The following is a 72,089-nucleotide window of genomic DNA, read 5'->3' as shown; positions in this document are numbered from 1 at the left end:
GGGAAGTCTTTGGAACTCCTATCCAAAGACTGATTCCCCCAACCCCACTCTGACACTGACAATCAGTGGGCAAGAGCTTTTATAGGCTGAGGGATGGGGCTACAGGCAGAAACCGCACAGTCAGCTCTGGCAGTCATCTTCAAATTGGTCATCGTGCTCTGATCAGTGTTATCTTGGTTGTTTTAGGTACAGTTAATCTTCAGTTCCAGAGTAATGCTGTTTCCATTTCTTTGAGGCCAGTTCTTGGAACTGTGGCAGCTTATGTCATGGCTACGGTCTGGTCATCATGTAGTTAACTTCTCCACCTGGTGGAGGCTTCAGTATCTAGAAGACAGCTCACAGGACGTGGCTCAGACTTTCCAGGTGGCACCAGTAGGAAAGAAATGACCTGACAGTGCAGGAGACTAAGAGACGTGGTTTGATCCCTGGGTCGGGAAGATCCTCTGGAGGAGAGCATGGCAACCCATTCCAGTATTCTTGACTAGAGAATTCCATGGACAGAGGAGCCTGGCAGGCTATGGTCCACACAAAGAGTTGGACATGACTGAAGCGATTTAGCACACACAGGTACACATTATCCATAGCCCTTGTAGAGGACTATGGACTACTCAAAGGTCCTTGACTTTGCTTATGACTAAACTTATTATTATTCGGTCTCCTTTGACTGTTTTCTTTTGTTTCCACATTTTCTCATTTCTCTGATTAAACTTATTCTTTGGCTGAAAATTTTCCACAGGCAAAAGGCAGGCTGAGGACATGGGAGGGTAGGACCATAGGGTTCCTACTCCACTTCATCTCAGAAAGTGCAATAGATGGTGTGGGAAAATTGAGAGAGAAAAAGGAGAAAAGCCAATGAAGAAAGCCTGAATGAGTGGGTTATCAGCATTGACAAATAGAGCTCAGTTCTGGGGGGTCTTCAGAGAAACCATGTAGAATATACTTCAGTAGTATCAGTGGAAGAGAAAACTGGCTTATTTATTCAACAACTCTTATCCCTCATTGGTTGAGGGGTTACCTGGCATCTTGGGCTATCTTGTACATGTGTTGAACAAGCTTTTGTGGTGCTGGGAAAAGCCCCAGATGGGGAAACAGAAGGATTTAACACTTGACAGCTCTACCCTCACATCCTAATCACCTCCCAAAGGCTCCACTTCCAAGCATCAGCATACTGGGGATTAGGTTTCAACATATGAGTTTTGGGGGAGGGATACAAACCCAAAGTTTATAGAACTTTCCCCCTGGACCCTCTGAATTTATGTCCTTCTCACATACAAAATGCCTTTTTATACTGTTCATGGGGTTCTGTTCATAATGAGGGACAGGGGAGCCTGGCTCCTTGTCCAGGGAGCTGTAGTCCATGGGGTCATAAAGAGTCAGACTCAACAACAACACACACACAATGAATTCATTTCACCCTCAGTGACCCTAAAAGTCTTGACTTGTTCCAGCATCAACACAAAAGTCCTAAGTCTCATTTAAATATCATTAAATCAGAGATGAGTGAGTGAGGCTTGAGGTAAAATTTATCCTGGGGAAATATTCCTCTCTAGCTGTGAACCTGTGAAAATCAAGCAAATTATATGCTTCCAAATTACACTGGTGGGACAGAGATGGGATAGGCATTTCTATTTCAAAAGAGAGAAATAGGTAAGAAGTATTAAATTAATTAAGTAAGCCATGAGACTGAGGTGGCTTTAACATCGTGGTAGCCTATCCCAGGGACAGGGGAGCCTGATGGGCTGCCGTCTATGGGGTTGCACAGAGACGGACACAACTGAAGCGACTTAGCACCAGCAGCAGCAGCCTATATAAGTGAACCAAAACTTAAATGTGTAATGACTTAAGGTTAAAAAATTGAAACCTAAGGACAACCAATAACAATCAACTAGCCTTTCCCAAACCAGATGACTGCTTAAACTACCGCCAATTACATAATTGCTTTGCTTTGCTTCTGCGTCTTCTCTATAAAAGTTTTTCCTCTATTTCCTGTAGGTGAAGTGATTCTAACTACTTCTGGTTTGATGCCATCTGATTCAAATTTATTGTTCAAATAAACTCTGAAAAATTTGCTTTAGTTTATCTTTTAACAGAAGAAAGGAGTGATATAGGTCCCAAGAAAGGAGTGATATAGGTCCCAAGCAAGTTCAAAACCTAATGGGGCAAATTTCATAAGACCCTAAGTCTCAAGAACAATCCTCTGGGATTCAATGTTCTGCCTTCCAGACCCATAGCGGGTGGCAATGTCACCTCTGTCATCACTTGGTGGGGCCCCACACATGCCACGACTCTGCTGGGGCTCTGAGGTTCTGGCGGTTTGAGGTTCTATGCTCATGGCTCTGCCAGGTGGTCCTTTGAACCCAGGTGAAGGCATCCACGCCCCCAAGCCTGTGCACTCTGGGCCTGTGATGGGAGTGGCAGCCCTGATGATCTCTGAATCGCTCTCAGGGACATTCTTCCACTGTTTTCAAGAATGGCTTCAGGTTTCTAGAGACAGCTGATCCCTACTAATCTCCTTATGAAAGGGTCACTTGGCCATCCTCAGTGTTCTTTTTTGCAATATGGATAGGCTGAGAATTTCCCAAATGTCTAAGTTCTCCTTTCCTTTTGATTAACAATTCCATCTTTAAGTAATTTTCCCTCTTCTCACATTTTACTATAAGCAATCAGGAAGATCTAAGTGGCACCTCCAAACCTTGTTTAGAAACCTATTCAGCTAAAGATACAATTTCATAGGTTGAAAATTCTACCTTCTATAAAATACCAGAAAATGAAATAATTCAATGAAATACTTTGCTACTTTATAACAAGGATAGTCTTTCCTCCAGTTTCCAGTAACATGTTCCTCATTTCCACCAGAGATCTCATCTGAATGGCCTTTATGGTTCATCTATTTCTATCTGCATTCTGTTTGTCATTCCTTAGGTATACTGTAAGAAGTTGAAGCTTTCTCTATAGCTGTTCTTTTTCCCCTTTGAGCTCTCAACAGAATTGACCTTAATGGGGTCCATTCATGGCAATGGAGACTTTTTCTATCATGAAACTCAAAATTCTTTCAGCCTCTACCCATTACGTAGTTACAAAGCTGTTTCCACATTTTTAGATATTTGTTGTAATAGTACCCCACTTCTTGGTACCAATTTCTCTATTAGTATGTTTGGACTGCTGCAACAGAATATCATTTACTGGGTGGTTTATAAACAACAGGCATTTCTTACACTTCTGGAGGGTGAAAAGTCCAAAGTGCCAGCATGGTTGTGTTCTGGGGAGGGCACTTTTCATGGCTCATTTTCCAGGGTCATGTATGGATGTGAGAGTTGGACTGTAAAGAAAGGCTGAGTGCCGAAGAATTGATGCTTTTGAACTGTGGTGTTGGAGAAGACTCTTGAGAGTCCCTTGGACTGCAAGGAGATCCAACCAGTCCATTCTGAAGGAGATCAGCCCTGGGATTTCTTTGGAAGGAATGATGTTAAAGCTGAAACTCCAGTACTTTTGCCACCTCATGCGAAGAGTTGACTCATTGGAAAATATTCTGATGCTGGGAGGGATTGGGGGCAGGAGGAGAAGGGGACGACAGAGGATGAGATGGCTGGATGGCATCACTGACTCGATGGACGTGAGTCTGAGTGAACTCTGGGAGTTGGTGATGGACAGGGAGGCCGGGCGTGCTGTGATTCATGGGGTCGCAAAGAGTCAGACACGACTGAGCGACTGAACTGAACTGTGACAGCATTTCTTGCTGTATTCTTACATAGTTCAGTTCAGTTCAGTTCAGTCACTCAGTCGTGTCTGACTCTGCAACCCCATGAATCGCAGCACGCCAGGCCTCCCTGTCCATCACCAACTCCCGGAGTTCACTCAGACTCACGTCCATCGAGTCAGTGATGCCATCCAGCCATCTCATCCTCCGTCGTCCCCTTCTCCTCCTGCCACCAATCCCTCCCAGCATCAGAGTCTTTTCCAGTGAGTCAACTCTTCGCATGAGGTGGCCAAAGTACTGGAGTTTCAGCTTTAGCATCATTCCTTCCAAAGAAATCCCAGGGCTGATCTCCTTCAGAATGGATGGGTTGGATCTCCTTGCAGTCCAAGGGACTCTCAAGAGTCTTCTCCAACACCACAGTTCAAAAGCATCAATTCTTCGGCGCTCAGCCTTCTTCACAGTCCAACTCTCACATCCATACATGACCACAGGAAAAACCATAGCCTTGAGTAGACGGATCTTTGTTGGCAAAGTAATGTCTCTGCTTTTGAATATGCTCTCTAGGTTGGTCATAACTTTCCTTCCAAGGAGTAAGGGTCGTTTAATTTCATGGCTTCAGTCACCATCTGCAGTCATTTTGGAGCCCCCCAAAATAAAGTCTGACACTGTTTCCACTGTTTCCCTATCTATTTCCCATGAAGTGATGGGACCAGATGTCATGATCTTCATTTTCTGAATGTTGAGCTTTAAGCCAACTTTTTCACTCTCCACTTTCACTTTCATCAAGAGGCTTTTTAGTTCCTCTTCACTTTCTGCCATAAGGGTGGTGTCATCTACATATATAAGGTTATTGATATTTCTTCTGGCAATCTTGATTCCAGATTGTGTTTCTTCCAGTCCACGTTTCTCATGATGTACCCTGCATAGAAGTTAAATAAGCAGGGTGACAATATACAGCCTTGACGGACTCCTTTTCCTATTTGGAACCAGTCTGTTGTTCCATGTCCAGTTCTAACTTTTGCTTCCTGACCTGCATATAGATTTCTCAAGAGGCAGGTCAGGTGGTCTGGTATTCCCATCTCTTTCAGAATTTTCCACAGTTTATTGTGATCCACACAGTCAAAGGCTTTGGCATAGTCAATAAAGCAGAAATAGATGTTTTTCTGGAACTCTCTTGCTTTTTCCATGATCCAGCAGATGTTGGCAATTTGATCTCTGGTTCCTCTGCCTTTTCTAAACCAGCTTGAACATCTGGAAGTTCATGGTTCACATACTGCTGAAGCCTGGCTTGGAGAATTTTGAGCATTACTTTACCAGCATGTGAGATGAGTGCAATTGTGCAGTAGTTTGAGTATTCTTTGGCATTGCCTTTCTTTGGGATTGGAATGAAAACTGACCTTTTCCAGTCCTGTGGCCACTGCTGAGTTTTCCAAATTTGCTGGCATATTGAGTGCAGCACTTTCACAGCATCATCTTTCAGGATTTGAAATAGCTCAACTGGAATTCCATCACCTCCACTAGCTTTATTCGTAGTGATGCTTTCTAAGGCCCACTTGACTTCACATTCCAGGATGTCTGGCTCTAGATGAGTGATCACACCATCGTGATTATCTGGGTCATGAAGATCTTTTTTGTATAGTTCTTCTGTGTATTCTTGCCACCTCTTCTTAATATCTTCTGCTTCTGTTAGGTCCATACCATTTCTGTCCTTTTTTGTGCCCATCTTTTCATGAAATGTTCCCTTGGTATCTCTAATTTTCTGGAAGAGATCTCTAGTCTTTCCCATTCTGTTATTTTCCTCTATTTCTTTGCACTGATCGCTGAGGAAGGCTTTCTGATCTCTCCTTGCTATTCTTCGAAACTCTGCATTTAGATGTTTATATCTTTCCTTTTCTCCTTTGCTTTTTGCTTCTGTTCTTTTTACAGCTATTTGTAAGGCCTCCCCAGACAGCCATTTTGCTTTTTTGCATTTCTTTTCCATGGGGATGGTCTTGATCCCTGTCTCCTGGACAATGTCAGGAACCTCAGTCCATAGTTCATCAGGCATTCTATCTATCAGATCTAGGCCCTTAAATCTATTTCCCACTTCCACTCTATAATCATAAGGGATTTGATTTAGGTCATACCTGAATGGTCTAGTGGTTTTCCCTACTTTCTTCAATTTAAGTCTGAATTTGGTAATAAGGAGTTCATGATCTGAGCCACAGTCAGCTTCTGGTCTTATTTTTGTTGACTGTATAGAGCTTCTCCATCTTTGACAGCAAAGAATATAATCTGATTTCAGTGTCAACCATCTGGTGATGTCCATGTGTAGCATCTTCTCTTGTGTTGTTGGAAGAGGGTGTTTGCTATGACAGTGCATTTTCTTGGCAAAACTCTATTAGTCTTTGCCCTGCTTCATTCCGTATTGCAAGGCCAAATTTGCCTGTTACTCCAGGTGTTTCTTGACTTCCTACTTTGCTTTCCAGTCCCCTATAATGAAAAGGACATCTTTTTTGGGTGTTAGTTCTAAAAGGTCTTGTAGGTCTTCATAGAACCGTTCAACTTCAGCTTCTTCAGCATTACTGGTTGGGGCATAGACTTGGATTACTGTGATATTGAATGGTTTGCCTTGGAAACGAACAGAGATCATTCTGTTGCTTTTGAGATTGCATCCAAGTACTGCATTTTGGACTCTTTTGTTGACCATGATGGCTACTCCATTTCTTCTGAGGGATTCCTGCCTGCAGTAGTAGATATAAGGGTCATCTGAGTTAAATTCACCCATTCCAGTCCATTTTAGTTCGCTGATTCCTAGAATGTCGGCATTCACTCTTGCCATCTCTTGTTTGACCACTTCCAATTTGCCTTGATTCATGGACCTGACATTCCAGGTTCCTATGCAATATTGCTCTTTACAGCATTGGACCTTGCTTCTATCACCGGTCACATCCACAGCTGGGTATTCTTTTTGCTTTGGCTCCATTCCTTCATTCTTTCTGGAGTTATTTCTCCATTGATCTCCCCTAGCATATTGGGCACCTACTGACCTGGGGAGTTCCTCTTTTAGTATCCTGTCATTTTGCCTTTTCATACTATTCATGGGATTCTCAAGGCAAGAATACTGAAGTGGTTTGCCATTCCCTTCTCCAGTGGACCACATTTTGTCAGATCTCTCCACCGTGACCTGCCCGTCTTGGGTTGCCCCACGGGCATGGCTTAGTTTCATTGAGTTAAACAAGGCTGTGGTCCTATTGTGATTAGATTGACTAGTTTTATGTGATTATGGTTTCAGTGTGTAGAAGAGGCTAAGGATCCATTACATAGTAGAAGAGGCTAAGGATCCATTCATGAAAGTTCCACCCTCATGACTTAATTATCTCCCCAAGACCCCATTAGTAATACCATCACCTTTAGGGGGTTAGGATTTTGAATCCAAACATTCATAGCATAGCCCTGTGTGTCTTTCCTCTGTCCTCTCTTTACTGCTTGAGTGCTGTGTGCATGCTAAGTCACTTCAGTTGTGTCTGACTCTTTTAAACCCTATGGAGTGCAGGGCACCAGGCTCCTCTGTCCATGGGATTTTCCAGGCAAGAATACTGAAGTGGACTGCTATGCCCTCCTTCAGGGAATCTTCCCAACTCAGGGATAGAAGCCTTGTCTCCAGCATCTCCTGCATTGGCAGGCAGGTTCTTTACCACTAGTGCTACCTGGGAAGCCACTTTACTCCTTAGTGTTCTTGAATTTCCTACCTTCATCCTTCTCTTTTCATGAGACATAAATCCCCTGATAATGTCACCAAAGCCATGGTTTTCATCATCTCCTGATGACTATAAAAATTACACCACTAGTCCAGACCCTCTTCAGAGATCCAAGGGTAATTTCCTTTGAAAATATCATTGGTTTCCCCAAACCATCAATTCCAAGATAAGTTAGTTATTTTTTTTCTTAAACAAAGGTCCTTTATTTGACAAAGATCTGTATAGTAAAAGTTATGGTTTTTCAAGTAGTCATGTATGCAAATTGGAGCATGAAGAAGACTGAGGGTCAAAGAATTGATGCTTTTGAACTGTGGTGCTGGAGAAGACTCTTAAAAGTCCCTTGGACAGCAAGGAGATCAAACCAGTCAATCCTAAAGGAAATCAATCCTGAATATTCATTGGAAGGACTGATACTGAAGCTGAAGCTCCAATACTTTGGCCACCTAATGTGAAGAGCCAACTCATTGGAAAATACCCTGATGCTGGAAAAGATTGAGGGCAGGAAGAGAAGGGGGCAACAGTGGATGAGACAGTTGGATGGCATCGACTCAATGGACATGAGTTTGAGACAGAGAAGCCTAGTGTGCAGCAGTCTCTGGGGTGGCAAAGAGTCGGACACAGCTGAGCGACTGAACAGCAACATTCTCAAATAAGCCTTCTTTTATGTTTTTTATCTGAGGGACTGATTCTATTCAGTTGCCAAAATGGAGTCTTAATAGAGTCTTTCAATATAAATGTTATATTTATATTCTCAGTTATATTCCCACAGATGGTGTTTAAAGTTTTGACACAGCAGGAATTGCCTAAAAATGAAAGCAAATAAGAAAGAGGTAAGATGAAGGGTGAACCTGTAGTACAATAGCTTTTAATGTAATTGAGAACTAAAGCTATTATTAATAAAGTGAATTATGAAGAATTGTTTAGCAAAATTTTACAAGTGACTGAAAAAATACCCCAATCAAATGTCTTCTAGTGAGATAATTGGGGCAAAAACCAAAAAAGTCATTATCCTTGGTTTTTGGAATTCACAGGCTAGCAGGGTAGGTTTATTGAAAAATTGAATTTCATGTATGTATATCCTTGGGCTATAATAACTACCGCCAAAAGCCAATTATAGGAATTAGAAATAGTCTAACGCTGTTATTATTTTATTTGAAGAGAAGTATTGAAATTTGTTTTATGCTGCACAAAGAACTTGTTTGATGTATATTTCATGAGCCCTGGTTGAGAGGGAACATTTCATATTGGAATATATGAAAGCTTCTAATCAAACATTTATGTCAGCAAGAGTTCTCTTTTGTGGAAGAAAGTTAATGTGATGAAAAAATAAAAAGGGTATAAGAATACCCTGAAGATGCTAATCCATTTTGGACAAGATAGAGGGGAGGGAGAATTCCCAGTAATGGACAGATCTTGATGTCTGGATCGAAGTCAGGAGCCTGGGCTACAGAAGTGGCTTTGACCTTGACTTCTGCAAGGTGCCTCTTAACCTTCCCTTCTCTTAGCTATGTCTGCACCATTGTTACACCTGCTTAGTGACACAGCAGCTCTGAGTGGTTGCCTTTAAATCTTTTCAAACAATTTTATGTTTGACTGGGAGAAAACAGCAGTTAGTTTAAATGAATATAGGACCTAATGTGAGCAGTTTCTGAAGGGGAGACAGGTGCTTTCAAATGTGTTCATTTCATTTGGCATAATATACTTGCTGGCCTCTGTCTTTTCCAGCTATTCCAGGCTGAGTGTGGCTATGGGCTCATATTACCCTGGGATGGGAATTAATTTTCACAAGGCCTGTGCATGACTTAAAAGCCTTCGATAAAGTTTCTCTTTCTCTACCCTCAACCTCATGTAAGAAGGAGTCCTTACATTTATTGATCTCTTGTAAGTCAACTGTTTCCTGCTTGAAAATCCAATGTGCAGAAATCTTCTGATTATTCCATCTCACCTTCTTGATTGAAAACCATGCTTATAACTAATTCCAGAACCTCTGTTGTGAGAGTTGGGTCCTAAAACAGTGTCTTGACCACAGGGGCCTCCTCTCTGGAACAATCTGAGAATCCGTTCTTTGACTCCTTCTTTCTTGTTTGAGTTTCAACTTGTCCTTATTCTGTCCTTCCCCTTGTCACCTCCTTTCTTGCGCATTGTGGCTTTTCAACCATCTGTTGATAATAATTTGAGCTAATAAAGTATATAAAAACACTAACATTCATTTATTATAATAACCTGATCTTCACTACCACCAAATTTTAACTTCCAGACTTGAATGGAACACAATTTTAAATCTTTGTCTGAGGCTCAGATTTACTTTCACTGAAATTATGTCAATTTTATGAGCTTTTTCTGAAGTCAGAACCTTCTTTTCAGAACTGAATTAAAAACAGTGATAGATTGTACATATATCCCCCACACTTACCAACGTACCTTCCCTGTACTTTCTTCTAATCAGAAGTGAGTAATTTTTATCTTTTTTTTCCTTTAGTTTGGGTTAAAAAACTGATTTTTTAGTGGCAAATTCAATGTTACATAACCTTGGTTTTATTACTGGCTCTGATTTGATTACTTTTAAAAGAGAATTGAAGCTACTTTAATGGCAGCCTGTCTAAATACCTGATTCTTAATAAAACCACATTTGAACATTACATAATAATATTTTAAGAGAGAAATGTATTTTATTTTTTTAACATTTTACTCCCAAAGTTATTTGCTTCAAAAATACAATACCCTTTTTATGCCTAGAAAGGAGAAAAAGCTCAGAGAATGCTATGTCTATGTTCTTTGATCCCCATAGTCTTTAACATAATGATGCTTTCATTTGTTATCATTTTATGTGTTAGAAATAAATGCAAGATGCATTTATTTCATAAGATGCAACTTATCTGGAAACCTTGGGAGGATTAAATCATGTAATATATGTAGTGCTCCTGGCACATCACAGGCTTTCAGCACATCCTGATTTGATTGCAACTTTGGAAGATTGAGAGGAGTTGGACTAATAAACAAGAAAGATAATTTCCAAGGACTTTTTTTTATGTGGGAAAGATAAGTATTTCCTTCTCATACATCAGTACAGGAAAAGTTATTTTGATTTAATTTTCTAACTCAAATAAAACATGTCTCTGTGCCCCTACTCTCTAAGGAGGTGAGAAATAAAATCTCAGTCACGTGTTTTTATTGTCTTCTCACGCCTTGGATTCCAAACTTGGAGGGGGAAAGGATACTTCTGTGCATATAGAAAGATGTGGGAGGTGGAAGGCCCTCCCTGTTCCTGTAACTCCTTTTTCTGGAAAAGCTGCTTTCCATTTTTCTCTCCACCACCTACCAAGAGCTGATACTTCCTACAAGCTCAGAAATGTGTTCTCCAAAAATCCTAGAGAGGATTCATGGACTATAGGCTTGGTCCCTAATGACCTTTTCTGACCAGTTATTGGCTTCCCTGGGTATCCCACAAGCCATCACCACCAGGGATATTATCTGTATTCATGGCATCTCCCCAAACCCTGTGTACACGCTTAGTCACTCAGTCGTGTTTGAGTCTTTGCAACCCCATGGACTGTAGCCCCCACCAAGCTCTTCTGTTCATGAGATTTCCAGGCAAGAATTCTGGAGTGAGTTGCCATTTCCTCCTCCAGGGGATCTGCCCAACACAGGGATCAAACCTGAAGCTCCTGCATGGCAGGCAGATTCTTTACCACTGAGCCACTGTGGAAGCCTACCCAAACCCCTAGAGCCTACCTTGTCTGAGGAAACTACCCCCCCCCCCATTTAAAAAAAAATTATTTTTATTTATTTATTTATCTGGCTGCAGTGGGTATAAATTGTAGCACACAGGATCTTTAATTATGGCAAACTCTTAGTTGTGGGATCCAGTTCCCTGATCAGGGGTTGAACCCAGGCACCCTGCATTGGGAGCATGGAATCTTAGCCGCTGGACCCCCAGGGAAGTCCCAGGAAACTTCTTTCAGCGGTCTTCTTTCCTAGCACCAACCTTTATCTTGTTCACTCCAAGTGTGTTCACCTCAAATTTAACCCATGGGGGAATTACTGCTTATGCATAGCAGATTTTATTTTCAAATTTCAGACTCTCTGAAGCAGTGAGCCTTGGGTAGAGTTCAAAGTTTTAGCCATCTCTGGGGGAAAAGAAAGAGAACAATAACCCTTATCCTTTTAGCAACCTGTGTTAGGGAAAATAATATATACATTAAGACAAAGATAAATCATCCTACAGTGGTTAGTTTTTCCATCACTTTTATGATGTAAGTTCTTTAGCTATTACACCATGCTCACTAAGGAAAGCAATTGGTCCTGGCCTCCTCTGTCCCTTCTAGACTGCACGACTGCTTTGCTGTTAGAGAAGAGAGCTCCTAGTAATTGGTGGATCTGAGCAGAATCCTTTGAGAAGGTGTTCACTCATTCCTTGGGCTTAAAACATTCACCGTGAACATAAGTGAGGTCTCTTCATGCCTCTTCAGGACTGATCCTGTCATGGTTCACATCCTTCTTCTGATTAGTCACTATTAGAAACTCAACTACCCATGTCATCCATCACCAGGACTCATTACTGCACCCTCATTCATCTGCTTCCATCGTTTGACCCAGTCTTCTTCTCAAAGGCTTCCTAAACCCTTTTGCTGTGCTTCCTGCCATTAGGAAAATTTCCTTCATCCTTATCCCATTTTTGCCCATTCCCTTCATCTTTCTTTTTCTAGTAGAAGCCTATCTTTCCCGTGACGCTATTTGCTCTCCTTCAATCCTTTTAACTGGAGGATGTGATTTCTTCCTTATATTCTTACTTCCTTCTAGAAGTAGGATAAATATCTCCCCTTTTGCTTCTCTTATTTCCTTATTGATTGCAACAAAGTAAATCCAGAACATGTTGGCCGGTTTTAAGTTGTCATTTGCACTTCATCATTCCAGTCCAGGGGACTTGGAAATAATGATGTTGCTATACAAGGGTTCCTCTGCACCTATTTCAATGGCAAGAAAAAGAAAAGCTTTTGTGCTTAGGTTGTCATAGGAGCAGAATCTGCATTTAGACTGAGAAGTGGTATCATATGTCAAAACAGTATCTGGCAACCAAAATGATTTTGAGTAAAAAGTGGACCAGATATGCTTCAATGAGTGTTCCTATCACCTTTGACGTCTTCCTCATAGATTATAAAATACTGCATTTTTCATAAATTTGCTTTTTGTTAATTACCTGTGTTCGTAGATGAACAAAACAAAGAAAATGAACAAAGGAAGAAGATATAAGAAGATGAGTAAAGGAAACAAGTGATATTCTCTTATGTCCCATATTAAATATAGGGCCATGGAAAGGTCTTGCCCGAAAGATTTGTTATCATGGGTAATTGCCATATTTTGCTAGATGTGGTTTAAGCACAAAGCAACATATCCTTTAAAAAGTTGAGCTTACAGTCTGAAGAACAAAATAATAACTCCAAACTGCATCTGTAATAGCTGTTCTGTTTTCTCAGCTGAACATTAAAAAATAAGAAAAAAAATCTTTTGGTTATTATTTGATGTTTTGAGTGATAGATACAAAGAAATTATTTGCCTTTCTTGTTCTGAGAAGTTATGGTTTTGTTGCATTGATTGTTTTCAAGACTGTTTCCCAACAGACATTGGCTTAAGACATAAGCCTGGATCAGGTGAGTAAGGAGCACACTTTGCCACCAGATGGAAACCTGCGATAATCAGTGAAGTTGGGTTCCTGTCTGGCCTGGAGAATTCCATGGACACAGTCCATGGGGTCGCAAAGAGTCGGACACGACTGACTGAGAGACTTTCACTTTTCAGGTTCCTGTCACCGGGCGTGTGTCACCCAGGTAATGGGAGCCCTTTGGTACACTGTGCACCATTTCCAGAAAGCATTAGTTAAAATTGGCCAATCTTTGCTCTGTGTGTATTCTCTCAACCTGATTATGTTATTTTCTTGGAAGAAGATGAGGTGCTAGGATCAAACCGTTTGGCTCAAAATGAGATGCTTTCCATATTCACGATCCTTAGGTCATTGCCATATTCAGAACTATATTAGATAATAAAATTTTAAAAGCCCATTTTCTTCCCGAGCTGCTCAATTTTAGTAACTGTTGAATTTCACACCACCATTCCTATCCCTGCATTAACTGCCTACAGGAAACATAGAAACTTAATTATTGACAGACCAAATATTTGCATCTTTGGGAAACCAGAATATTCCATAATTTAAGAACTTAGCAAATATTTCCCCTAAAGCCAGACTTTGCACTTAGTTGTGGGTTGTTTTTAAAAATAGAAGTATAACATTTTCAAACTGCAATTGGAACCTTTTATCTTTTTTGAGGTCTGAGTATAGGTTATGAATTCTTTTTAAAATATTTACTCTTTGCTGAATTTTGTCCTTTTTTCTTTCATGTGCTATAAAATATCAGCTTACAAATTGGTAAGCTGCTATGTGCACTATTTTCTTTCAATATATGAGTAATTTCTATGCCATGTGATGTATTTGTAAAGGCCCACCAATTAGTTTGTGCTGTGTAAAAGGATCTCATTTCAGAGGGTGCATATCCAATTTTATTTTCTCTTGCTTAATCTGCAGCTCTTTGAAAAAGATGTAGTTGAATAACCTCTCATTTGGTATGAGGAAATTGATTTGCTTTACAGGAGCAGCCTTCTTTAGGGAACTACAAACTATCATATGCAAATGCTTTGAGAAATCTGAAGTGCTATGAAAATAAAAAACATTCTTATTTTCTTATGGCTTTTAGATGACTTGCTTTTTATGAATTACCTTCGGGAAGTCCCCCAAGACATTAGTATCGTGGTAACAGCTCTGCCTGGTTGAGACTTTTCAATCTGGTTTTATCTATCAAAACAAGGTTGTTCAAGATGGTTTCTGTCCTTGAGAGTGGGAGAAGCTAGAGTCTTCTCTATGCTTTTCTAATAGTCAGTCCATTTCAGAACATTATTGTGAAAAGGGAGTGGAATTTGTGAAAAGGGCATGAGATTAAGAAACAGATGGAGTATCTGTTTTGATCTCCTATAGGACTCTGGGCAAGTCATAGAGCCTATTTGAGACTCAGTTTCCATATCTGTAAAATGAGGGTGAATATACTTGCTTTGGCTTCCCAGGGGGCTCGGTGGTAAAGAATCTGTCTGACAATGCTGGAGATGCAGGAGATGGGTGTTCGATCCCTGGGTTGGAAAGATTTCCTGGAGTAGGAAATGGCAACCCTTTCTAGTATTCTTGCCTGGAAAATCCCGTGGACAAAGGAGCCTGGAGGGCTACAGTCTATGGGGTCACAGAGTTGGACACGACTGAGCATGCACACACAATGATGACCAAACTTGCTTTTCTCACCTACTTTTTGGAATAAAAAAATTATCATGAATTTCAAAGTGCTACAGAAAGATAGTTATTACTAAGACTTATTTATTCATGTACTATATTTCACTGGAGAGTCATGCACATAAACTGTGCTGTTTTAAAATTATGGTCACTAAATGGCATTTAGGATTATTCCATTAATCAATATAAAAAACCAAAAACTCTTTTCTATTTGCTTACTCTAAAAAAGTAATTGAGGAAAAGGTTTACACCTCACATAGAGGACTTATCATTGAGGACCTAAAGACATGATACAGTTTCCCAGAATATCTGGGTTTCTTTTATTTATTTAAAAAAGTTTTTCTTTGGCCATGCCACATGGCTTACAGGATTTTAGTTCCCTGACCAGGGGTTAAACCCAGGCTCACGGTGATGAAAGCCTAGATTCCTGATTTCTAACCAGTGGACCACCAGGGAATTCCTCTAACTGGGTTTCTTTTAAACATGACTTTCTATTTTTATTTTTTAAGTCAGATACCTGATTACATTTTTCTCTTCACACTAGCTTCTGTGAACCTCTGAGTTAAATTTATAGCTTAGGGCAATGGTAACCCACTCCAGTATTCTTGCCTGGAAAATTCCATGGACAGAGGAGCCTGGAGGAATACAGTCCTCAGGATTGCAAAGAGTTGGCCATGACTGAGTGAGCACTGGTGGTCCAGTGGTTAAGAATCTGCCTTGCAATGCAGAGGACATGGGTTTGATATCCGGTCAGGAAAATAAGATTCCACATGTGACAGAGCAAAGAAGCCCAAAACTAAAGAACTATGCACCTCAACAAAAGATCTTGCATGATGCAACAAATATCCCTCACGCCACAACTAAGACCCAATGCAGCCAAATAAATAAATATGTATTTTAAAGAATTCATGGTTTATACCTAGCAGAGTATGTATGACTTTATATGTGTGTTTTAATCTCACCACTGTCTTCAATTATTTTGGACTGGATTTTCCCTTTCTTCACAGTTTCCTCCCTTTATATAAATATAAAAAAAATAATTTCTTCAATAAGACTTTTGAAGTAAATAATAAAACTTACTAGCATATAATGAACACTTACTATGTACTAAGACCCTATATAAAGAGTATCTAATTTTTTATTTGCCATGAAGAAAACATTATTTCTTATATTTTACAAATGCAACTGAGGCTTAGAAAGTTTAAGTCACTCACCCAGTGGCCTTCCATTGCCAAATGGAGGTTTCTGAATTCCAATGCAGATTTATCTGATGCCAAAATTAATGGTGATTAGTCATTATACTATACAAGAAAATGCACTGGTCATAGCAAACACCCTCTTTCAACAACACAAGAGAAGACTCTACACATGGACATCACCAGATGGTCAACACCGAAATCAAATTGATTATATTCTTTGCAGCCAAAGATGGAGAAGCTCTATACAGTCAACAAAAACAAGACCAGGAGCTGACTGTGGCTCAGATCATGAACTCCTTATTGCCAAATTCAGACTGAAATTGAAAAAAGTAGGGAAAACCACTAGACCATTCAAATATGACCTAAATCAAATCCCTTATGATTATAGAGTGGAAGTGAGAAATAGATTTAAGGACCTAGATCTGATAGATAGAGTGCCTAATGAACTATGGAATGAGGTTCGTGACATTGTACAGGAGAAAGGGATCAAGACCATCCCCATGGAAACGAAATGCAAAAAAGCAAAATGGCTGTCTGGGGAGGCCTTACAAATAGCTGTGAAAAGAACAGAAGCAAAAAGCAAAGGCGAAAAGGAAAGATATAAGCATCTGAATGCAGAGTTCCAAAGAAGAGCAAGGAGAGATAAGAAAGCCTTCCTCAGCAAACAGTGCAAAGAAATAGAGGAAAACAACAGAATAGGAAAGACTAGAGATCTCTTCAAGAAAAGTAGAGATACCAAGGGAACATTTCATGCAAAGATGGGCTTGTTAAAGGACAGATATGGTATGGACCTAACAGAAGCTGAAGATATTAAGAAGAGGTGGCAAGAATACACAGAAGAACTATACAAAAAAGATCTTCATGACCCAGATGATCACAATGGTGTGATCACTCATCTAGAGCCAGACATCCTGGAATGTGAAGTCAAGTGGGCCTTAAAAAAGCATCACTACGAACAAAGCTAGTGGAGGTGATGGAATTCCAGTTGAGCTATTTCAAATCCTCAAAGATGATGCTGTGAAAGTGCTGTACTCAATATGCCAGCAAATTTGGAAAACTCAGCAGTGACCACAGGACTGGAAAAGGTCAGTTTTCATTCCAATCCCAAAGAAAGGCAATGCCAAAGAATGCTCAAACTACTGCACAATTGCACTCATCTCACATGCTGGTAAAGTAATGCTCAAAATTCTCCAAGCCAGGCTTCAGCAATACGTGAACTGCAAAATTCCAGATGTTCAAGCTGGTTCTAGAAAAGGCAGAGGAACCAGAGACCAAATTGCCAACATCTGCTGGATCATTGAAAAACCAAGAGAGTTCCAGAAAAACATCTATTTCTGCTTTATTGACTATGCCAAAGTCTTTGACTGTGTGGATCACAATAAACTGTGGAAAATTCTGAAAGAGATGGGAATACCAGACCACCTGACCTGCCTTTTGAGAAGTTTGTATGCAGGTCAGGAAGCAACAGTTAGAACTGGGCATGGAACAACAGACTGGTTCCAAATAGGAAAAGGAGTCTGTCAAGGCTGTATATTGTCACTCTGCTTATTTAACTTCTAAGCAGGGTACATCATGAGAAATGCTGGGCTGGAAGAAGCACAAGCTGGAATCAAGATTGCCAAGAGAAATATCAATAACCTCAGATATGCAGATGACACCACCCTTATGGCAGAAAGTGAAGAGGAACTAAAAAGCCTCTTGATGAAGGTGAAAGAGGAGAGTGAAAAAGTTGGCTTAAGATCATGGTGTCTGGTCCCATCACTTCATGGGAAATAGATGGGGAAACAGTGGAAACAGTGTCAGACTTTATTTTTTTGGGCTCCAAAATCACTGCAGATGGTGACTGCAGCCATGAAATTAAAAGACGCTTACTCCTTGAAAGGAAAGTTATGACCAACCTAGAGAGCATATTCAAAAGCAGAGACATTACTTTGCCAACAAAGGTCCGTCTAGTCAAGGCTATGGTTTTTCCTGTGGTCATGTATGGATGTGAGAGTTGGACTGTGAAGAAGGCTGAGTGCCGAAGAATTGATGCTTTTGAACTGTGGTGTTGGAGAAGACTCTTGAGAGTCCCTTGGACTGCAAGGAGATCCAACCAGTCCATTCTGAAGGAGATCAGCCCTGGGATTTCTTTGGAGGGAATGATGCTAAAGCTGAAACTCCAGTACTTTGGCCACCTGATGTGAAGAGTTGACTCATTGGAAAAGACTCTGATGCTGGAAGGGATTGGTGGCAGGAGGAGAAGGGGACGACAGAGGATGAGATGGCTGGATGGTATCAGTGACTCAATGGACGTGAGTCTGAGTGAACTCCGGGAGTTGGTGATGGACAGAGAGGTCTGGTGTGCTGCGATTCATGGGGTGGCAAAGAGTCGGACACAACTGAGCGACTGAACTGATACTGCCTTTGATATTAATTATAATAATGTAACAAATGACTATTACTATTGTTGTATAATCAAAGGCTTTTGATGTAGAACACTTAATCTTTATCAAGAGCATATACAGTGTAGAATACACTATGTGTTTTAAGACTATAGGATTCATATCTTTGCTTGAAAATTGGATAGAGCAAATCTTTTGTCACATCTTTCCTTTACTTCCATAAAATGATATCAAGGTCTGTTTCTCTATATGACTTGGCATTATACCCCTGCCAAGTGCATGCCTCTTTATGACATATGGAAAACACATCCAAGAGTCCCTATTAGCAGGCAGTAGATACATCCTGGCCCTTTCTAGCCATCCTCTGTCATGCATTGTTCTTTAAGTTGTACTTCAAATACCTTTGTTACTCCATTTCCTTTCATGACTTTCAAATGTCATTATCTATTGTCACATCTTACTGTTTCAATTCAGTTCAGTTCAGTCGCTCAGTTGTGTCCGACTCTTTGCAACCCCATGAATCGCAGCACACCAGACCTCTCTGTCCATCACCAACTCCGGAGTTCACTCAGACTCACGTCCATTGAGTCACCAATACCATCCAGCCATCTCATCCTCTGTCGTCCTCTTCTCCTCCTGCCCCCAATCCCTCCCAGCATCAGAGTCTTTTCCAATGAGTCAACTCTTCACATCAGGTGGCCAAAGTACTGGAGCTTCAGCATCATTCCCTCCAAAGAAATCCCAGGGCTGATCTCCTTCAGAATGGACTGGTTGGATCTCCTTGCAGTCCAAGGGACTCTCAAGAGTCTTCTCCAACACTACAGTTCAAAAGCATCAATTCTTCGGTGCTCAGCCTTCTTCACAGTCCAACTCTCACATCCATACATGACCACAGGAAAAACCATAGCCTTGACTAGACGGACCTTTGTTGGCAAAGTAATGTCTCTGCTTTTGAATATGCTCTCTAGGTTGGTCATAACTTTCCTTTCAAGGAGTAAGCGTCTTTTAATTTCATGGCTGCAGTCACCATCTGCAGTGATTTTGGAGCCCAGAAAAATAAAGTCTGACTGTTTCCACTGTTTCCCCATCTATTTCCCATGAAGTGATGGGACCAGATGCCATGATCTTCGTTTTCTGAATGTTGAGCTTTAAGCCAACTTTTTCAGTCTCTACTTTCACTTTCATCAGGAGGCTTTTTAGTTCCTCTTCACTTTCTGCCATAAGGGTGGTGTCATCTGCATATCTGAGGTTATTGATATTTCTCTTGGCAATCTTGATTCCAGCTTGTGCTTCTTCCAGTCCAGCGTTTCTCATGATGTACTCTGCATATAAGTTAAATAAGCAGGGTGATAACATACAGCCTTGACGGACTCCTTTTCCTATTTGGAACCAGTCTGTTGTTCCATGTCCAGTTCTAACTGTTGCTTCCTGACCTGCATACAGATTTCTCAGGAGGCAGGTCAGGTGGTCTGGTATTCCCATCTCTTTCAGAATTTTCCACAGTTTATTGTGATCCACACAGTCAAAGGCTTTGGCATAGTCAATAAAGCAGAAATAGATGTTTTTCTGGAACTCTCTTGCTTTTTCCATGATCCAGCAGATGTTGGCAATTTGGTCTCTGGTTCCTCTGCTTTTTCTAAAACCAGCTTGAACATCAGGAAGTTCACAGTTCACGTATTGCTGAAGCCTGGCTTGGAGAATTTTGAGCATTACTTTACTAGCGTGTGAGATGAGTGCAATTGTGCGGTAGTTTGAGTATTCTTTGGCATTGCCTTTCTTTGGGATTGGAATGAAAACTGACCTTTTCCAGTCCTTTGGCACTGCTGAGTTTTCCAAATTTGCTGGCATATTGAGTGCAGCACTTTCACAGCATCATCTTTCAGGATTTGAAATTGCTTAAATGGAAACATTCTGTTTAGTCTCCTTTCTTTTTGGTATACAGTAACTGCCCTTAAGGGGCTCTCTGTGTTGTTGTTGTTGTTTTTTTTTAACACAGTCACAGACGTGGTGGTAAAAAAATGGTTGTGAAAATGTGGGCTACACATGGCTGATGACAGATGACCAACCGCAGGGTCCTGGCTGTGGTGGTGGGAAGATGATGTTTGACAGCACAATAAGGAAAACATTGTGGAGTAACTAACTCCTGAACTGGGTTCATGCTGAGGGGAGTGAGTTTATTGAAGGTGGAGTACCCAGGATATGAAAGGGTTTTCCTCCTCAGCAAAACCACATCAAACCCCTCCTAGAACAGGTTCTTCACAGAGGAGTGAAGAGACATGTTCACAAAGGCTGGAAGATACAGCCAACTAGGGAAGTCATTTCCAGAAAAATTAGTCACCATGCAGTCATTTTTAAGAGAATTGAAGGAGACAAGATCTCTATCACTTTTGAACAATCCTTGTAGTAACAGGAGTAGGAACAGCTGGTGCTATGAGCATTAATTCATGAAAACTCTTAGGGTGATCATGTCGAATGTATCTTTAGAAAGAATGAAATGCCTTTGCAACTGACCTGTATTTCCAGTGCATATGCACATAAGATGAGGCTCAACGTGGAACACAAAAGGGTCTGCCAAGAATCTAAAATTAGATTGTGAAAAAATTAGGATAAGTAAAGAAGCAGCAGGGAAAATTTTCCCTCAGCCAAAGTTTGCCAAAAGTTTCATTAAACCCTTATTGAAATAGAATTAGAAGTGAATTTCACAACTTTTATCTTTTACTCTTTATAACTGTTTTTGTTCAGGGCCATTTTTTCCGTTATGTAATATAGGCCCAATTCTTAGGACTGTAAGTTTTCAGATGATCTATAAATACATGTGCAACCTTAAAAATGACTCTAGATTTGGAAAAAAATCCTGGAAATGAAAAGAAGTCAACATTTAATGAAATATCCATAGAGGATAACATTTTATCTCTTGTTTAACTGCAACTTAACTGTTATATCTTAAGATAGAGGTAAAATAACAAGAAAAATGAAATGAAGTATTCTTAAATAAACAAAATTATTAGAGTTCTCTCCAAAAACTTTTATAGTAAAAATATTCTTAAAGTGTGATGACATTTAAAAATATTATTGATATAATAATATACAAGGAGATCTTTAAATTTAAGAAGATTGTCATAAACAATTCAGAGTAGGTTTATATACATACATGTTTGTCTTACTTTTCTATTGCTATGTAACGAATTATTACATATTTGGCAGATCAAAGCAAAACATATTTAATTTCATAGTTTCCCTGTGTTAGGACTCTGGGCATGCATTGGTTTCGTCCTTTGTTCAGAGTCTCACCAGGATGAATTAAAAGTGTTGGTTGGGCCTGTGATCTCATTTAGAGATCTAGTTAACTCAGTTGGCTAAGAGGGAGTCACCATAAGAGTGACATAGCCCATCATCTTTGTTATATTATGTAACTTAGTCAAGACAATGGTGGCCCATTGCCTTGTTTAGTCTATTAGAAGCAAGTCACAGGTCCTGCCCACACTCAAGGGGAAGAGATTATACAAATGAGAAGTGGACCATCAGCCTAAAGTGACTGATTGGGTAACTTCAAGAGGTGTCTGTCTCAGGGGTTGAAGTTAGCCCTTTTAATTAAGATTTTGTTCTCTAGTATGGGGCCCATTATTGTCAATTTTTTATTTAGTTGTCTTTACAAAGTTCTGAAATAAACCACTCTTTCACGTATGTTGAAGGTGGATATTAGAACCAGTTCAGCCTAAAATAGATGCATAATTAATGAATGGCAGAATTTTTTTTTTCTTTACTAGAGAAGACAAAAGAGATATAGAACTGAGTTTAGAGAAAGATTTGTTCCTGTCTGGGTGTATCTCCTGTTCCCAAGCCCTCATGCTCCAAGTGTTTGTTCTAAGAGATTTCTCAGTAAACTTGAGTTGAGAGCTTTGCCTGAACTCTAAGAGCAGGTTTGAGGCATTAAACTAGCAAAGTATTCAAAACTAAGGCAAAGACATCAGATAGGACTGAAAGTAACAGTTGTAAGCTTATCCTGGTAATAAGGATGTACTAGTTTATTACTTGTAAGCTTATTCTGGTCATGAAGCTGACAGGAAACGTCTATTTTCCTTTGATTCAGGGTCTTTTATGTTCCTGTTTCTTTCATTTCCTCAAATCTCTTCTACTTTTTGTCTTTCTTGCTCATAACCTGTCACAACTAGTTTGACTTTCATTTGATCATCTTCTCACTTTAACATTTTAATTCTCTTCTAATATTTGCTCCTCATATTTTATGTTTTTTTGTCTGTTTGGGCCACTAGAATAAAATAACAAAGTGGATGGACTATAAGCACTGATTTCTCACAGTCTGGAGGGGGAGGAAGTTTATGATGAAGGTATCAACAGACTCAGTGTCTGGTTTTGGGTTCATAGATAGATAAGACCATTTTCTCTTTGTCCTCACATTTGGAAGGGCTGAGAATCTTGCTGAAGCTCTTTATTATAAGGACACTATAATCCTGTTCACAAAGGCTCCACACTCATGACCTGACATTGGGGATTAGGTCTCAATGTATGAATTATGAAGGGACACAAATATTCAGTCCCTGGTACTATATTATTGCATCCTTTCAGTATCATTACTTTATTACATCAATAGTGACAGAGAGTACATGTGTGTATGTGTGTGCACATGTCTGTGTAAATATATGTTTATATGGCTGTGTATAAATATAAACTTGTTATGTTACAGTTAGATGTCCTTACATCTGTGTGACTGAGTACATATATCTTCTTTCATTCTGAGACGGAGAAGTCAGATTTACCTAAGTCTTGGCTGGAAAAAGTGTTTCCTGGGACATACCTGCCCTTGGAAACAATCTGGAAACTGGAGCAGGGGCATAATTGAAGAAATTGAGCTTATAGTCAGGACTTCACAGATGGAACAAGATTCCCAAGATAAAGCGAAACTTGGTGAGTCTCAGAAACAATGGAGAATTTGTGTTCTTGGAGCAGAGTCTTGTATTCTTGAAAGGCACAGGGTTTTCAGTGGTGGAAATATACATCTGGCAGCAGTAACAATTTTTTTAGACGAAGATGAGGATAACTAGAAGAGAGGATCTGTGGGTGATATTATTAGTTTTGAACCTATCATTTTTTGAAATCTAGCTATGGAACACTCCTATATTATACTACTACTGCTAAGTCACTTCAGTTGTGTCCGACTCTGTGTGACCCCATAGACGGCAGCCCACCAGGCTCCACCATCCCTGGGATTCTCCAGGCAAGAACACTGGAGTGGGTTGCCATTTCCTTCTCCAATGCATGAAAGTGAAAAGTGAAAGTGAAGTCATTCAGTTGTGTCCAACCCTCAGTGACCCCATGGACTGCAGCCTTCCAGGCTCCTCCGTCCATGGGATTTTCCAGGCAAGAATACCGGAGTGGGGTGCCATTGCCTTCTCCATCCTATATGATAGGTAGTTCTATTTGCTGCCACCATAAAGCGTTAAGATAGCTGTGTATATTCCCAGCTCCCAGTTAAAATTCTTGCTCAGAGGAAGTAAGCTATGTATATATAGAAAATAGTCACTTCTCTGTAGGAGTGCTTTTTGCCACAACCATCTGAAGAACTTTCAAATTCAGTATATTTTAGTGTTAGAGCAAATAAAACCAGACTTTTAATGAGTGAAAATTTCTAGTCTTCTCCATGTTTATTTTCTCTTCTGCCTATTATTGCAGATGCTTGAGTTAGCCTCTTCAGCTGAAAATTGATGGATCCAGAGCTAGCCACATGGAGTGCTCATATGATTTTTGCCATCTGTCTTTAAATGTAACACTCCAGCATGTGTCTTGAAGTAACATAGTAAGAAAATCTCTACCTGGAATCACTAAGCAAGATTCAAGTCTACATTTTCCAAACATATAGATTATGGAAAGATCAAGAACTGAAAAGGAAGAAAAGATCATTTATGTATGGAAAATACATAAATATTATAAAAGAAGAAAGGAAAAGTGAAATAAAGTAAGGAATTAATTGAACAGTAGGAATGAGATGGACAATTTCCAAGAACAATATATTCCTCCCACTCTAAAGCTGGCAAGCTTAATTTCCTTCCTTTGTTTAATAATTACTGGGAGAACCTCTTCAGAGATAATATATTTTACTGGTTCAGTTAAAAAATATTTATTATATTGGATCTACATGAATCTGAATATAGTTGTTTTAAGCCTTTATTAAAATTGCGTCTCTGTAGGGATTGTATACGTTAAATTATACTATATTTTAAATAGACTTTTAAAACAGGTTGGAATTATCACTGAATTTTGAGTAAATAAAGAGCTTTAGAATGAGTTGAAATAAATGTTGTGTGTAGAATCATCTTTTGAATATATTTTTAAAAAATGGATATAATCATATTCAAACTAAAAGAGACTCTATGAACTGACATGAGAAAAGCAGTTGCATCTTGGAACATCATAAAATGAATGGGATTCAAAATTAAGCCCCACTCTTACTTGTAGGGAGATTTCTAATTAGAAGATTCTTCTTAGAGAGTATAATGTGTCATCAGCTCTTAGTCCCTTCTTAATATATCCTGGATATGGACCTTCAATTAAGGAAATCCATGTCCAAAATCTCCATCTAAGAGAGTAGGTTTGAACCATCTCTTAAACTAAGTGGAACTCTGGAAACTCCCCAATGCTGTTTCAGTTCCTAAGGGAACATTACAATTAAGCAATTTGTGGTCTAGATAATACTTTTTAAAGGCAGAAAGTGCTCCCTCTATACCCATGTTTTGTTATTTCATGAAGCATTAGAATCCATAAAGGATAGACTATTCAACCTAGACAGAAGTCAGTTACGTGGAGAGCAAAGATTTTTATGTTATTTGAGTTCGTTTTCATACTTTGAAACATTTTTATCTGTGACTTAGAGAAAAAAATGCAGATGCTTAGCTTGACTCAGAAATTTTGGTCAAAATGAGAGGATATGTAAAACTAGATTTAATAGCTGTGCTTTTCTAGTTGTTGAAAGAAGAAAATCACCCATATAAAGTCATTAGAGTTTGAAACAACATAAATGCAGAGCTGGGAGACTCTCCATTATAAAACTGGTGATCTATCAACTGAAAGTCAACTCTTCAATGACTAGGTGTCACTGAGAGAAATACTTTTGCTCTAGAAAACATACAGAGAAATATATTTCAGGGAAAAGCCCAACATAAGACCGGAAGGATGTTAATATTGAGTCAGGAACAAATGGGAACTTGTGATGACTATTTACACTAAATTAAACTGACCTTTTAAAAATGAATTAACTTCCTAATATCAAAGTTTATCTTCACTGATAAAATGAGATACAGTAGAATACTGGCCGGGAAAATGTCTGAACTCATCACAGAGTAAACAGAACCAGTTTAAATGAAGTATGTGAGCCCTCTTAACAGGTATTTCCAAAATTTAGAATATTATTACAGCTTTTATGTTTGATGTGAAAACAGCAGAGCCTGGTTTTCTGTTATTTCTTAGCATGTTTCTAATTGATGTCTCAAAGCTGAGGGGCTAGCTTTCTTGCATTTATAAAAGCGTTAATTGGGAATATGCTTTTCCATTTGTTGATTCAATAGGGGAGAAGGAGAGAGAAATAACATTGAGAAAATAGAGTTATTAAGTTGCTCAAATGAGACAGTATAATGAATAGGAAATAAAAAAGATTTTGGGGTGGGGTTAAATTAAGTGTGTGGCCTTACAAGTAATTTGAACTTTCTTATTCTTAATGTCTTTACTTAAGTAAAACATTTTAGGTAAAATAAGGGCAATAACACCCAGTTGGACAGGTTGTTGTGATATGTATATGTATAATGTTTACAAAAATCATCATGGGAAAAATGATACTGATTTTTTTGTGATTGAGATATCCAGATATCTGGAGTTTATTGGAGACACTGGAAGGTGATTATCCTGGATACCTTGAAATTATAGACAAAGAAAATCCGCAGTGGGATCTTGTTCCCTGCGCAAATAAAGATAAGCTTGATAATAGAAAAGAGCTTACATGATGACATTTTGCAGTAAGGAATAAAGTCTGAGGCATTTTGTTCTATGGGCATCCTGTTATTTGGGCCAGACTGTCATCTGGGTCACATCACCTTGCTTCATCTGCTTGCTAGGTTTGCTGGCCCACTTAACTGAAACTTTTTCTAGCAGGGAAGTAGAATATGATGTGAATTCTCAATGACCTTGTGATAAAATTAACTGACTTGTTTTATCTTCACACCTTTGGAAGCTTCGGGTATAATATGAAGAAGATATAAATAAAGTATTGATAGATGGTATTTCTCACTGCATTTGTCCCAGTGGGTACATAAGAGCAATAGCAACGTAAGAGAGGAGTCTAATAAGACTCTCCATCAAATGGTAAGGTCTATGATTTGTGTGTGAATTCAGAGGTGAAAGGATAGGGAAGGCTGTCTAGCCTGATTTTATTTGCAGCCGTGGATCTACCTCTAGCAATGGCAAAAGGAGTTTTTGGTTTTTGTGTCCCAACAATACAGTAGGGAACTAAAGTAGAGTTTGAAATCTAGACCAAGATAATAGGTAAAGTATTTCTCCTTCTCTTTGCTCTTTGTACATACATATCACTGAGGGATATTTTATGGAGTGATACCCCTTTAAAGACAGGATATAAATTTGAGATCTTATGTTCCTTGTACTTCTGTCTACACATTTATATGGGTATATTATTTATCTGTAAAATAGGATTTATTATGTCTATCTAACTTCTTTTCTTACCTTAGATGATTGAGCAAGACATATGTTGAAGAGGTTTTGAAAAAAGTTGACGGTTTTACACAAGTTTAAGATCACTAACAGGAACTTTAGTGAAAATTGTACAAAGAAGAGAGGATAAGAAGAAGCCTTCTTTCACCTTATCCTAGCCCTTTGTTTACCTCTTTTTGCTTTTCTTTTAAAATTAGAGGAATGGGAAATGAATTTATATAAAATGCATTTTTTTTCTTTTCAAAGTTTGCTTTTATTTTGACCTCAGTGACAGTAATTCAACTGAGGCACTGAAAGACAATACATGTGATGGTTAAGATCAGGGCTTCTGGAGCCAGGCTGTTGGGTTTAAGCCTTGTCTCTGCCACTGACTCATGTTTGGAAAACTCATTTAGCATCTCTGTTCCACAATTTCCTTTATGCCAAATGGGGCTAATTCCATAGGGTTGTTTTGAGGATCAATTGAATTATTTCTTGTGTGATTACTGAGAATAGTGTCTGACACTTCATGAATTCTCAGAAACTATCAGCTTTTTTGCCTTCTTATTCTTATTATTGTAAAGGTAGCAATTTATTTTTTCCAGGAAATTTATGACAGGCTCAGGCTGATCAACTGACTTTAAATTTGTAGGGAAAATGTGGAAGGACATTTGAAATTAATCACTTAGTATTTGGAGTATCAATGCCTTCTTCAGAATTATGGTATTCTGACCCAGAATAAACTAAGAAGTTCCTCCATATTATCATTCATGAGTTCAGCATTGATGGGAGGTACGATGGTTGTTAGAATTTATTCTGTATGGCAAATTTGAAATAAAATTAATCAAGGAATCCTGTCATAGCAAGAGATTGCAACAGTTAGTGTGAGAGTGGATGCCAAATGTGGAAAGTATATAATATAATGACAATGCTTCTACATGCGCCTAAGTCTACTGTGTGATTAATTTGAATTCATCTCTGTATCTAGGAATTGAGGCTATTAAACATTTTCCCCTTCAGTTGGAGAAGTCAGAGCTTTAGGTTTCTTACTGATATCGTGTCCAGCAGAAAGAATTAAAGCTTTAAAATTAAACAAACCAGTTGTACTTTTGTGTCAGACTGTGACAGACTGTGCCCTGGAAGAAAAACCTCTGATACCTCTCTTTTTTTCTACCTTACCATCTTTCCTCTAATGATTTCTTGCATCTGACAAATTATACATATAGTAGTTTAAAAAGGATGCATATTCAATAAATAAGAAATTTGTGGAACTTCCCTGGGGGTCTAGCAGTTAAGACTCTGTGCTCCTAACACAGGGGGCCTGGGTTTGATCCCTGGTCAGGGAACTAGATCCCATAAGCCCAATTAAGAGTTTGCATGCCACAACTAAAGATCCCACATGCCTCAACTAAAGATCCGGCATGCTACAACAAAAATCTAAGATCCTGTGTGCCACAGTTAAGATTCCGTGCAGCCAAATAAATGAATATATAAAAAAAGAAATTTGTGTTGATTTGAATTGTCCATAGGATGAAAAAAATATTGTTCATTTATAAATTTCATCAATAAATGTTTACTGCAGGCACTCTTTTAATCATTGGGACACAGTGATGAGCAAGAAAAGACCCCTCTACAGTGAAATGAGATAGAAAACATACAAACAATAAGTATACAAAAGTGTTAATTTCAGAAATTGATCAATTTAATGGAAGGAATTAAACAGGATAATGTAATAAGGAAGATGAAGTGAGGCAAGACAGACAGACATTAAATTTTATCTTCAAAGAAAACCCCAATAATGTAATATCAAAATAATACTGCCTCTCTCATGCTAAGTTCTTGTGGAAAACACTATCTGGTCACTACCTGATAACATTTCTTTCTTTTTTTTAATCCTTTGCTAACTAGCAAAAATGAGGTTTAAATTCGGAATTTGGGGGCAACATACTTCAAGGTGAACTGAGTGAATCTGATTACCTTAAGCTAATCATGTTAATTCCATTCCCTTTGACTATTGGCTTAGGAATAATAATCATATAACGTAATTCTTAGTCACTAGACTTGAAGGAATATCTATTAACAGGTTCTGGAAAAAATTTTCTCTATTTTTACAAAGGGATAAAAGGAAGAGACATTCTTCTTGTCTTTGAGCTGTGCTGTGTGCAGATGTAACACATGGAGCTGCTACAGTCCTCTTGTCACTTTGAAGGGACTAGTTTCAAAGCCACAGCCAATATATTAGTTGGAAGAAGGAAGGAACCTGGGCCTTTGATGGTTTTGATGAGTTCTGAAATAAACAACCTTAACAAGATCTATCTCAATATTTCTCATGTGGTGAGATATTTAGTGAAGCCATTTTGAGTTTATTATTTTTTCTTGGCCCAAAGCATCCTAATTGACTTTTTCTTTTGCAGTGTTAACATCTATTTTCCCAAACACAGTGTGTTCCTGAGTTGATTGGTATATAATGATATTTGACCCAATAGAACAAAAGATTTCATATCAAAACCATCTAAAGGAAAATGATGCTCCACAGTGCATAATGGAATTATCCTTATTGATTTGAAATTGCCCCTGAACTGAATAGCATTTGCAAAATTCTTCCCAATCTAGCCTCAACTTGTATTTCCAGTGTTATTTCCTTCCTTATCTATAACTTCATCCTCTCTAAGCATCTGATTTTGTTTTTTTTTTATCATCTACTGGAGTACTTTTGGAGAAGGCGATGGCACCCCACTCCAGTACTTTTGCCTGGAGAATCCCATGGACGGAGGAGCCTGGTAGGCTGCAGTCCATGGGGTCGCTAGAGTCAGACACGACTGAGTGACTTCACTTTCACTTTTCACTTTCATGCATTGGAGAAAGAAATGGCAACCCACTCCAGTGTTCTTGCCTGGAGAATCCCAGGGACGGGGGAGCCTGGTGGGCTGCCATCTATGGGGTCGCACAGAGTCGGACACGACTGAAGCGACGTAGCAGCAGCAGCAGCAACTGAAGTACTTTATGGTTGAAAAATCTTTCTGTATGCCTTCACCTTTCTATATGCCTTCTCATTGTTATCCTAGAAACTCAGACTTCATCTTCTCTGTGAAGCCTTCCCCAATTCCCTGAGGAAGAAAGATTTTCTCTCTCTTTGCTGCCACTATAAGGAGAGCATTATTATCTCCTCTAGCACAGACATTTTCTCATTTTGTAACTGGATTTACATTTCTACTTCCTTGGGCTTCTTAAGGGCATAGAAGTCATTTTACTTATGATTGGATTTCCCCACTGTGTTGGTAAGGTGTAAATACTGATCATATATGGTACAAATATGAGAAATGAGGTGCTGGTGGAGAGTTGATCGCTCTTCAGTGCTATTGGTTTCTCATGCAATAAACTCTTTGGCCAGGTGATATATGACAGTCAAGAGTCAGAGGTTGTGAAGGTTTAAGTGTGCCTGGGCTCCAATAAGAAGAGGAGACATTAGTGACAACTCAGGCAGAAAATAACGACTAAGATTGTTTTTGATTTTTAATCATCATTTTCTGCTTGAACACAGCATGAGAGAAATACCAGTGGTCTTGTTTAGTGAGATTCTCCTGTGTACTGTTTCTTTAGAAAAAGTCTAAAGGATCTTATTTTGCGAGTTGATTTCTCCTCCCAATTCATTTTGCAGTATCAGCAACAGAACAGCCAGCACCTCTTTACGTGTCAGAACTGTTCGTGGTTAATTTTAAAAACACACAGTGCAGCTCTGCATTTAGTATAGATTATTAGGAAATGTGTCTGACTCTCCTAGTTTCATGAAACAAAACAGCCTTTACTGTCATCCCTGCCCAGATCTTTTAAAAGTGGAGACAGATCCAATTTGTTAAAGACAGTACAAAGAAAGAAAAATTCAAAAGTTTTAAAATAGGAGAGAGAAAGCAGGCTTGAGAACAGTTGGTTGTTGTTTTGATCATTATCTGCTCCTTCAAGGATTTTGTCATCTTTGGTATGAAAATTGGCTCAAGTCTCTGAACATCAGATTCTTTTTTTTAAAGTGAGGAGAATTATACAGATGACTTCTGAGACCTTTCAGGATCAGACCTTCTAAGATTTTTTTCTTTCCTATTGCAGAGACATCTTGTATTGCATGCATCTTGAATCTTCATGTTGAATCTAATCAATTATTATTGATAAAAAATAAGGAAAAGTGAAAAATCATCTCCTGTTTTTTGAATGAATGAAAATAATTCATTATAATTATTTTTAGTGAGTGGCATTAATATCATGTTGGTATTAAACAGAGTGCACAGAGAACAAAACGTAAAAACTATAACATTCACTCTTAACAGTTTTTCATTTTGTGGTCCTAAGAAATTTCAGAACCATACATAAGGTGTCAAAAGTTATGTATAGCACAGTGACTCTGGAAATCCTAAATGATCAGTGTATTGCTGAGAAGTATTTCTTCTCTTGGGGAATTTTCTCATTAAAACAAATGCCTTCCCACAGTGATATATTTTACATTTGGAATAAACTGCACTTCAGAAGTTAGAGAATTACTAATGCGCTTTGGGTGCCTTTTCTTATTGCAGTTAAAATGCTGTATTCAAGAGGAAACCTTTCAAGAGAGTAATGGAGTGATGTTTGTCCTGGAAAGATGAATGATCTTGGTGTGAATTCCTCTTCGGATGTTACCTCCAGAGTTTAGGAGTTTCTAACTTTTCCGGGTTACCTCAGAAAACTGAACACATGGGAAATGGAATTCTTATACTTTTCAGCCTCAGCATTAATAACTCGGGATAAGATTGGCATTTCGGGGTAAAAAATCAGAACCATCTTAGCCATAAAATTGCTCTTTCACAGTGTTTGCAGCAAGTGCAAGATTTACATAACATTTCAACTGCAAGTTAGAAAAGGTCAAGATGATTGAAGAATTATTTAAATTCAGAAATGATTAAAAATAATAAATGACATAATTTATTCAGTAGATCAGGTAACTTACAAAGGGAAAACTCACAAGGAGGCAGGAAAAAACCTTTCATCTAGGAATTAAAAAGCCTGAGCTTTCCTAAAGGCCTGGCCCTCACACCTTCTTTGGGCACAGGTTTCTCATCTGGGAAAAAAGCTCATGGAATTATGACATAGTTCAAGTCCAGTGTTTTTCAGTATGGTAATTCATCCTTGTCTTTGAAAGAATCATTACACATTTGACTCAGAGGGAATAAAGACTGATGAAAGATTCTTATTAAAACATCATTTTAAAATCAGAAAATTAAGTTACTTTAAACAACGATTCCATATTGACTATGTCCCAGTCACTGTTCTAGATGTCGGGGGCACATTCTTCCCTGCATGCTCCCTGCCTTTTGAGTATTCTTAGTTGGTATTTGGAGAGTCAGGATGACTGCATAAGAAGTTTATTTATGCCACCCTTTCCTTATTTAGGATAGGAAAGCAATGCAAAATCAGGAAATGAGTGACAAAAGGATTAACTTCAGAATGTAGTTATCTTCAGGTGTAGTAGATATTTTATTTGGGGAGTTGGCAAGAAGGTCAAGCCAGACAACCTTTACAAATTAAGAACATGTAATTATTGTAGCTATTTTGCAAAATTCCAGCTCCTGAATGTCTCCCCTCTCTACATGTTATTCTGTTGTGTCTGTCTGGGATGGTTTTTCCCATTTCTTGGAGGGCAATTCTTGGAATTGTGGCAGCTTATGTCATGGCTACAGTCTGGTCATCACGTGGTTCATTTCTTCCACCTGATGGGGGTTTTGTTCTCTACAAGACAGCTCAGAGAATGTGGTTCAGAATGTTATCTATAGCCCTTGAGGACGAACTAAATGCGCTTGACTGTTTACTGACTCAACTATTATTATTTGGTCTTGTTGGATTGTTTTTGTTTGTATCTGTATTTTCTGAATTCTCTGATTAAACTTATTCTTTGGCTAAGAATAAATAAGTAATCCCGAACAGAATCTGGGTAGAAATATGGAGGTTAAAGGTCATTCTGGTGAAGTAGCAAATGGAAGTGAGAAACAGATTATTAGAAACGGGAGGAAAGGTGATCCTTGTTGAAAGTGGCAAAGAACTTAACTGAGTTGGGTTCTCCCATTTTGTGGAAGGTAGAACTTGTCAACAATGAAATTTGATGATTTTTGAGCAAAATGTTGAAGGTGCAGCCTGGATCCTTCTGACTGCTTATACTAAAATGCAAGAGTAGTGTGAGATGAACTGAAGAAGGAATTATTGAGCAAAAATGAATCCAACGTAGAGATTTAGAAAATTCTCAGTCTGTCCTTATTGCAAAAAATGAGAAAGATTGCTCTGAAGAGAACACTGTCTGTGGATGAACAACCATTTGATAAGGAGACCATGGATGTGATTCATGGGCTTAATCAGCCATTTCGACAGAAGCCAGGAATAGAGGTGGAATTATACCAGAAGAGCTATCAATTTGAAGTAAAGGAGAGAGAGCAAGTAGCATGGGATGAAGAAAGGCTGACAGACATCTCAGATTCTAAAGGACCAGACTGTAGAGTTATTTGGTTGCAATGTGTCTGCCCTATTCTTCAAGGAAAGGGAAGAATGACCCCCAAAGCAGTTCTGAACTGCCACTCCCACTGTAGACCGAGGGGCAAGGCTGTTTGTTCCTGTTTCAGAAAGCGAGGCTGCTGCCCTGAGCCTCAGTGTGTGGGCTCTCAGAGCCAAGGTGTCCCACAGAGCCGTGGGTGTGATGCTGCTACCCACAGTCAGCCTGGAACACAGAACACTGATCCAAAGAGGATTATTCTACAGCCTGAGATCTAATGAAATTTGCTTTTTTTTTTTTTTTTAAAAAGCTGCTTGGTCAGTAAGTTTATTGTCTTCATCTCAAAAATCTTCACAGAATATTGCAATTTGGCTTATTAGCTCTTAGCAGCCCACTCCAACTCTGGTGAAGGCTGTCTTTGTCTGAGCTGCTTAATCTTTCTTCTGGGCAAGAGACATTTGGGGGCAATTCCATCTCTTCTTTTTAATTTCTTTCTTGTGCTTTCTTCTCATAGGCCAGATTCTCTTCTATAGCAGCATGAACATTCTTAGACAGCTCCTCCATGATATCTGGAGTTTCTTTGCTCTTTAAATGTATTGAAATAATTGTTTCTTTTAAGCATCTTCATTTTCTTCCATTAGGTAACTGATACAATCTGCAATATTCCATAATGTGCTTCTGATATACTTCTGTATTGAACTCCTGGCTTTCTGAATCATAATCAGGAAATTGTTTTGTACTGTGAGGGATAAACAAACTTTCATCTACAGCTTTCTTCAAGTCTCCATTCCATTCTAATGGAATTTGGTAAACTCTGGATTTATTTGGGACCTTCCAGCTCTTCCTTCCTTCTTTCCTATTTCTCCATTTTGGAATGGGAATGTCTATTCTATGCCTGTCTCACCATCTTATTTTGGAAACTCATAACCTGTCTGGTTTTATAGGTTCATAGCTGGAGAGGATTTTTGCCTTAGGATGCTGCTACCTCAGGTCTCACCCATATCTGATTTAGATGACATTCAGATAAGACTGTTGACTTTAGATTTCAGAATTGATCCTGGAATGAGTTAAGAATTTGGAGGCTGTTGGGATGGAATGAATGTATTTCCATGTGATAAAGATATGAATTTAGAGGAGCCAAGGATGGAATGCTATGGATGGATTTGTGTACCCCCAATTTATTTGTTCAAGCCTCAACTTCCAATGTGACTGTATTTGGAGAATACAGGGACTTTATGTAAGTAATCAAGGTTAAATGAGGTTATAAAGGTAAGCCTTGATCTGAAAGGAGTAGTGTCCTTATGGGAAGAGACAAGAGTCAACTATGTGAAATGATATGTTAATTAACTTGACTGTTGTAATTATTTCCTTAATATATATATATATATATATATATATATATATAAAGTTATCATTATGTACACCTTAAATATATACAATGTTTATTTAAAATTTTTTAAAACAAGATTAAGGTGGTTCCATCTCTCTTTCTCCACCATGTGAGAACAGTGAAAGAATCACTGTCTGAAAGCCAGGAAAAAGAGCCCCTACTTTAAACAGAATTGGCCAGCACCTTGATCTTAGACTTTCCAGCCTCCAGAACTGGGAGAAAACAAATTTCTGTTGTTCACACTTTTTTCTGGGCTATGCTGTGTGACATATAGGATTTTAGTTTCCTGACCAGGGAATGAACCCACGTTCCTTGGAAGCCCCATTGGAAGGGTGGAGTGTAACCACTGAAGCCTGTGTTGTTCACTGTTCTGTTGGGTTTTGTTCTGGCTTCTCTTGCACACTAATACCATCCTTTAAAATCCCTTCCTTTTTTCTTTTGCATCCAGAAATATATATATATATATTTTTGTTTGTTTGTTTTTGCTGTATTTTTAAGAGTTCTTTAATGCTTAATCATTCATAAATGTTTCAAATACCTTCTCCATGGCTTATCTGTTTACACCCTTATGGTTAATTTTGATGAACAAAAATTAATAATTTAAATGTAATTTATGTATCTTTCTGACATGATTAGTTTTCTTGAGCCTTATTTTAGAAGTCTCTCTACTCTAAGGTCATCATAGCTTCCTATGTTGCAACCCATTTTTCTGTCCAGTATGGTGGCCACTAGTCACATGTGGTTATTGAGCACTTGAAATGTGGCTAATCTAAACTGACATGTGCTAGAAGTATAAAACATACATTTCAAAAATTGAGCATGAAAAATAAATATCACATATAAAATATATATTTGGGGGGCTGTTGGGATATATAAAAATATATATTTACATAAAACATAAAGTAATATATTATATTGATTTCATATATAAATATTTTATGTACTCTGTATATATACTATAATATATACATAATTATGTATACATATATTATTAATGCCTAATATAACTCTATTGGGTATGGAATTCGTAGTCCATAAAATTTTATATTCAAAATGGCTGGTCATTGCCATTTACTGTTGCACTTTAGAAATCTGAGGTCAGTCTGACTATTGTTCCATTTTATATCTACTACATTTTTTTTTCTGCCTGATTAGGAAATATTAAGATTTTCCCCAAAGATGTTTCTTTCCATTAATTTCACTTGGTAATTACTTTTATGTATTCCTTGAAATGTAAGTATTTTCACTACTATATCTGTTTCCTCTTTTGTATATATTTTTGTAGTTAATATTACACATTTACTATTTTTTTCTTATCCTGTCTTTTATGTCTTTTAGCTTTTATCTTATTTTAATATGCATACTTTTCTTTTGACCTTTGAATGGATCATTTAGGCTGATCTTCTGTTGTTTATTGACTTAAAATAGTTTTTTTTTTTTCATTTTCATTTCTGTAGAGTTTTATTTTAAAATAACTTTAGATTCCAGAAGCATTACAGAGATAGTCACAGAAAGTTTCTATGTAGCCTTTATACATTTCCTAATAACAGCTTACATAACCATTTACACAGTCCATTTATCAAAACAAAGGCAATATTGTTGGTAAAGTACTATTAACTAGGTATAGACAGTTTTAATTTCCCCAGTTTTAAAACTAAGGTCTTTTTTCAGCTTGTAGGTTCATTTCAGGATGAACCACATTACGTTTAGTTGCTATGTCTCCTTGCTGCTAAGTCGCTTCAGTCGTGTCCGACTCTGTATGACCCCATGGACGGCAGCCCACCAGGCTCCCCCATTCCTGGGATTCTCTAGGCAAGAACACTGGAGTGGGTTGCCATTTCCTTCTCCAATGCATGAAAGGGAAAAGTGAAAGGGAAGTCGCTCAGTCATGTCCGACTCTTAGCGACCCCATAGACTGCAGCCCACCAGGCTCCTCTGTCCATGGGATTCTCCAGGCAAGAGTCCTGGAGTGGTGTGCCATTGCCTTCAGGCACCTACAAGCTGACAGTGGTGGTCTTTATTTGTCTTTCTTGACCTTGACAATTTTGAAGAGTACTTTGTAGAATAGTATTTTGTAGAATGTCCTTTAAATTGGATTTTTCTGATATTTTCTTGTTTTGAGAGTACCCAGGATTTGTTTTAATAGTGTGACAAGACAGGGACTTCCCATGTGGTCCAGTGGATAACACTCCATGCACCCGGTCCAGGGGGCCTGAGTTCGATTCCTGGCCAGGGAACTAGCTCCAACATGTCACAACTAAGACTTCTCATGCCAGGACTAAAAATCCCGCATGTTGTATCTAAATGCAACTAAAGATCCTTCCTGCCTCAAGGAAGATCAAAGATCTGATGCGCTGCAACTAAGACCTGGAGTAGCCAAATAAATACTAAAAAAATATAGTATGACAAGACAATCCAGCCTGGGAAGAACAGTCATGAGGAAAGAGGTTTATTAGACCCCTAGAAATAGAATGCATGGTACGCCATACAGGGCCATGTGGGAACCACCAGAGTTGGTCAGGAGGCAAGGGGAAAGGTTTGATTTAGGAGTCCAACTTCAGTGGACTTTGGAATGTAGAGACTGTCTTGGATTGTCTGATAGCTGGCCATGTAGTTATTAGAGGGGGTGGACAGTGGTCCAGAGGGTGAGAGCCTGATAAATGAGATGGGTGGGGATAAAGGTTCTTGATTAATTACTTTGCACAGGATAGGAGCACTGGCAGATCAGTCCTCTCTTTGTCTCTAGTAATTAGCTAACCCTGGGAGTGTCAGTCCCTCTAGGGTCAGCAAGACCCCAAAATGTCAACGCATCGAAAGCATGGAATAAAAAATCACGGTTAATACAGTTCTCATAATTGATCTAAGGGAGTCTCTATATTTAGATTTGGAGTTATTGACCATGGTTTTCATTTTGAAAAAAGAATCTTTTGATTTCAGAATATTTTGTTTTCATGATTTACTCCTTTGCATACCTCATATGTCTTTTTAATAAGTTGGAGATTTTAAATGTTGTCTTATTCTTGCTTCAGTGTTGTTTCATAAAAGTTCACTTTGTTTTACTATCATTGTTTTTGCTCAAACAATTGAGTTTTTCCATGTGATTGCTGTCTTCTTTTCACCTACATTTTCCTGTCCATATAGAAAGTTGTTTGTATCGTACTGGAGATGAGATGAATTCTATTCCAGATTTTGAAGGTCTTTATTCAAATATTTCCTTCACAGATAGAGGGAAAATTGAAATGTTTATAATAAATTTATTTTTATTTTTTTCAGATTTCAAAGTCAGTAGGCTATTGGCTCTGATCTGCAGATTAATTTACCTGTGACAGTTTGCATTTCTTTCCAATCATTTTTCTACAAACCTATTTTTTTCCCCCTGGGACTTTATTGCTGGGAAATTTACCATGCTATTTAAAGGAAAGCATGGCTTATATATAAAAGCTTATGAAATTATTAAAATTATTATATTATGTGCTGTGTTAGCTTGCCTTCCCCAGATGCAGAATCTGAGATGGGGAATGCTGAAGCCTGAATGACATCACTGAGATTGACCTGCAGTGAGGACAGGAGGCTGGATTTTGCATCCTGTGTGAGTCATTGTCTGTGGGTTCCCATAGGGATGGGAGGCTGGGAAGCAGTGTATAACTGTCTGGGTGAGTCTGCTCCCATTGGTTGAATAGTTACAAACCATTAACAAACAACCAACTCACAGCTGATGTGGAATGGGCAGATGGGTGCTGGGTGGGCACCAACATTGTTTTCTGCATTTACAATAGCTCCAAGGGTCAACTAGAAAGAAAATATAGTTTCTCTTTATATTTCTGGTCGTTGGATCTTAAAGTAGCCTTTTCAATGATGAGTAAATGAACATCTAGGGTTATAAAGAACTGCTATGTTTGAAAGAAGATATTTCACAAAACAAAAATTCTTAATAGTTGTGCTTCTTATGACATGAATTAATTTTAAGTTTAACAGAAAATAAGTACTAAGAATATACAACCTGTATTTAGGGGTGTTTATAAAAAATATAACTTTTCAGAAATAGCAGGCTACGTTAATTATCCACCTGAGTTCCTTTTGTATCCAAATCCCCAACAAACTGAACTGTAATGTGGTTGTCAATCTACAAACAGAAGTGAATTTAAAAAGTATTAACAGAAAAAAACAAGAGCTGTTATAAATAGTGCTTCATATGCCTTGTATGTATTACGTAACCTGTCCTAAGACTGAAAGGACTTGGGACTATGGGAAAATTTAGTAATACATCCATTCAAAATTCAAATGCAAATTTCACTTCCATTCAGTTTTGCAGCATTCTTGTAGTGCTCAATGATCAACACTGTCCTAGGTTTGGTGGAGGAAAGACATAAAGAAAGCCTTCAGGCTGTTGTTCCAGAGAGGAAATGCAGATGGCCAACAGGCAAATGAAGAGATGCTGAACACCCTAACCATCAAGGAAAGGTAAATCAAAACTACAACAAGCTTTCATCTCACACCTGTCAGAATGGTGATTATCAAAAAGAACACACAAAAAAAAACAAACGCTAGCGAGGATGTGGAGAAAAAGGAACCCTCCTACATTGTTGCTGGGAATGTAAACTGGTGTGGCCACTGTGGTAAACATTATGGTGGTTTCTCAAAAAAAGTAAAAACAGGACTACTTCTGGGTATATATCCGAAAAACCCCCCTCAAAACACTAATTTGAAAAGATACATGTATATGCATAATCTCATATTGTATGTGCTTCTCAGAGGAAATAAGCTAACACAAGTGGTTATGAGAGTGCTCCAGGAGAACAGATGGGAGGATGAAGGTGTGGGACTGTCTCACTAAGCACTTGGTGGGCAGAGAAGATGCCATCCTGAGCAGGTCATCCCTGGAAAAATGTGGTGTCCCAATTGCTAAATATCTCACTAATGGAAACCTGGTGAAGCACACCAGTGCAGGGAAATGCCCTTGTAGAGGTGTGATGATTTAGAGATAAATGGGGGAGGTGGAGGATGTTTATGAAGGCAGCAGCCCAGCTTCAGAACAAAATGAAGACTTGATAGAATCACATAGTTCTAGAGACATTTGAATGTTTATCGTCTAAGACAGGGGCTTCCTAGGTGGTGCTAGTGCTAAATAACCCTCTTGCCAATGCAAGAGACATAAGAGATGCAAGTTCGATCCCTGGGTTGGGAAAATCCCCTGGAGGAGGGCATGGCAACCCACTCCAGTATTCTTGCCTGGAAAATCCCATGGACAGAGGAGCCTGGTGGGCTCTGGGGTCACACAGAGTTGGACACAACTGAAGAGACCTAGCATGCACACACACACCAGACAAGCCACCCACACCTTCTGAGATCACAAATGAAAATGCAGGCAGTTTAGAATGGAAGGTGGAGGAGCATGACGACGAGCTCCACTTGTGGCCTGGTGACTAACCACAGTGACTGAAATTCTGGTTCCTTCTACAATGTCCCCTTCAAAGATTCTCCTCAGGGAGAGGGACCCACATGAACTATGGGGAAGTTGTTCTCAAAACCCTCATGAAGTAGGAGATCTGTAAGACATAAAGGTTGGCTGTGTAGCTGTGGAAATACATTGCTGTGCTCTCCTGCTACAGGGAGCATAACTAACTGATGGCCTCTTCTGTTGAGTCTGAAATCAACTCCCATGTTTGCATGGAGACTGTGTTTCCTAATGGCTATTCCTACTTAATGACTGAGCATAGCAGGGGTTTTAAGGCAGGTTCATCCTAGTGAGGTGTGGGAAAGTCACATGGGTGACATATGACATTAAAATATTATATATATATATATACACATATTTATATACATATGTGTACGAAAGAAAAATCTTAGTTTTTATTATTTCATTGCTAAGAGTTTTTAAATGTTAAGAAACCTCAGTCTCTTGGTTTGGTGACTATGGTGATCATTTTACAATATATACAAACATTAAATCATTATGTCGTATACCTAAAATCAACACATTACATATGTCAGTTAGATCTCAATTAAAAAAAGAAACTTCAAGAACCACACAATTAAAATGAACAGAAGGCATGAAAATAAGACACAAATAGCCAGGACATGAAGTATGTTCTTTCTTCTCTCATCATTAAGGGAGTTTTATAGGAATTTTCATGATTAAAGGAATTGTAAAAGTGAGATATTTTCTCACCTTTCAGGTTTGCAATAATTGATTGAGCTAACCCAGTGCTTTTAAGGATATTGGGATGAGGGTAAATTCATATACCATTTTTGAGAGTTTACTGCCAATCACTGATTATTGAAAGTTTTGTGCAGGACAGTTTTTTACTATTTATTTAAAATTTTAAATGACATTTCCTCTGACACAATGATCCTTTGGTTAGGAAGAGTGCAGAGTGGTATAAGTAGAAGGACATTGGACTACACTATTGTCTGTGATAAGCAAAACTTCCTGGAAGCTAATACTTATTGAATGCTTACTGTATGCCATAAAGAAGGCTGAGTGCTGAAGAATTGATGCTTCCGAACTGTGGTGCTGGAGAAGATTCTTGAGAGTCCCTTGGACAGCAAAGAGATCAAACCAGCCATTCCTAAAGGAAATCAACTGGAATATTCATTGGCAGCACTGATGCTGAAACTGAAGCTCCAATACTTTGGCCACCTGATGAGAAGAGCTGACTCACTGGAAAAGACCCTGATGCTGGGAAAGATTGAAGGCAGGAGGAGAAGCGGGCAACAGAGGCTGAGATGGTTGGGTGGCTTCACCAACTCAATGGACAGGAGTTTAAGCAAATTCTGGGAGATAGTGAAGGACAAGGAAGCCTGGTGTGCTGCAAGTTCATGGGGTTGCAAAAGTTGGACACGACTGGACAACATTTTATGTCAAAAACTGTTCTAAGCAACTTACATGCATTAGCTTGTTAATCCCTGCAGCAGCCCTATGAGGTAGGTACAGGTGAAGAAACTTTACAGGTGAGGAAACTTTACAGGAGAGGAAACTAAGGCACAGAGAGGTTAAGTCACCTGTCCAAAGTCTGGTTAGTGGTGGAGATGAAATTGAACCCAGAGAGTCTGGCTCTCGTGTCCAAGATCTTAACCACTATGCATATTACTTTTTTTTTTTTTTTGTCTGCATTGGATCTTAGGTCCAGTATAAGAGATTTTAGTTGCAGCATGAGGGATCTTTCTTTGTGGTGTGTGGGCTTCTCTCTAGTTGTGGCTAGTGGGCTCCAGAGTGAGCGGGCTCAGTAGCTGTGGTTCTCAGGCTTAGTTGTCCCACAGCATGTGGACATGCTTAGTTCCCTGGCCAGGGATCAAACCCGTGTTCCCTGTGTTGAAAGGCAGATTCTAAGCCACTGGCCCACAAGGGAAGTCCCCACATTACTTCCAGATAAATCGTGGCACAGATTCACAATTGCTTAGCCACAATTTTGAAATTCAGTTCTAATAACTGAAAGCTCTAATTGGAACACATGTGATGAAAAATCAGACCGACCTAGCTGAATTCAAACGGCAGCAAAACCTGAAACAAACTGACATGAATCTATTTATAGCTACTTGCCACATTTGGTGACATATTAATTAATGTTTCACTGCAGAAATATTAATGCACTTGATTATAGGATGATGTCTGTATCCTGCTGGATATTTCATAATATATAGCATATACACTGTATGTGGATGAATTAAATACTTAGGAGATAGAATCAGTAGTAATGGAAAACTGGGATGAGCTGAAGGAGAGGGAGGCTTGAAGAGGGACTCATGGTTTAGTAATTTATATACCTACATAGATTTGTAAGCCATTCACCGAAAAAGGAAACATTATAACGGGATGGGTTTGGAGGAAGAATGAGTTAAATCGGATGTGTCTTTGAGGCATCAGCAGGGGCACTGGGTAGGCAGCTGGATATATTGATGTGGAAGTCTAGGACAGTTCTCAGCTGGAGATGGAAATTTGTGTTTCAGAAGCAGGGTGTGTGAAATGCTGCTGACAGATCAAGTAAGGCAGGATTTGACTTAGCCATCTGCAGATTATTGATAATGTTAGTGAAAGCTGTTTCCATGAAATGTTACTGGTGGAATCCCGGGCTGAGGGATGAGTGGTAGGGAGGAAATAGAGATAGAAAATACAGATGACACTTTCAAGAAGTTTGGCTCATAAGCAGGGAGAAGAAAAAGTGGTAACTGGAGAAGGTTATGAGCATAGAGGGAGCATTATTGAGGCTTGAGCTTAAGAATACAAAATGGAAAAGGCATAATCAACATGCAGGTTTTCTGAGTAAATGCAATGGAGTAGATCCAGAAAGCTAGTGGAGGGATATAATTGAGGAGGAAAAACAGATGATTTCTTGTTTTAAAATGGAAGGATGATGGCAGGTCTCAATGCTTAGAATCAATAAGATAAAGAGTTCCCATCAGACAGCTTCAAGCTAGTGCCTCATCTAATGGGGCATGGGTGTGGAATGCATATGAAGGTTTCATGAGAGGAGAAGAGATTTGTTCATGTGGCAGGGCATTGTCATGCAGTTTTGAGAGTCTGTTGAGATAAGAGTTAATGGTTTATTTTGATACCAAACTGCAGCATTTTCCTCAGCAAGGCTTTCTCCTAATAAGGCTGTTAGGATATGAAAGTAGACATATCCCCCATGCAGAGAGCTAGGCCCCTTCAGCAGACCCTTCTCTGTTCAAAGAAAATTGGCTTTTTTGCCCCCCTGAAAGTATAGTTTCCCACTTCTAAATGGTTATTGTAGCCAAGGTACTAAGCTGAAGGTTATAGTATAGAATTATTTTTCTGGTATTGAATACTTTGCTTTAAAATTTTTATTTTTATGGGGATATCGTTGCTTTACAAAGTTGTGTCAGTTTATGCTGCACAATGAATTGAATCACCTATATGTGTACATTCATCCTCTCCCTGTTGGTGACTTCCTCGCCCCACCCACATCCCACCCATCCAGGTCACCACAGAGCGTCGAGCAGAGCAGAGCTCCCTGTACTATACAACAGCTTCCCACTTAGCTATCAGTTTTACACATGATAATGTATATACGTCAATCCCAATCTCCCAATTCATCCCACCTTCCCTTCATAGTATAGAATTTAAATCAAGTTTGGGCTCAGAGTCGTGTGTTCTTAATTGGAATTCCAACTCTGCCTTTACTTAGCTGGGTGTCTTTGAGCAAATTATCTCAGCTTTCCTATGCCTCAACTGCCGCAACTCTTAAAAATGGGTTAATTGATGGAAAACACTTGGAAAAGTACTATGATATACTTGCATGGATGTGAGGTCCATGAGATATGAGACCCTGCTCATGGCCTGATGGATAATAATATGAAAGAGTCAGTAAAACACACAGTCTGGCTTCAGAATCTAGGCTCTTAAATAGTATGCATGACTTCTCAGGGAGCCCACGTGTTTGCTGCCACTTTTAAGATTTATAAATGCCGTCTAAAGAAGTAAAGCTCTTTGAAGTATGCCCTTATATTTTCAGTTTGTTCACTAAAAGTCAATGAAGAATAAGTACTTCATAAAATATGCTCTGTAATACTGTTCTGGGTGATTAAGTGAACCGACATTTGTATAATGAGATCCCAGTCAGTGCGGCAGCATCCAGAGGGAATGAGGGAGAGAGAGAGTTGGGGAGAGGGGAAGAGACAGAGAGAATACGCTGGGGTCTGGGTCTTTTCTTATAAAGGCACTAATCCTATTCATGAGAACTGCACCCTCATGATATAATCATTCTTCAAAGTCCCTACCTTCTAATGGAGTTAAGATTTCAATATACGAATTTAGGAAAAGCACAAACATTTAGTCCATAGCACTCCTGAATACAATCTGTGAATTTGAAATATTTGTTAATAGAACAGCCCACTTAATGGGAAATATGAAAAATGGAAGGGCTTCCCCTGTGGCTCAGCTGATAAAGAATCTGCCTGCCAGTGCCTGCCTTTCCACACATGTGGAAAATGGAAAGTACCAAGAACAGTCCTGCACTGGGGTTACTGCATTCTGTGCTCCTTGTGGCCTTCAGCATTCATATTGATGGTTTTCTTGGTTGCTTTTAGATTTTTTTCCTGTATTGGTTTTAACTCTTTCTTTCCTTTGTTTTTTCACTATTTTCCCCAAAGAGTGCTTGCTGCCATCTCTTCTCTGCCCCCGAGTTCTCAGTTTTACGCATATTGCTAGTTACTCCTTGGACCCTTTAAACCCAAATTGTGAAGATCTGTTTCCCTGTAAGATAATTGCCTACTTTTCAAATGGTGCTACTGAAGGATAAAGCCTTGGTTTCCTAGAATACTCAGGGAATGAGTCACTCTGTTCTGCTTACAAAAGTCTTCTGTGGGCATCTAGTAAACACTTTGGATATCCCAAGCTCTGTGTTTTAGTAATTTCTGAAGAAAAATGTATCATTAGTTTGCTTGACTTGTAAAAGCATACTGTCAGTTTGACACATAGACAATATGATCTCTACCAGTGTTATAGAGATTCTGATGATTTCTTAGTAATTCCTTACATTAGTACAATTTTCAGATTGAAGTATTTAAATTTATTTATTCTAAAATGTTGATCTTTTAAGAGAAAGTCATTATTTGACTTAGGATAAACACCATGAATTAATTTTCTTCATCCTTGTTTTATTCCACAACTCATAATCCATGTTTATGATCCAGAGACATGCTTCTTTAGGATGTGATACTCATTTTGTTGTCTATCAGAAACAATCATTTAAAAGCTACCTTTGGTGCTGCAGGAGCAGTATTTTCAATGATTTGAAACCAATGAAAATGTTTTCAATATAAAAACATTTGGCTTTTAGATTTGTCTACTTTGTGCTTAATTTCAGCCCCATGTCTCTCCTGTCAACCTCCTTCTTTTCCGCAAAAGACTAAGATGAAAATCACAGTTTGTATTCAAAGCTATTGAGAAGCAGTGTTTCATCTGAATGTTTGGTATATTGCCCAGTATGTGGCAAGACTCCATATATCATGAAAATCAACATTATCATTAATGTCTCAACACCAATAATTTAAAGGAAGAACAACCCTTAATTTAAAAATAAAAGTGAATCAGCAGTAAGGATGTTGCTGCTGTTAGGATTCTCATACCTCAGAATACTTTTACCAGGGTATTTTAAAACTCCAAGTTATGGAAAATTGTTTTCAGAAGAAATGATAAGGGAAGAAAAAAGGAAAGAGTATTTACAAAGTTATTATATGGTAAGCATGGGTGAAATTTGAGTATTTCACCGTTTCAAAAATTGTCACAGCTATAATAACAAGGATATTCTTTCAGCATCTATACTTACTATTATGGAGAAAATTGAAAATGTTTTCTGGTGAGTGTCTTAATCATATAAAAGTAATTTATTGAGATTCTATTGCATGTAGTTCTCTCCTATGTGTTATTTTTAGAGAGGCATGTGGGTTTTGATTATTATAGGGGGATATTTATATACTCTTTGTATCTGGGGAGATTATACTTTTTATAATACCATGATAGAAACATTCATTGTTTAGAGTAGTGTAAAATATAGCACTAAATACGTAGGTTTTTACTGACTTTGGAAAACGTTATCTGAAGAGTGAAGAATAAATCTAAGTAGTGGAATCATATACAATCTTCTGGTTTCACTAAATCCTCCTAAGTTTTACAACTTTGACTGAATACATCAATCACCTCCTCATTCTGGAAGCCAGAAGTATCAAGATTTTTATTACAATGACTTTCATATTTCTCTTTTTATGTCTTTTTAGATGGGTGCCTCTTTCTTTTGTGCCTTAAATGTGGCTTCACCCAGGAATGCTCTTTGGTCCTCTTTAATTTTTTTCTGCACATTTCTTCTCAGTGATTGTAATAGCATGGGAATTCCATAGCCTTAGGCTCTACAAAACTACATAAAAAGCATTTTATAGATCCTTGAATTCATTCTTTTATCAAAAGTTATAAAGAATGTCTATGTATCTATGGAAAGTAATGGAGAAGTAAAGATGAAAAAGATACTATCCTCGCTCACTAGTATCTCAGAGGTTAGAGAGAGAGAGACAGACCTGGAAACATTCTCCTCAAGTGTTTTATAGGGGCTAAATTAGGAATGCAAAAGAAACCATAGTGGAACAAAGGAGTGAGTCACTGATTCCACTTTTATAGGAAAGGCAACTTGAATCTGGAATATACCAGCAGACAGCTTCCTATCAAGGCAAGCATTTCCTGGCTTACTTGTACAGGAGTTCAAAACAAATAGATATTTTCCTTCATAACCAGTTTTGGCAAAGTCTTTCTGATATGCCAGTCTGAACCAAGCACAATGGAAGCTTTCAAGGTTCAAAAATTACAATGGATTGAAGGTAATCCTGGATTCTTGAAATTTTTCTAATTCAGAACGAGCTCTTGTCTAAACCAGGAAACTCTCAAGAAACTCAGAAAACACATGATAAGGAAATCCCTTATTATGAATGTGTTTGTAATGGGGTGTGTGTGTGTGTGTGTGTGAGCACGAGCATGTGCACACATGATGCATGGAGATGACTGGTGTTTCAGCTGCAAGTGTGAACAGACAGTCAGCTTGCTGGTACTTAAATAGGAAATCTGGGTCTTGGAACAGGTTGTGAACTTCCAAGTGAGAAAGACAGTTGAAAGAATCAACCCGAGCTGCTAAATGCTCCAGGGGATTCTCTAGGAGCTTCAGAAATGTCCTTCTGAGGGCAATCTTAAAACTGTTTCCCTCCCATTTTCTGCTTTGGCTTTTTACTCTTGAATTTCTCCCTTTAATTTTCATATTGCTTTGGCTATATTACATTTTTGTCTCCTTCATTAAAAAATATTATTCTGATAAATCCAATAGTCTTAATTAAAGAATTAATGATTATAAATACTTTAAATCAATGATTTTAAATAGTTCTTTTCAGATCTATTTTTATGTGATTTCTGAATGCATATTTCATAATCCCTTATTCTACTTTATGGGTATTATTCCCTGATTTTCTCCTTGAGAATACCAGAACAAAACTTCTTTTTTCCTATTCTTCTGTTATTTCTACTAATCTAGAAATAAGAGAATTAGTAGAATCTGTTAGTAGAATTTGTTATTTCTACTTTGTCTGGATTTAGTAGAATCTGTTTTTTCTACTTTACCTGGACTTATTTCTTCTGTGGAGAAGGCAATGGCACCCCACTCCAGTACTCTTGCCTGGAAAATCCCATGGACGGAGGAGCCTGGTAGGCTGAAGTCCGTGGGGTCGCTAAGAGTCGGACATGACTGAGTGACTTCACTTTCACTTTTCACTTTCATCCATTGGAGAGGGCAATGGCGACCCACTCCAGTGTTCTTGCCTGGGGAATTCCAGAGATGGCGGAGCCTGGTGGGCTGCCGTCTATGGGGTTGCACAGAGTCGGACATGACAGAAGCAACTTAGCAGCAGCAGCAGCAGCAGCAATTCTTCTGTATATATAGGTAATTTGTGGATACACACACACACAGATACACCAATAACACCACCACAAATCAATGGAAAATGGATGTATTATAGATAAACTGCCTAATTCTATGTTAAAACACACACATACACAAAACTTCATTTCTACCAAGTACAAAGAGGTTCTTTATTTGAGTTAAATACGATTGTGAAGGCCAAAACAATAACAGTTAATAGGAAAAAACAGTCTCCTATGGTAAAAGAAAAAATTAAACTTTCAAAGCATTAACCATGAGGAAAAGAATAGATGAACTGAATTACATTCAAATAAAATATTCTGTTCAAAATGGGATATCATGGACAAAAGTTAAGAGACAGATAATATACTGTCCCTATTACAAAGAGATTTATATTGTTTAAACCTACCAAGGTTTTATGATTTCTTAGTCATTTAAAATATCCTGTCTTTTAAGATTCCTATTTATTTTACCAAGACTTTTAGAACTGAATTTTCTTACTATGTGTGTATACTGCTTTCATAATTTAAAAAACAATTATTGGCAGGTAGGGTTTATAAATGTGTGTGTGTGCGCGCATGTCTGTCATGTCTGACTCTTGCAATCCCATGGACTGTAGCCAGCCAGGCTTCTCTGTCCATGGAATTCTTTAGGCAAGAATACTGGAGTGGGTAGCCATTCCCTTCTCCAGGGGATCTTCCCAACCCAGAGACTGAACCTGGGTCTCCTGCATTGCAGGTGGATTCTTTACTATCTGAGCCACCAAGAAAGCCGTATAAATGTATACCAGTGGAGAAAATAGACATTATGTTTCTTAATGTGTGAGTCAAGAATTCTCTTCATCAGAAACTGGTTAATGGGTTTAAAATGCAGATCCTTAGTCCCATGCTAGCCCTATTTAAACTCCCTCTGGTATTGGGTAATTCTTTTCTATACTTCAGGAAGCTGAATTAGAGTCTTTCCAGAAATCTCCACAGGAATCCATACTTCCTCTAATAGGTTGATTCTTCCATTTGTTCTGCAGATATCCTTACCACTCTTTGGCTACTGACACTTATTTACATGGTAATTTAATGGCAATTTCTCCTTATAGGAGGTACAAATGGTCTAATGGAATCGTGTTTCCTTTGGATAGATTGACTTATTTAATATTTAGATGAGGTAGACATATGTTTTAAAATTCAAAGTCTGAAAAATGTCTTCTTTCCTCATAATATGCCCTACTATAATGGTATTGCTGATGGAAGGATAAGCAGAAAAGTGGATAAAATAGGAAGGAAAAAAATAAGAATTTGGGGGAATAAAGATCATAATTTTCCCTCAATGATGCTTCAGATTGTAGAGGTTCTGAGTTTCCACTTCTGAAGGATAGATACCACTTACCTATGTTCAAGTGTGAAGATTTGAGAAGCGCTTTAGAATTCAAGAAAAGAACATTTTGTATGTTGCCAAAATCTTGCTACCATCTTTGGCGCTACCATCTTTGCATCTACCATTGCAAGGCAGGGTGATCAATGTTGACTTTAAATCATTAGTGAAGACTGCAAGGTCATAGAACATTTTCTGTAAAGAGCCAGGAGATACATATTTTACTGTGGACCATATGCTCTCTCAGAACTACTCAAACCTACTTTTTCAGTATAGAAACAGCTGTAGACCATATGCCAATAGTGGCCATGGCTGCGCTCTAATAAAACTTTATTTACAAGAACAGACTGTAGATCTGGCTCACAGGCAGTGTTTTTCAGCCCTCTGGCTCAGATGTAAAGCACACTGTCTCATATCTGGTTGTACATGGGCATTAGTTATTGTTCCTAAAATCCAGAGTCAGGAGCTCAGCAGAGGGGGTTGGGTTGGTAGCAGGAAAGTAACTGTCTTGGTATAGGGACTTATCTACACAAATAAAGTTAAGAGTTTATTGAATGGGATTGTTGTGTACAGTGACAAATCAACACCTTCACAACATTAAAAAAGGTAAACAGTGGGTTTCCATTTCCATGGAGATTTTATGTGACACAATGGCCTTTTTACCATGCCATTTTAAATAATTACCATTAGCACTGAGGCTATTAATTCAATATAATCAGGGAATGTAAAGGTCAGCTAGCATTATCCTATATCCATCACTAAGCCACCCCATGCTTTATAATTAAGTTTGCTTGTCAGACTTTTCAATATTATTTAGAGATTTGGCCATTCCTACCAAAATGAAATGAGAGTATTAGCAAGAAATAGTCAGTGTTCATTCACATTAAGAATTCCATTTAATGTGTTTTTCCAGTTACATTAAGCAGGAGAGACTTTCATTTATTTCCAATGTGCCCTTACTTGGTGTGGGTGAATGGAAGGGACATCACTTATTGATCTCAGATTTAATGAGCAGCAGTTACTTGTTAGCTCATGTTCTTCTGTCTTCTTTCTTCTTTTCTTGCCCAGTGACCCAAACAACCATTATCATGGACTTCCATCATACCTTTGTCATATCCTTCATTACCGATTGGGCTGCTTTTGAAATTCAGGCATTTTGAGCTTGCACACTCACTTGCACATGTCAATCTACAGAAACAGTGTTACATTTAAACCATGATCTCTCTATTACCCTCCAGCTTCTTAACAAGTGAAATGGATAATTAAAACTTATATTCTTCCTACAATATACGGCACTGAACAGCAAACAAAAAACTTTTAATAGGGAAATACTTTTAAAATTGGGAAGGGTGTAGTCTCATTATAGAGTCCCCAATTTAAAAGGGTTTTCTAGAGGATTCAGTTTATCTCCAGGAAGTCTGTGTTTAAAGCATGCCAGAAAATGGGTACTAATTTCATGAGAAGCAGGTGCTGCAGTCTTTCTGGATTTTGTCATGTCTCCCCCAGGTGGCGCTAGTGGTAAAGAATCCGCCTGCCAACACCGGAGATGTAAGAGGCGTGAGTTCGATCCCTGGGTCAGGAAGATCCCCTGGCGGAGGAAATAACAACCCACTCCACTATTCTTGCCTGGAGAATCCCATGGACAGAGAAGCCTGGTAGGCTACAGTCCACAGGGTCGCAAACAGTCCAACAGGACGCAACTGAAGCGGCTTAGCCCTGCTCTTTGAAAAGTGATTTATACTATGTATCACAGCACACTACAATAAAATGGGTGATATGTTCCTCATAGCCATTCTAGCACCTATAGGTCCTATGGCAACAAAAGCTTACCTCTCCTACTTCAGACTTTTTATGACATTTTCACCGTTCATTTCAGAATCACTATTCTTCCCATACTATTTTTTTCTCTCCAGCTTCATTGCTGGAGTTTCATCATTCATCCTTATCTAGCTTATTGGGTTTACCTGCTGGCTGGCTTTTCTAACACCAGCCTTGACTTCTGTGATTCTTCCTTCACACTATTATCAAAATGACTTTTCTTACTTGCAAAAAATGATTGTGTCACTTTTCTGTTCAGAATTCTTCCAGGACTGTAAATTGGTTACAGGAAGAAAATTTGGGATCCCAAGCATGCTATATTAGTCTAGGCTAGCTAGAAAATAGAGTCTAAGACAGAGCCCTTCCTGCATGTACTTCATTTGGAAGATTCCTTTTTTTAAATAAAAGATTTCTTTAGTTAGTTTTATTTTTTGACTGTGGTGGGTCTTTCATTGCTGCACTCAGAATTTCTCTAGTTGCGGCAAGTGGCGGCTACTCTGTTGCAGTGTGAGGGCTTCTCCTTGTGGTGGCTTTTCTCACGTTGTGGAGCATGGTTTCCAGGTGCACAGGCTTCAGGAGTTGCAGCTCAAAGGCTCTAGAGCTTGGGATCAGTAGTTGTGGTGTACGGGATTATTTGTTCCTTGGCATGTGGGATCTTCCTGAACCAGGGATCAAACTGGTGTCCCTCACATTTCAAGGCAGACTCTTAAGCACTGGACTACCAGGGAAGCCCAGAGGACTCTTCCCCCCAACCCTGTTCTTTCTTTCTTTCTTTCTTTTTAAAGATTCTACAGCATGTGGGATCTTAGTTCCTTGACCAGGGATCGAACCTGTGTCCCTGCCTTGGGAGCACAGTCTTAACCACTATACAGACAGGGAAGTCCCTGCATGTACTTAATTTGGAAAGTGATCTCAAAGAGCGTGAACCTCCCCTGAAGGGGAAGATGTGACCTGTGTTATTTCTGAGCAGGAGTCTTTAAGAGTTAGTTCATTTCAAACTCCCTAACTACCCTTTCCCCGATCCTTCCCCCTGGCAAATATAAGTTCCACATGTACACACTGCTGTGTTTAAAATGGACAACCAACAAGATCTACTGTATAGCACATGGAACTCTGCTCAGTGTTATGTGGCAGCCTGGATGAGAGGGGATTTTGGGGGAGAATGGATACATGCATATGTATGGCTGAGTCCTTTCGCTGTTCACCTGAAACTGTCACAACATTGTTAATCAGCTCTACCCCAATACAAAATAGAGTTTAAAAACAAGAGTGTTTCTGCTGTGTTCCTTTCACCCTGCAATGGTGACTGGTGACAGCTGACAGCTGAATGGAACAGAACCTCATTGCTGCATATCTAACTGATGAATATCCTTATTGATACAGATGCCATAAAGACACAAGCTTTACCTTTTTCTGTTTGCCAGCTTCTGTTTTCATCCTCATGCTCGTCACTCTGTATTCTCAAGATGGCTGCTGCAGCCTCCGGAATCATTTCAGTGTGTTCAAAGCAGGAAGAAGAAGTGAAGAGGTGTGGTATCAGGCAAATCATGTTTTTTCGCCTGAGAATGCAAAAAAAGAAAAAAAAAAAAAAAAAAGACCTCCTGAGAAGCTTTTCAGAAAACTTCCTCTTCATCTCTTTGGCCAAGGAAACTGGGTTAGATGGCACCCAGTAGTGATGAGAGAGCTGTGGAAGTGAGCACAGTGTGACCCCAACAGAAATGGGGAAGAAGGGAGAAATGATGTGTGTATGCCACCACAAGGGCATCACCATGGGAAAAGTCCCTTTTTCCAAAATAAGAAGAAGAACACTGGATACTGCAATGAGGCCAAACTCCAGTGAGACAAACTAAAAAAACACAAAACTCTGTTTTAGGCAACCGATGAACTACCGAAAACTACCTTTGGAGTAATTCTCTGTTCCACTCTGTATGTCAACCCATACATTTTATGAACCAATCCCCACTTTCTGGATTATACAATCATATGGATTTTAGTTAAAACAAAAAAGAATCTGAGGCAAGATATTTCAGTTCCGTCACTCTTTCTCATATACAAGGCACTTCATTTGGTATGGAGGAGAATTAGATTGATGTGCTCATGATATTCTTCCTCTCAAAGATGTTAAAGTGATTCATATATATTTTCGAAGACTCAAGAAATCGTGATTCTGGTTGTTTTATAAACTTTAGTGATCTTTTGGAGACATAAAATTGACTGGAGCTATGTTCTAATATCCTATAGATAACCAGGGTTGCTGAGTTTTGTATCCAATTACTATACTTTCACTTTCTTTCATATTTTCCATTTTTGGGAAATCACATGTACTGCCCTTGTCCTCCTTCTTCTTTTTTAAAATAAATGTCTTTAAAATGGCATGCCCTTTTTTAGAAGAGCTCCATTTTTAATTTGGACTTCTTGATGTACATTATACAAAATCAGTGTTGCTTTTTATAATTTTAAAATCCTCCTTGATGGTATAATGTGCTCAGCATATGTATGGGGGTGGTGGTGGAGAAGGTAGGCATTTAAGCAACAGTTTTTCCTAAATTTGAGGATTGTCCTTTGATTTGGTTTGAAAATCTAGTTACTAGTCACTTTGTTAGTTCCTTGAAGATCTTAAATAATATAGAAATGCCCTGAGCCTGGTAATGTTCAGAACTCTGGTTTTCCCTTAGGGCCTGATTCTGATATAAGAAAGTTTGGGCTAAAGCTGCCATGTCCTCACTCTGCTTGATTGACAAGGTTATGAGTTTTGAAGATATGTTTCTGGTTCACTCTGAAGTGGCTTCATTTCAGTGAGGCACTCAGGGGAGGCTCCAGTATCCTGAACATCAGACATTCTTTCCAGCATCTCCTTTGGTCTACTAGTTAATGACAGAAGATAGAAAGGCACTGGTCACTTAGAGAATGGAATCAGACACTGGGTCTACCAGGATCCACTGTGACATCCGGGAGGTCTATGGCCAGATCTCAGCCTTACAAATGTGTGAAACTCTAGCGACCTGTATGAGATTCTTAAAATGGCAGTGTACTAATCACATTACAATTGAGGCTAAAAGTAATAGGATGTTAAACAGCAACCCACTCCAGTATTCTTGCCTGGAAAATCCCATGGACAGAGGAGCCTGGTAGGTTATAGTCCATGGGGTTGCAAAGAGTCGGACATGACTGAGCAACTTATGATTATCATTATTATTAAAACACTTAAAACTTGAAGTCTTATCAAGCTGCTTAATGTGAGGGGTAAGATGAAATTTATAGCACAGGGAGCTCAGCTCAGTGCTGTGTGGTGACCTGGATGAGTGGGATGAGGGTACGGTGGGAGGGAGATTCAGGAGGGAAGGGATATATGTATACACAGAGCTGATTCACTTCATTGTACAGAAGAAACTAACACAACATTGTTAAGCAACCATGTTGTTGTTCAGTCGCTAAGTCACGTTTGATTCTTTGAGACCCCATGGATTGCAGCATGCCGGGCTCCTCTGTCTTCCACTATCTCCTGGAGTTCTCTCAAACAGGGCTTTCCTGGTGGTTCAGATGGTAAACAATCTGCCTGTAATGAAGGACAACTGGGTTTGATTCCTGGATTGGGAAGATGCTCTGGAGAAGGGAACAGCTACCCACTCCACTATTCTTGCTTAGAGAATCCCATGGACAGTCTGAATGATTAACACTTTCACTTTCTTTCATACCTGAATTAAACAATACTAAAAAAAAAAATTAGTCTTTTTTTTTTTTAACACTACCTCACTTGCTCGCATGCTTAATGCCTAATAAAAGATTAACCTTGTCCAAAGAATGGTTTGACCCTTGACTAGCTTCTGAGAGATAACCCGTTAAGTCTCTGGAATATTCTACCTCTCATCCATGTATTAACCAGGGCCGACCCTGCTTAGCTTCTGAGATTAGAGGAGATTTGGTACATTCAGGGTGCTAGGGCTGTAGGCTGGAATATCCTACCTGGTAAAAGTTATATTTGCAAACCTGAGAGTCTTGAGCATGCTGGACCCTCCATGTTAGCAGTGTGATTTAGGATGAGGGCCTTGGGCCAGGCAGTATCAGGTTGAGAGTCTGGAGAGTAAGGTCAGCCACAATTATGGGACCAGCTCTGATAAAACCCTGGATGCTGCTTAGTTGCTCTGTGGCATGTGGGATCCTAGTTCCCCGACCAGGGGTCAAACTCACGTCCCCTGCCTTGCAAGGTGGATTCTCAATCACTGGACCACCAGGGAAATCTCATAAAATGAGATTTTTTTTTTTCTTAGCTTGGTAGCTAAGATCATCAGTGAGTGTTATTTATTTATTTTTTTAGTAAGAAAATGGCAAATCATCAACAAATCCTGCAGGATATTTATTTAAAAATCAATACTAAACAGGAAAATCAGAGGGAGAATGATTGCTACATTTAGTATAAAATAAAAAATTGGGCTACTAGAGGTAGGGGGAGAGGGAAACAGAGAGGCTTCTTACAAGTTGTCATTCTTCAATTAAAGATTACATTCTATTTTGGTAGTGTCTCCGCTGAGCATTCCCACAGTTTTTAATAGTTCAGTCTCAGCTGTCAGGAACATTTGTGTTAATTTTCCCTGTTCAGCACACATAGGAATTGCTGTGCCTGTTGTTTGCAGATACCAAAGTTGGCTTCCTAATAATGTGACTGAAAATGTCCATCAAATATAGCTGTAAAAATTGCCTTCTGTTTCCTGAAAATCTGGGGATACTGAAATTCATCTGCTGAGATAATAGATCATATTAAAAATTCAATGTAACAACAAACCCATTTAGAGATTAGATTTCTTTCTCTACATTAGTGGACTGGTGAAGATGAAAGGAGGACACCATGTAATTATCTTTTTAGGCCTCATTATTAATAGTTTCATGGAGAGGGGGATTTCTGTGTCACTCTGATAACATTAACCACACGTGGAGGTCACATTCAGTAAGAACTAGTCGAAGATTCAGAGAAGGCGATGGCACCCCACTCCAGTACTCTTGCCTGGAAAATCCCATGGACGGAGGAGCCTGGTAGGCTGCAGTCCATGGGGTCGCAAAGAGTCAGACACGACTGAAGCGACTTAGCAGCAGCAGCAGCAGCAGTCAAAGATTACACCTGCCTCCTTTAGTGAATTCTAACACTTCTTGTTTTCATGGGGGTGTGGTCATTTGCTATCATTGCCATAACAAATTAGAACACATTTAGCAGTAAAGGGATATCTAAACAACATCCATTCATTTTCTCATGGTTCTGCAGGTCAGATGGGCAGATGTGGTACGGCTCAGCTGGTTCTCTGATCTGGGTATCACAAGGCCAAAATCAAGGTGTTGGCCAGGTGCGTTCTTTTCTAGAGGGTCTAGGGATGAATTTGTTTCCAAGCTCATTGGTATAGTTGGAAGTGTTTAATTCTACTGGGTTTTAGGACCGAGGTCACGTTTCCTTGTTGGCTGGTGGCCCGGGTTTCCAGTTCTAGAGGCTGCTTCTGTTCCCTGGTGGGAAGCCCTGCCCCTTTCATCTTTAATGTCAGCAGTGGAGGGGTGTGTGCAGTTTATGGTTCAGTTCACCCTGACCTCCCCTTCCGCCCCTTCTCTCTTCTGCCTCCCTCTTCTGCTGAATCTCCCTTCTGAGTCCCACTGGAGAAATTTCTCTGCTTTACAGGGTTCCAGTGATGATATGGGCCCCCCTGGGAAAGTACAGGATCACCTACTTATCTTCACGCTCATAACCTAGTTATACCTGCAACATACCTTCCCAGCAGCTACTAGGTTTAATGTTGGATTATATAACCAGATGTCAAGAATCTTGGGAGGGGGCTTCCATAGCAGCTCAGTGGTAAAAAAAAAAAAAAAAAAAAAAAATCAGCCTGCCAATGCAGGAGACATAGGTTTGATCCCTTGTCTGGGAGGATCCCACATACCTTGGAGCAACTAAGCCCATGCAGCACAATTATTGAGCCTGTGCTCTAGAATCCTGGAAGCCGCGACTACTGAGCCCACTTGCCACAACTACTGAAGGCCGAGTGCCTTAGAGCTCCACGACAAGACAAGCTACCGCAATGAGAAGCCTGTGCATCCCAAGGAAGGGTAGCCCTGGCTTGCTGCAACTAGAAAAAGCCTGTGCACAGCAACTGAAGACCCAGCACAGCCAAAGATAAATAAATAAATAAATCTTAGGGGAAAAGAATCTTGGGAAAACTGTCTTTGGAATTCTGCCTAATACGTGTGGCAAGTAGACACTAAAGTGGATGGAGATTCTCTGCTAACCACACGTGGGCTAGTGCGTGAGTTAAATAACCCCAAAATAGGACACGACTGAGTATGCATGAGGACGTGATTCTTATTGATTCTAATTGTATTAAATGAACACATATGCCTTATTTAACTTGAATCGCTTCTTCAGAATTAAGATTTTCCTGCTGCTGTCTTCTGTAACCAACAGCAGGGCTCCATGGAGTCTATGTTTTTTCTTGCCTTCCTCTTGTTTCTCTCAATTTACTTTCTTATGCAGGCATCAAACCTTCCAATTTGTTTTTTCTGTTTCACACTTTTTACTTATGAACTTCTGAGACTTTCAGAACTGTAAGCTATGCCGATGGGCAAGAATGCCTGTGGTAGAGTCTTCTGCTTCACTCAGGAAACTCCTCCTTTGGTCTTTTTGTAAAACCTTTCTTCTTTGAGTCTTGGCATTATTTTTCCATTAAAATAATTAATCTTATAGACATATGTTACTCTGCAGGGGGAGTGTGATTCTATTTTAGCATAAGGTCTTTGAAGTTTTCTGAAGTTTAAAGTTTGTATTATTACTTAAAAAAGAATCTGGAATTAAGTAACTAATTTCCAATACTACCTACACTATTTGTTAACAATATGATTTTGGACAAGCTACTTTTTCTTTTAAAATGGGGCTACACATATCTATCTCATAGATCTTGAAGTTGAAAAGATCATCAGCTTTTTGATAAGCATTTGTTCTCTTCCATATCCTAGCCCCCACCTTCTCCTAAAGGCTAAAGAATTTGACGATTTCTGTTTATTGAATGTTTTAAGAAATTGGTTCAGGCTGGATCATTTCTGTGTCCCCATATTAGAAATTAAAGTTGCCTCAAGGAAGTAGTTAATTGTCCTTTGGGTAGTTTTTTTTTTTTTAATTTTTAAGAAAATATTTGCCTTCATAATAAATATCTTTGGCAAGAAAATGGAATCAAATTATTAGCTTTATAACTTTTATCCCAGCTTCTCTGATGAAAATAATGCTTGATTTATAGTATTAATTCTTAGATGTCTTTGAGGTAATATTAGGATTTTATTTTTTATCTGTTCCATTGGTATACTTGTCTTGAAAACCCCTTGGTTTTAATTACATGTCTTAACATTTAGTAATGTCAGCACCATTTAATATCCATCTTTTCCAGACTTTTATTATCTATTCTTGCTTGTTCACTTTGTATATATGAAATTTCACAATGATCTAGGTTCAAAAAATTCCTTTGTAATTTTTATCAGAACTTGTAAATTAATTTAAGTTATAGCTTATTTCTATGAAAATTAACATCTTTATAATGTGTTCTTCTCTAGTAAACTGGCAGGTCTTTCCAATTGATCAAAGCTTCTTTTGTATTTTTTAGCAACTTGCAAGGCTTTTCATATAGGTCTTGCAAATGTTGGGAATTTTCTTTATTCTAGAAATTTGATCCTTTGCATTGCTGTTGTAAATTGTGTATTTGCTCCCATCACAACCTTTTATTGATTGCCTTTTGAGTTTGTGGAAGCTTAGAAAGGTCATGAGCCCACTACCTTATGATTTATGAAAAAGCATGAATTACTAAAGATAATAGACTATTACACTCAAAGCAACTGTCAGAAAATAATCCTCTATCATATACCCAGAACTGTCATTTTTAAATGAGAATGGAATGAATTCCCCAAAGAAAATTTACACAGCAATCCCTTGTACTAACCACATTTGCTCTGAAGCATATTCCTCAGCTGACCCAAATGAGGGGTTCCTGACATGCTCCATTACCTGCTGTCAAGCTAACAGGAACACATGTTTCCTGGTTTTATTTTTCAAATGACAGTGGAATCAGATGGAAGGAAAAGAAATCACTGCATGACTAATTTTATGCTGTTCAAAGCAGATTCACCTCTTAAATAACATTCTGTCCTCACCCGTGAAATTATCAGATGCTAAAAATAGATCTCGCAGAACACCAGAGCTCAATAAAATCAAATAGTTCACTTTATATTTTGATCAAGTTTTATTTGTTAGATGATTTTTCTGAGTGAACTTACTAAAAAGAAAAAGCCAGCTATATATAATTGCAAGCTGCTGAAAATGCCGAGGTGAAGTCTTTGGGAAACATTATCAAGTCAAACCAAAAGGAGTGACTGGCAAAAGATGGGGCATTTGTGCTCATTTTTCAGTGTCATATGTGTTCATGGAATGTAGTGAGTTGCCTTTCGGTATACATATGGACAAGGGCGCACACAGAGCAAATGGCCACAAAGGTCCAGATCACAGCGTAGACAGTGTGGTGCTTTGGCCAAGTACAAGCATCCTGCCTGACACAGAGGCAGCGAACCGAGTATTCTCCTCCAATTCATATTCTGAGGCCTATCCTCTCAGTGTGATGGTGGTAGGCGGTGAGGCCCCTGGGAGGCGATCTGGTGAGAGAGGTGAGGCCCTTTAATGTCTTCATAAGAGAGACTCCAGAGAGATCCCTTGCCGCTTTAACCATATGAGATTATAGTAAAAAGATGTGTAGAAGTGGGTCCTCCGAACTCCTAACAAGCCAGTACCATGATCTTGGACTTCCCAGTTTCCAGAACCTTGAGAAATAAATGCTGTTTATAAGCTACTCAGACTGTGGTATTTTGTTATGGCAGTGTAAATAGTTTAAGACTATAGACTTAAAAGTTTTTGTCTATTTCTTTTTGTTTCTTTCTGTGAGAGTTTATGAAGATTAGTTAAAGAAGATCTTGTGTGTGCATGCTAAGTCACTTCAGTCGTGTCTGACTATGCAACCCATGGATGGTAGCCCGCCAGGATCTTCTGTCCATGGGATTCTCCAGGCAAGAATACTGGAATGGGTTGCCGTGCCCTCCTCCAGGGGATCTTCCCGACCCAGGGATCAAACCCACATCTCTTACGTCTAACCTACATTGGCAGCCAGGTTCTTTACCACTAGTACCACCTGGGAAGCCCAAAGAAGATTTTACAAAGAATATATAATAATACAGACATCACTTTATGAGAGTTTGCTGTTGCAGGAAAGTTTCATTTGAAGCTTTCTGAAGTCTTTACCAGTTAGATTAAACCAGAATAATGGCTATGAAAATTTGTGCAAAAATTAGACCCCAAATAAGGCAACTTCTACATACATTAAGCTAAGCATCCCACAGGCTGTTGTGAACTGGTTAAAGCTTTTATACAATAGCCTAAGATGTGGGAGGGAGAGCTTACCTCTAATTGAGGTAAACTAACGTGGAAAAGCAAGATGTGGAGTCAGAATTAGAACTGCTAGTTTTTACTCATTTTAATCAATAGATTTTTTTCAAACTCTTAATGTATAGTTTGATTCTTTTGCCAAGTTTGTCTTATCTATAACAGTTAACACTTTTAAGTGTTAACACTTTAGCACTTTTAAGTGATATTGATGTGGTATTGGTTTTATTTGACTGACAAATGATATCAGTACCATTATCTCAAAGGAAAATATGCATCTGGACATTTTAATTGAAGTGCAAAACAATTTTATAATAGTGACTTTTTCACAATGCAGCACAGCTGCCTTTGTATCTGGAGAAATTATGCGATTTCATCTCTTTGTGTCTCTCAGTAAACGTGAAAGCCATTATTACTTCCAGATGCAAGCGTTATTAGATAAGTCATTTGACGATAAAATTGCTAATGGTATCCCTATTTCATATATTTCTGTGAAGACCGTATTGTTACTCATTTGTAGAAGGATTCTGATCAAGTGCATCATTGAAAGATCATGGACAATGATTGGCAGGCATGTGAATAATAATGGAACTGAAATTTTCAACATGGTTTTGCAATATATTATTCTGTACAAAAAGGAGATAAGGTTTCTTATTTAAAATCCTCTGTTAGTATGAGACTACCATTTTGCCAGTTTGTTGAAGACATGTTTCCTTTCTGAAAGGCTGCCCTGTGCGTGTGTCATCTGATTGATTCAGTAATGTTTGGTTGGGGTCCGTTGGAGTTACTGCTGACAGAAGTAAAATTTAAAATTAATTAAGGGACTACAAATGTTCCTCAAGGCTCAGTCAAGTTAGGTTAGGGAAAAGTTTGAAGTTCACAATCAGAATAGAAATAACACCCTCCCATGATTACCTGCAGGACAAGAGGTGTTTTTTTGTTTTTTTTTTCCCCCTTTTTCTTAATATGAACATGTCATGGAAATTAAATGATGTTTACATAAACAGCAGCAGCTAATTGAACTGTAAAAAAAAGAACTCCAAATCAGCGTACTGACTGTTTTAACTCCAGTGGCAATTAACTAAGCTGATACTTTCCTCCACTGAAATAGCATTAAAATGAAATTCTTTCAATAGAGCAAATAGGTGATATCCTGGAAATATGGTGTCTTAAGACATTCATTAATTGTTATAGAACAGCAATTTCATTTGGCATTTAATGGTTGAGTATCTATAATGGACTATAACTAAAAGTAAAAAACCACAATCACTCTCATAGATGGGATACACTTTACCACCGCACTTTCTAAACATCACAGCCAGGGTGTGTATTGGTGTCTGTGTGGGAAGAAATAAAGGAGAATGAGAACATCCAGAGGGAATTAAGGGCTAAAAATGAGTGTGAAGAATGCTCAGAATCTCAATATGTAGTTAAGAAATGGTTAAGTGGAAGACTATGGGAGAGGGGAGATGTGTTTAAAAGCAGAGTCAATCATTCAAAAACCAGTAACATGGTAAACAGCGACCATCAGCAATAACAATTAAACAACCATGTCTATTTAATCTGAATTTTATAGAGTTGATCTCTTGAATATATCTCAAACCTTTGGCCTCCTGTTTATCCTCACTGCCTTTGAGTGAGCCTTTTACAAGCCTGCCAATTTTTCTTCGTGAAGGCAGCTTCTTGCTCTAGGAGCTGAATTCCACACTCATAACAGAGCTGGCAGTTTAAAATACAAACTTGATTCATTTCTTCTACCTCTTGAAAGCCTTCCATGATCCCCTGTGGCCCCATAACAGGGTCTGGGGCATTCATAGCCCTGAAACCTGAACCTATCTAATTTGTTATTAAACTTTGTTTTATGTCCCTCAGGCATAAAATGTCACCAGCCTGGTACACATTCCTTTACCATGCCGGGCTCTTTATTGTCTTTGGCTTTTTAATTTATTGGCCACTTTATTTAAAATGCTCCTGTCTTTCTTTACTACCTTTGGAAAAATTTACCAGTCCTTTAAATTCTTAATTTCTCATGTTTTCTAGACAGAGTCAATTACTCCCTCCTCAATCTTCCTATGGCATTTGGTTAGTACTTTGTCATTTCATAATTATATTTTATTGCAATTAATATTGCTTATGTGTACTTTTGCCCTGCAAGATGACTGAAATGCAGAGACTGATCTTAGTCATCATCTTGTCCTTTCCACCACCTCTGCAGCGTCTCCATACAGTCTGTTGAATTATGAAGATCAAAGAGGTTATAAATGTATAAAGAAATTTGTGTGTATCCAGATTTATAGAGGTGCCTCAAAAACTATGTTTGAAACAAAACGTATCGGACCAAAGGATATGGAGAGTTGAAAATTAGTCATCATCACTAGAGGCATATAGGTTTGTAGTTGTTTAGTCGCTAAGCTGTGTCTGACTCTTTTGTGACCCAATAGACTAGACTGTCAGGTTCCTCTGTCCATGGGATTTTCCAGGCAAGAATGCTGGAGTGGATTGACATTTTCTTCTCCAGAGGGCATATAGGTTAGGTGAAACCAAACAAATTGATTTATAACCCCTTTTTTTTTGGTGTTTCTAAAAAGTTACTTACATTGCCAACTTTCATTTACTTTTCTGTGGGAATATTCTGACTGCTAAAAAAATGCTGCATTCAAAATGAATAAAATAGCAGTTTTTTATATTCATATCTCAAAATAACTCCCCAGATGGTCTTCAAACTTTCCAAGAAAATAAACTTTGGAAAGAAGTCAAACATGAGATTTCTCTGCCTAAAAATACACTTCAACCCCAATGAGGTTATAGATGTGAGGTAACCAGAGATTATTTGACTTTGTCATTTACAGGAGAAAAGTATCATTGAATTCAAGATTAAAAAAAAAATACACTCGGCAGTGCAATTATTCACATAGGTTCACAGTTTAAGCTTTTGTTTCATCATCAGCATTATCTTATCATCATTATCTTATCATCAGCATTATCTTATCATCATGTTCATTGTTGCACAATTATTAAGAATGTACTGTTTGCCAAGTACTTAACATATTTTTCCTCACTTAATCTTCATAGTTTCATAAAGATAGTAAGGCAGACACTGAAGACTCAGTGTGTAATTCACTTTATATCTATTGTAATACCCTTCTCCCTTACCTTTGTATATTACAGAGGTTAGAAAGTGAAATATTAGAATTTCCAGTCTCTCCTGCAAGTAGATGTGCCCATGTGATACAAATTCTGACCAATGACATATAGGTGGACATCTCTGGAGTAGAATCTCTCCTCAAAAAATTTCAAGGAGAAGATTTACCCTTCATTCTTCCCTTTGTTTACCTAAAGCCTGACCCAAAGCCTAGAAGTACAGCAGACACTGAAAACATGAGGGAAAAGGATGAGACTAGAGAAGCAAGAAGAGTCATAAGGACATTAAATAGGCTGTTAGGAAGTAAGGTCGTCCAAAATCAAACTACTGCTCTGGTGAATGAGAATAACAAGTCAATTTGATCAGAATTCTATAGATTTGATCTCTTGATAATTTTTCAAAAATTTGTCTTCCTCTCCCTTCCTGCTGCCACTGGGCTGACTTTTTTTTAATGAATAACAAATATATCCTTTTAAAAAACATTCTTTACTTGGCTGCACTGAGTCTTAATTGTGGCAGGCAGCATCTTTGTCACTGTATGCAGGTCCTTCACTGCTGTGGTGTGGCTTTTCTCTAGTTGCGGTGCTGGGGCTTAGCTGCCGTGGCATGTGGAATCTTAGTGCCCTAACCAGGGCCTAAACACACATCCCCTGCATTGGAAGGTGAACTCTTAACCACTGGACCACTGGGAAGTCCCTGGCCTGGCTTTTTATACGCCCTCCTTTTCTGAAAAGCAGCTTCTTCTTTGCACTGATAACTTTATGAAACTACATTACTCTTGGATTCACAACTTCTGTATTTTTAGTTACCCATTCCAGTATTCTTGGGTTTCCCTGGTGGCTCAGACAGTAAAGAATCCACTACCTGCAATGCAGGAGACCTGGGTTTGATCCCTGGATTGGGAAGAAGCCCTGGAGGAGGGCATGACAACCTACTCCAGTATTCCGGCCTGGAGAATCCCCATAGACAGAGGAGCCTGGCAGAGTCCATGGGGTAGCAGAGAGTCAGACACAACTGAGCGAATCAGCACAGCACATATATTAGGCTGAATCACTTAGAATGGCCAGTGGCCATTTCATATGGTTCACCCTAGTTGGTTAAGTACTATGCTAATAACTTGTAACATGCGTACATGCATACTCACAATAATTCTAAAAGTGCATCTCTGTTTCCTGGACAACTAATAAAATTCAGATTTGATTAATTAAGTTGGTGAATGAGGAAATACTATAATGAATAAATTAATTAAGCTGTTATTTCCAAAGTCACCAATGTTTTGTGTATAAATACAGGTTTAATGGGAGAAGGCAATGGCACCCCACTCCAGTACTCTTGCCTGGAAAATCCCATGGATGGAGAAGCCTGGTAGGCTGCAGTCATTGGGGTCTCTAAGAGTCAGACATAACTGAGAGACTTCACTTTCACTTTTCACTTTCATGCACTGGAGAAGGAAATGGCAACCCACTCCAGGGTTCTTGCCTGGAGGATCCCAGGGACGGGGGAGTCTGGTGGGCTGATGTCTATGGGGTCGCACAGAGTCGGACACGACTGAAGCGACTTAGCAGCAGCAGCAGCAGCAGCACAGGTTTAATGTTCAAATACCTGGCATTGCTCCCAACATTCAGAGGCACCCCCAAAATATTCATTGAACAAAGAATATTTTGAATTTAGTAACCTTCTTTGCAGGTGGCTTTTTTTTTTTTTTCAGCTTCTTGATAGTTTATTTATTTTTGCTTTTCCTTGATGATTTTAAGGTGGCTGTTGGGTCAAAAAGCATACATTACATTGAATTTGAACAGTGGCTTTTAAAAAATATTTTGATTTTCACTTTTTGGCTGTGCCATGCAGCATTTGGGATTCTAATTCCCCAACCAGGGATCAAAGCCAAGCCCTCTACAGTGGAAGCATGGAGTTCCAGCCACTGGACTGCCAGGGAAGTCCCCCCTCCCAAAAACATACTTTTTTTTTCTTTTAAATTAATTTATTTATTTTAATTTGAGGCTAATTACTTTACAATCTTGTGGTGGTTTTTGCCATACATCAACATGTATCAGCCACGGGTGTACATATGTAACAGGGAGTATTATTGCCTTATTATAATTACTGGTCTGATGCTCAGTTATGTTACACCTTAGAAACAAATGACTAGTTTTACCAGAGATATTCTTACCGATTTGGTTTAGCACATTATTATTCTTATTTTAAAACATGGCTCAATTCACCCACAATGTGATGTCTTCCTAACACCTGCTGCTGCTGCTGCTGTTAAGTCACTTCAGTCGTGTCCGACTCTGTGCGGCACCATAGACAGCAGCCCACCAGGCTCCCCCATCCCTGGGATTCTCCAGGCAAGAACACTGGAGTGGGTTGCCATTTCCTTCTCCAATGATCAAAGTGAAAAGTGAAAGTGAAGTCGCTCAGTCATGTCTGACTCTTCTCGACCCCATGGACTGCAGCCTACCAGGCTCCTCCGTCCATGGGATTTTTCCAGGCAAGAGTACTGGAGTGGGGTGCCATCGCCTTCTCCATTCCTAATACCTACCTTACTATTATTCTGTACCTTGCATGTACATCTGTTATTACATTAACTACAACCTCATAGTAATTTTCCCTACTAATTTGTGATCTCATGAAAGGCAAGTAACTTGTCTTCATCTTTATATTCCAGGGACTTGAATGGCATTTGATAAACGCTTGCTAAATTTTGATAAATGAAATTTATTACTATAATTCAAATCTGTTTAATATCAACTGGTTATTTTATAAAGACAGATTTATCTGTAAACTTTCATATGAGATTTAATGACATTTGGGGGGAATATGGGAAAATACTCATTTGAAAGAAAACAAAGTGAGTTAAAGTTGAATTTTGAGAGAATATTTTAATATTTGGAAATAGACAATAACTCAAAAGAGGAAGAAATGGTGAGTAGGTGGTAGCCGATGTTTTTGGCTATAAAGGACACCCAGGTGTCCTCTTCGACTTCGATGACACCTCGTCATTGCTATGTGAAAGCAATGAGAGTTGTATAAAGGGCAGCTGAAGACTGCCACACAAGCAAGGAATAGAAAGCGCATTATGCTTGTGAGTAAGGCCATGTTTTGATGTGCTTTAGAAAGTTCTGCTTTGCTGCAATACATTTTGGTATAAGGTCATCATCAATGGCATCAGGATACAAGATGGAAATATTAGATTTGTGATACTGAATGAGGCAGTCAGCCATAGACTCTGAGCAAATCTTAAAGTTTTTGCTGAGTATGGTCTGTCAGTATTATCTGAAGGCTGATCTGTCTTCTGATACTGCGCCAGCTTTGTAGCTAGTCACTCAGACAACAGAGTAGATCAAGGTAACTGCAGATGACTTACATGTAACTAGACGCTCTTCCAGGAAAAGCAGACTGGCTTATTCGCTGCTTGCTGCAATGTCTGCTGCCCACTCAAAAAGTGCTGAGGTCCCTGGCCTCTCTCCTGAGATGCAACCCACTGTGCGTGGATGTGCATCTAGCTTTTCTCATTCCTTTTTATGAACTGGGGCATGCATGTTGAAGCTCATGTTTCTGTGCTGTGTGAGTAATAAAGTCCTTTGTCTCTGACCCAGGAATCTCATGTCTTCTGTCATCATGATTCTTGCCCATAACACTGAAGTAAATTAAATTGTTAGCTTGCAAGCTGGGTCAAATCTCAGATGCTTCTCGGTTCTTGAAAATTGATGCCTCCTTCGTAAAAGCTGTGCTCAGTGGACAAATAAAGTCTTACATAAAGGTTGAATGGTGTCCAAGGAATCATCTGTAAACAGTAGCCAGCCTACCAAAATGAAGGCTAAAATGGAAAATATTGTAACATTTTAAGGTAAAGTGACTTTCATATTCTGATGAATTTATAAATTCAATAGTTTGTCACACTGAACAAACATATTCCTGCACCCACAGTAACAGGTTTTTTGAGCTAGATAGGTCATTTAAAGCACTGGATCTCAGGGTAATACTTGCTTGGGTGAAATAGGTAAAATGCATAGCTGACACCATAGAAAGATTGAATGCTTACTGGAGCACTTAGGAAATTTCACTCATACATATATAAAAGTCAGTAAATAGTTCTATTCAAAAAGTAACAGTGTGTTGAAGGACAATCAAGTGAATAATGCAGTAAAAGTAAAATACTTTTATAGACACTGGGAGATATAGTTATACATATAAAAGAGACTAAATTGTTCTGTTCAACTAACAGATATTCAAGGGCAGTCAAGTGAGTAATGAAATAACTGCAAGCTGTTTTCATAGCGCCGTGAAGACACAGTTAGTTGTAATAGTCATTGTACTGCAGTCACTGCTGACTTGAGCGTTTTAATCCTTCAACTGTTACATCAAATATTCTAGTATAAAAATGTACATGAACAAACACAAAATGTTGAAAAATGCTAACAAAAAACCAGAACTGGGAATGAGGGAGCAAGAAAAACACAAAAGAGTTAAAGATTTAAGCCTGCTAGTGTATATGAAAAAACCTGCCATAAAAAGCATTCATTAATTCAGAAACTTTCACAATTATGAGAGGAGAGATTCCAAAATGGGCAGATCTATTTATAAACATGTAACAACCGAGAAGCAGTAAGTATCCACTGAGGTAGAACTTTAATTAAATGCCGAGAGGCAATCTAAGATGATGTAAGTGAATTTAAAATTTTAAAGGAAGTAATCAGTTATAATTACAAATAGAGTTATAGATAATTATATAAATTCTATAGTCAATTAAATGAATGGCATATCCTTCTGTCTTTGGTTATTCCTTCCATTATTGAGCTGCTCTAATATCCTACTCATTTGTTCCTGTCTTTAAGGAGTTCATATTCTAGTGGGGAAAATAGTATATAAACAACTGTCTACAATATGCCATATTTATTTAACTACTCTAATATACATGCAAAGATGTTTTGAGACTAATTTCTGCTGAAAGCAACTACAAAGGGCTTCATGGAAGACGTGGCACTACTCAATAGAAAACTCAGTAGAATCTTTAGAAACAAAGGGATGGATTGGAAAGGGCCTGAATCTAGGCACAAAATAGTGCAAGTACTGGGCAAGTTCAACGAAGGCTGGGTGGTCTGGAATGTCAGTAGAGTATTGGATTTTATTTTGTTATTTTATTTTATCAATCAAAATTATTTTCTATTTCTCTTTAAAAGATGAGTTAGTTCATTTAAAATTATTGATACAGTAAATGTTTGGTCTCTGTTCTGCCAAGTAGTTTTGTGTTATATTATTTATTTACTCATTTTCTCTTTTGTGAAGGTTTACATCTTCCCCTCATAATTACTTTTGTACTAGTATCTTTCCAATTTTAGTATATGTGCTGCTGAAGTGAGCACTGTACTAATATCTTTATAGAATAGCCTAATTTCTCTTTTTGTCTTCCTTTACCCCTCTTCCTGCTCCCCAAACCTCATTTCTGTCTTGTGTGTTTGCTCAGTTGCTTTAGTTTTGTTTGACTATTTGCAATCCCATGGACTGTAGCCCACCAGGCTCCTCTGTCCATGGGATTTTCCAGCCAAGAATACTGGAGGCAGCCATTTCCTTCTCCTTTCTCTCTCTTACTATTGTTTTGGTTGCCTACTATAAGCAATACTGGTATTATCTAATAAATTCCTTTTCCTCCCTTCATTTCTTATTTGAGATAATACTCTTTTACTTCCCATTAATGGCAACCCACTCCAGTACTCTTGCCTGGAAAATCCCATGGACAGAGGAGCCTGGTAGCTACAGTCCATGGGGTCACAAAGAGTCGGACACAACTGAGCGACTTCACTTTCACTTCCAATACCCAATTAATACCTAATCCAAGTTAATACTGAAGTAATCAGTGAATTCATTTTAGTTTTTAATATACTCCCCATTCCTGCCCTGTCATGCATTTTGAAATGGGTGGTTGAAATGTATCTATATTCTCAGAGTATATATACATCATATATTATAATTGCCCCTTCATGATCATCATATAGCAAAAATTCTAAAGGTAAATGTGTTTTTAATGTTCTTCACCAGTCTTTTTTGATTGTCTCAAATTTTTCTTATAGATTCCTCAGGAACAGCTCACAGAAACATTATTTTCTAACTTATTTTACATTCTTTCCATTTTGTCTGCAGTCTTTATACTTGGGGATCAGTTTGACTGGAGATAAAATCTTGGTTTATATTTTGCTTTCTTGAATATTTTAAATATGTTTTTATATTCTTTTTTAGACTAAAGAATTGCTGTTTAAAAGTTTAATGATAAACTGACTTTTCCTTTTCTCCAGAGGTCAGTATTTTTCCTAGAATAGGGATTCTCAAGTATTTTTGGTCTCAAGAACTGTTTAAAGCCTTAAAAGCTATTGAGGGCCTCCCAAACCCTTAATTTATGTGTATTACATGTAATGGTATTTACCTTACTAAAATTAAAACTGAGAAATTTAAAAAGTTATTTATTAATTCATTTAAAATATGGCAATCAATAGAAAAAAGTAAAGAGAGTGTTGTTAAATAGAAGGCAGTAAACAAGAATGATAGCAATATATCTGAATATATTAGCAATTAGAATTAATATAAATGCTCTAATTTACCTGCAAATATTTTTTCAGACTGGATTAAAATAAAAAAAACCAATATCAAGTTATTTGCAAGACATGCCTAAAATATAAAAACAAGTACAGTTTTAAAGAAAGGCATAAAGAATAAATGTGGGTTAATATTAAATTGAAAAAAGTTGATATAACTTCATCAAGTTGTATAAGATGAAATAAACTTTAAGGTAAACATCTCACAGAAGGAAAAACTTATTGTTATAGTTAGAAGATATAACAAGGCTTCCCAGGTGGTGCTAAAGGTAAAGAACACGTCTGCCAAGGCAGGGGATGTAAGAGACACTGGTTCCATCCCTGGTTGGGAAGACCCCCCTAGAAGAGGAAATGGCAACTCACTCCTGGAGAATATTCTTTCCTGGAGAATCCCATGGACAGAGAAGCCTGGGGGTGGCTACAGTCCACAGGGTTGCAAAGAGTGACTTAGCATGCAGCATGCAAGAAGATATAACAGTTCTGAACCTGTGTGTATCTAAACACAAACAAAATAAAGATAAAAAATCTGGTAGAGTTACATCCTGAAATAAACAAATCCATAGTCATAGTGGGGAAATTGTAATAGACATCTCTTAAACTCAACAGGCACATTTGGCAAAAAAATAGTAAGAAAGTGGTGAAGAGTCAAATAACACTGTTAACTAGCCTATTTAATGCATATATGATCGAAACTTTATGCATAATAATTAGAGTACATATGCAACAAACTACACTCAACAAACATTGAAAACGAGTTTAAGCTGATCACATTCTCTGATCATAATAAAATAATATTAGAACTCAATTAAAAAATATTAGTCACACTCCAGTGAAAAATTAGAAAACACCTTTTGGGATCAAAGAAAAAAAGTAGAATTTAGATAATATTTTGATCTATTCAAATTTAGATACTTCTATTTGAATTTAGATAATTGATACTATTTTGAAAAATTATGCATAAAAATGAATGGAATGTAACTTAAGAGATAAGGAAAATTTCATGAATGCAAATATTAAAAAAGAAGGAAGACTGAGAAATTAGTGGCTTACACATCTAATGTAAGAAATTAAGAAAAGAATATTATACCAAACAGAAATAAATTAAAAGAAAATAATGATATTAAAAATAAATATTGGATACTCTGGGGCCTGCTCTCCTTATGATACAGCCAACATTTTGTCTATGGCATGTATATGTCCCTGAATAAATCTGCTTTCACTCTTAAGAAAAAGAAAAGAATAAATTGATTATATAAATATAGTGGCATAAACAAAAAACTGGTTCTTTGAAAAGATTAATAAAATAGACCAATTTCTGGGAAGTCTTCATAATTTCAACATTTTCTATTTGTTCCTCCAACTAATTAAC

The sequence above is a fragment of the Bos javanicus genome, chromosome 14 (assembly GCF_032452875.1).
Source record: "Bos javanicus breed banteng chromosome 14, ARS-OSU_banteng_1.0, whole genome shotgun sequence".
In the NCBI taxonomy this organism is placed as follows: domain Eukaryota; kingdom Metazoa; phylum Chordata; class Mammalia; order Artiodactyla; family Bovidae; genus Bos; species Bos javanicus.
This window is presented reverse-complemented; position numbering follows the sequence as displayed.